General features: G+C 40.0%; 1 protein-coding gene across 2 annotated transcripts; it reads left to right on the top strand.

Annotated features, from left to right (window-relative positions):
• The first annotated feature begins 11,552 nt into the window (after nt 1–11,552).
• MOXD1 (monooxygenase DBH like 1) lies at nt 11,553–63,056 on the top strand. 2 transcript variants are annotated; one of them, XM_037391763.1, is made up of 12 exons: nt 11,553–11,934; nt 23,923–24,069; nt 25,549–25,716; nt 25,843–25,926; nt 43,823–44,002; nt 46,316–46,418; nt 49,502–49,668; nt 51,097–51,288; nt 54,080–54,139; nt 56,093–56,235; nt 59,742–59,910; nt 62,564–63,056. In XM_037391763.1, the coding sequence occupies exons 1-12, from the start codon at nt 11,668–11,670 to the stop codon at nt 62,726–62,728; spliced, it is 1,845 nt and encodes a 614-aa protein (XP_037247660.1). In that variant the 5' UTR covers nt 11,553–11,667; the 3' UTR covers nt 62,729–63,056. The 2 variants fall into 2 exon arrangements, with proteins under 2 accessions (XP_037247660.1, XP_037247661.1); XM_037391764.1 differs by lacking the exon at nt 11,553–11,934 and adding an exon at nt 22,895–23,186 and having other exon boundaries at nt 62,564–62,839.
• The last annotated feature ends 9,033 nt before the right edge of the window (nt 63,057–72,089 follow it).

Raw genomic sequence — 72,089 nt, 5'->3', positions numbered from 1 at the left:
TCTTCATACTAAAAGAACTGCATCTCCTGGAAGTAGTTCAAAGCAAGCTCGGTTAGAGGGAGAGGTAGTTTCTTTTTCCTTCAGACCAGTGATGTTTTGTCAAAATGAGATTATCCATGTACTTTGTGAATACCTTGACTTGTGACTAATACAAAAGGAATTAACGCCTCAGTTAAAGCAAAAACCAGCAAACAGGCAGTTGCTTCTGCGTGATCGTTGTTCTCCCCTCACACCCACGCAGCTTAGCTCGCCAGGAGTCATCTGATGGCTTGTAAAGCAAACAAGGACCCAAATTTGTATCTCCAGCAGAAAGAGTTAAATACAACTCTGCCCAGAAGCCCTCACAAATAGTCCCTGGCTATTGAGCTCAGCTGGTACAGTTAAATGTAGAAAGGTTTCTTATAGAAGTATGGGTTTCAGGCTTCAGTCTTATGGCTATATTAACAAACCTGTCATCACCAAGAATTGAAATAATACGTATTCATGCTTTGGATTGGTATTTTGTCCTCCAATGATTTGTTTAGATTTTTTCGGAAGTCTCCAGCTTTGGTGAAGTGAGCCCTAATTTGAAAATGTTTGTGCCTGTGAACATTAGAGAACTTCCAGTCCATACAGTAGTGCTCATATGGGAACATCTGACAGCTGCTTTTCTCCCGATGTTTAGAAGAAATGTCTGAGATCTGCTGTGGTCTGGACTTACAACTTTCACAGAAAACCTAGAAATCACTCCATCATGCGTATTGTTTCTTCTGCAACACTTGCATGATGTCTTTGAAAAAAATGTCAGTGATTCATAAAATAATATGTAATGATGACATTGTATCCTCAACATAGCTGTATTATAAAAAAAATAAGGATAAAAAAGTGTAAACAATTCTATTACAGTAACTCCTAAATGACAAAACTGAGCATTGGAACATGTTTTACCAGATAGGACATTCTTGTATGGTCATAAACCATTTGTGCAGCCAGCTACTGAGAAGGTGAATGAATGATGGTGTTGCAAAGCGATTACAAGATGTCCTTGTACAAATATGGGACAGGGCTGTATAACAAAACTGAAAAATAAAGTGATTTCTTGTCAAAACCATAATGAGCTAGACTAGTTTAAAAACTTTAAAAGCACGATTTTGTGTCTACTCATTTGGAAAGCACTGGTGTCATTGTTTAACCCCAGCTGGCAACTAAGTACCACACAATGCTCACTCCCACCACCCACCCCTCCTCAGCAGGATGGGAGGAGAACTGAAAAAAGGTAAAACCCATGGGTTGAGATAAGAACAGTTTAATAATTGAAATAAAGTAAAACATAGTAATAATAATAATCATAACAACAATAACAATTGTAATGAAAAAGGAGATAACAACAACAACAAAAAAAGATAGGAATAAAACCCAAGAACAACAAGCGATGCCCAATACAATTGCTTGCCACCTGCTGACCGATGCCCAGCCAGTCCCTGAACAGCGATCTGCCCCTCCTGGCCAGCTTCCCCCAGTTTACATACTGAGCATGACATTCTATGGTATGGAATATCCCTTTGGCTGGTTGGGGTCAGCTGCCCTGGCTCTGCTCCTTCCGGGCTTCTTGTGCACTTGCTCGCTGGCAGAGCATGGGGAAACTGGAAAGTCCTTGGTTTAGACTGAGCACTACTTAGCAACAACTAAAACATCAGTGTGTTATCAACATTATTCTCATACTAAATCCAAAACACAACAATGCACCAGCTACTAAGAAGAAGAAGAACTCTATCCCAGCCAAAACCAGGACGGCTGGGTTAGGGATTGGTTAGGGCAGTAAACTGAGGAGCAGAAGCAGTGTAGGGAAGGAAGGGAGCGATGAGGAGAAAATGGTGATGGTGGATATGTGGGATTTGGCTGGGAAAGCAATTTTTAACCCAGCTCAGATACTGCAAGAACAGAACATGTGCAGCAGCTTGAATGTGCTTCAGAGTGTATTACTTTGATTAAAATCTTACAATGATAACTTGTTATTAAGCATTGGATTTAACTTTCCCATGAAGAATTTTATTTAAAGTCTGTGTCCTGCTATCTCTTGTTGATGTAAAGGCCAGAACAGCTACTGTGACTCTGATGCCTGATTAATATGAAATGTTGCCCAGAAATTTCTGCACTCAGTTCACAGCTCCGGATTGAGCTGGCACATACCTGCATAAGGACCATGGGTCCTGCCCTGAAGCCTGCAGGGCCTGAGTACCCACCACATCGTTTGGGAAGCTGGTCAGGCATTTATGGTTACCATTTATCCTTCCATACTGTTGTCCTTTTTTTGAATTTGAACGGCTTTTGCTTTCAGTGATGCAGTCGGGTAACATCTGTATTTACAGGTTATATTTTTTACTGTAATTTTATCCATAGGTATTTACAGGCCATAATTAACTCATCTTTTACCTTTGGCTCAGAGCTAAGAAATGGAAGGAGATTTTTGAGGCCTTCAAGTGAGTCTTTCAGTCATTCTCTGTATATTTTCAGTTTCTTAACCGTCTTTTCAAAGTGTGGACCCTGGCATAGGGGACAGAGCGCAGCAACTCTTGCCTCCTTCCCTGGCAACACAGCCAGTTCTCCTCTTTCTCATCGTTTCACGCTGGGGGTTCCTGCTCAGTCCATTTTTTAGCCAGGTGCCTCAGTCTCTTTAAGCATCACTGCTGCCAGGGTACTTTTTCTATCATATGCCTGTAACTATTTTTTTCTACACTTGCTGTTATGGTCTTGCATTTTTGTATTCCTCCTCCAAATCTGCTTTGTGTCCCCTGAAGTTAGTGATCCATTGCTGACATCACTAATGACAAGAGGTGATGTCATTTGTCAATTTTAAGGATTTTCATTTCATTGCTTTTTGTCATATTCCTTTCACTTTCACAGTAATAGCGCTTGTCATTCCAGGTTTTAAACTTGACAAAAGCATCTATGACCATGACAAGCAACTCAACAAATCCAGGAGAAAAATCCAGACATTTTAATGATGACCATGTTAAATACCATCTTTTGGAAATCTTACAGTAAACTTACCTTCAAATTAGCAGGCAAGAATCTCGTTCTTCAAACAGTACACACTATACACATACACTTTATTTACAAACTCCATATTTCAACAAAACTTTCTTCTCTGCTTAAATACAAGCCATCTTGTGTGTGCAAAAGTGTTTGGGGTGTGTGTTATATATACAGGAACAAAATGTGTTGCATCTGTTTTAAGTAAAAAAACTCAGCTCAGCAGAGTGCTTCAAAGTTTTAGAGATGGGTAATTTTTTTCCACCAAGGAATGTTTTCCTTCTCAAAAGCAAGGTTACTTCTCCTGTTTGCACTGTGAATTTACCACTGACTTCAGTGGAAACAGGGCTGGGTTCAAGTTTGCTGTGTTGAAAAAATCTGGAAACTTTTATGTGATGGAGTAACTGCAAGTTAATCTTCATAATTTGTTGGCAAGACAGATGCTACCATTGTTGTCCAAAGGATGCTGTACATTTGGCACCCTCTTTCTGCTACATTTTTGTTTCTTGTGTGTATTTGTAGCTTTGGCTGGCTATGCAGGCTCTTTGCACAGAGGGCAGTGCATGGGGGTGCTCTCCACTTCTGCAGAACAACACATTCCCCCAAAGGCACCAGCTCCCACCTTCTGGTCTCCTTCTGTTTTGTGTTTGTTCTGACAATTTTGACATTATAAATAAGAGACAAAAATTAAAACCAGAGGTAAGTTATGCTCTCTGAATCCATCTGTCTGATTAGAAAAGAAGTAAAGATTGTTCATTTAGATTTAGAAAACTGGATGCCTGTTGAGCTTCGTGAGGGCTGCACAGGAGGGATGGTCGTCAGCCATTTACCGAAGTCATGGGTTGAAAACCTGTATCCACTAGCTGGTTTCTGAACTGTACCAAGACGGAGAACAAAACACCAAGGGGTAGGGACCAGGAAGCACCTGCCTCTCCTCCGAGAGCAGCTGTGTTGCATCCACAGAGTCAAATAAATACATAAGGTGCAGAACAGCAGTTATAGACTTAAACTGCTGCTTCCAAAATTAGCCATCTAACAGAGCTTCCCTATGAGAAGAATGGTGGTGGATTGAAGTGGATTCTATCCAAAGGGAGAAGAAGAAAGGAGAAGAAAAAAAAATATCTATGCTGACAGACATTGTGAAGGGGAGCTAGGCAGACACCTCTCAGGGCTGACACAGGTGACCCTGCCCTGGAGTCTGGCTTTGGCTCAGGTGGTCTCAGGAAGTTAATTTTCACCTGGGAAATGCATTACTCTGATAAAGACTTTAATTTTGATTTTAGCCAGTCTGTTTTAAGGAAAAAAAAATAAAAATCAACAGGTCTATTCTCAGTTTGATGATTATTTGACAACCTGCGTTATTTACTTTCTTTTTTAAAATGAAAGATATGTTAATATTAAATCACTATTAATCCATTAGCATATACTCTTCTCTCTGAAATAGTATTATGTGGTGATAGCAACAGACAATATTTAATTAACCAATAAAATCTATGATAATCTCTCTACAATCATGTTATAATCAGTAAAAAAATGAGTTGAATAATCTTGGTTTTCCAGATTTCTACTCATGTTTGAACTTACAAAGGCACAGCAGAGAGAAGCAGTTTGACTCAACTTTTTTCACTGGTGTCATCATCATGGAAGTCCACCCGGTACCAGTTGTTCTTCTTCCTGGGGCTGACTGGCTTCCTGCACTATGCCTCTACTCTATATAAGTGGATTTATCTGGCCCTATGAGAGGAAGAGTATAAGAGATACTTTTTAGATGAAGAAATATTAGAAAAGAGAAATTATTTTAGAGTGTTTAATCCAGCCAGATGTTTTGTGTGATCACCAAAATCTTTGAGATGGAATTTTTAATGGCACTAGGAGGAACTAATTTAGAGGTGTACCATAAAGCACCCAAACCCAGAAGCCTCAGACTCCTCGTTTGTTTTGAAAAATTAATGTACTTAATTCTAAATTTGGGGATGTTAATTTTTTTTCAGCTATGGTTTGTGTGCATTTAAAGTTACAGAGCTTTCTCTCCAATATATATGCTGTTTTCATACTCATTATATATAATGATTTTCTCATTAATTCAGGCCTACACATTACAATCGTTAACATCTGTATGTAAACTAAACATGACAGCTTTTAGTGCTCTGTGGAATACCCAGGTTTAGCAGAGTTCTGGGAAATAAGAGATACACGTTGCCTCCTGGTGCTACCCTGTTGAGGATGCTCCTAGGTGTTGATAGGAGCTGGGGAGCCAAGGGCAAAGAGATGATAGTTCTCTATTGTTCCTTAATGAGTCAATTAATTATGCAGATTTAACCCGATCATGGGTAGTGACCTAACACCTAGTCTCCCTGTGCTGGTGTGTTGCAGCATTGAGACATTCTTGCTAGAGAGCGGCCCAGCAAGAGTTGCCTGTTCTGTCCATTTGCAGGCAGCAGGATATCCCAGGGACATAAAAAGGTTTGGTTTCACCCTGTTTCTCATGTATCCTGTGCTCTGTAATGAACACTGACCACAACACAGGTTATAAATTACCAGTTAATGCAAAGTCTTTTATAAAAAGTTTTATAAACTAGCTAGCCAACAGCACTGCCACCTTGCTAACAGAAGGCAACAAGTCTGTTCTCATCTGTGAAAATGAAGCACCTTTTATTTAAACTTTTAAGTTAATGATTTCTATCCCCCATTGGAATGTCCTACAAAAATCCAGATTTTGACATCTACGTGATACAGATGGCAAGAGAAGTAGCTTGCACATCCAGCTGGAAGCCTGTTACAGTGGGAGAATACATATGCAGGATAAACCCAGCTTTGCTGACAATCCTGTTTGTGTTCAATGTAGATGGGGGAGTGAGAGCAGGAGGGTTTGTGGGTTGAACTTGACGTTGTCTCTGAAATGCTGAGCCAGCAGGATGGGCTCCTAGGAAACATTACTACCAGCACAAGTAAGAGGAGCCAGAAAACTCTTCTGTCTTGATCCAAAGCCAAGGTTGCTTCAACAAAAGGAAGGTGGAAATGTTCCACCTGTGCTTTTGCCAGTGCCAAACATTTCCTTGGGCGCACATGATGATCTAGCTACTCTTAAACATTTGCTTAAAGTATTTAACTTAGAGAAAAAAGCCTTCAAGTTGGGAACAACTACTTTGCCTTAACCTACTCAAGTAAGGTGGGAGAACAGAGCATCGTGCTTATTTATTGGCGTTTATTGAGGCTGCACTTAGGAGAACAGCAACACAGCCATGCAAACGTACCAGAAGCTGTGTATTTACCATTCTTACGCACTCCTGTGTTTTTCTGAAAAGATATCAAAGGCGTTGACCAGCTCTGAGTGGGGAAGCATATGGCTCCATCACATCTTCTGAAAATGGAAACCCTCTGAAAGCAAGATATCAGTCAAAGTGGGGATACAAGCTCTCCAGCATTTCAGTATGTATTTTTTCTGGAATTTGCATATCATTCAATCTTTTGGTTTTTAAAGTTTTATTTTTCCCCTTGTCTTTTTTCCACCCCATTTCCCAAATACTCGAACATTATTTTTACATTGTAAACTGGAAAATGCAAACAATGTAATTGATCACGGTAAACAGAGTAACTGCCCAAAGGATTTTATAAGTATTCTTAATTCTCTTTCTATGCATTTTATGTGCTTGTTTTGCATTTTTCTTTTCTTTTGCTGGGGTTAGTAGAGAGGAAGACACAGTTGATTTTGCTTTCAAGCTGGCATACCAAGGAGATACAAATTCTTCTTATGAAGTAATATACGTTAATCACGAGCTGGAAGCAATGTTTGGGAGCAGTGAGTACAGAGGTGGGCCATTTCCACTCTTCCATTCTTGAAGCAGCCTGACTTTGGCTCAAGTTAAGATAGTTTTGGATGTGTCCTGTGCTACCTACAAACTACGTTTTAAACACTCAGTTAATCTCAAACTAGTATAAATAGAGTAGTATGCTTTCAGCTGTTCTTATGATGAGTTGATGTTGGTTGATGTTTTAAATGACTTGCCTGAGGACAGAAAAATAAAATCAGTGTAAGAAAAAAATTATTTCCCCAATCCTGTGCTTGGGGCACTAGCAGAATGATTTAGCTTTCTTTTCCACACTGGCAGGCTGGTTTCTGCAGATGTTGCCAAATTTCCAAATACCTTGACTGAAGTTCACAAAAACTTCTTACTTCTCTTGGGAGAGAAAATTGGAGGGCAAGAGTTTTATTAGACCAGTTGGAAAAGCCGACAGGCTTTACAGCAGAGAGGCTCTCATTTCTCTTGGTTGCGGTTGTTGTCTTTCCCCTTCTTCTATGAGTACCTCTGCGAAAGGAGGCACTTAGTTGTCAGTGTAATGCTGAGAGCTGACTCACAGCAAGTGCCACTGGGGGATATCTCAGCAAGGACATTTCTAGACAGTTGTTTCTTCTCAGGTGAGGGGAAGATTCCATTTCCTTTCATTTGAATTTAAACTGATTACAATTATTTTTTTTAGCTTTCACTGAGTGTATCTGTTCTGGCACTGACGTTTCTTGAAGAGGAATACCTTTCAACAGATGTACTTTTAAGTGTAAGCACCATTTTAAAATAGTTACTTCATCTTTATCTTTACTAAGTTAATACACATGGAATTACAATTCTACCTGTCTGCCCATCTGTCTGTCACATAGGGCATACACAGTTCAAATCCTTTTTGCATGGATTTCATAGCAGGGTTGGTTTGTTTTTTTTTTTTAATGGTAATTGCTATGTACTGTTCTTGACAGCATTACTCACTGGTGCTTGGTGCCACACGTATATAATGCATTTGCAAGCATTTCTTGCAGGACCTGAGAAACTCCTTATGCAGATAGCTGCAAATGTTTCTGTACTAATTAGACAAGGGGTGTTTGGTGCAGCAGTGTTTTTTAGGTAAGCAGTGTTTCTGACAGAGACAGTCATGTTGTTGCTCTGTATGAAGCCCAGTGTCACTGTTGGCTCCACGTGATTTTTAAGATTTGTTTCTTACACAGCTTAATTAGCTCACCAGCTGAGGGCCAGATTTCTTCCAGATAGTTACAGGTTGTTGTTTCAGCTGTGTCATGTTCTTTCTTTCCTGACATTTTAGGAAGTTGGTGGGTGGAGTGCCTCCTACAGCAAAGCACGCTGGTTTGTATCAAAATATGTCTATGTTTTTAGTAAGTTTTTAATGCTTTATACATCTTGTGCTTTTGTCCTCAAATATTTGTGGTATAAATAAGAAGGTGCCATTTTTTAATCAGTATTTTAGTATACAAACCATATTGTGCAATGGTGTGAGAGAGCAATTGGGAAGATCATCTTCAGTATTGGTAGTAAGAGATTAAAAAAACCCCAACAACCACTTGCTGAATCTTTCTGTGCTTGGTTAGGGACTGCCTGCCTTGAGAAGAGAAGCAGCAGGATTGGGTTCACCCAGGAGAAGGCAGTAATCTGATGTCGGCCTGTGTTCCTGCCAGCAGCACTACTTCTAAACCAAGACTCGGATTTAGATTGTGGTTTCTTCATATGTTTGGTCTCTTAATGATGCAAAAAAATTTCAGTGAAGTCACCAAAGTCTCTTAATGTGAGTTTTGGGAATTGTACTACTCTGCCCACAAAGTGTCTCTTCTTACTCTACTAAGAAAGTTTTCTTAGTTGTGTATTGTTCTTGGAATTATAAATAGCAGCAAGTTGAAAAAGGTTGGTTTTGTCACAGTATTTGTAGATCAAGTGTGCAGCTCTGCAAAACCATTTGGATGATTTGTTTTAATGGAAAAATATCTGCTGGAGATTGGAAAGCAACAGGGCTGCTGTTCCTGCACTTTTACTAGTCTAAACGTGGCCAGCCTGCTGGGGTGAGCAGTGCTGCTGAATGTGGTTCCACTGCTGGAAGACACATTACCAGTACCCTCAGGTTTTGGTAAAGGGTCACGGGGCTTTGGGAATAAGGGCTTCAGAGCTGCTGAGAAGCAGCAGACTGACCCTCGAGCTGTGCAGAGGGAAGATCATTGAATCCCATGGGAGATTTCAAGAACTTGAGTATTGTTTCCATTCCAGCTCTCAGCCTCCAAAATGTCATTTTTCTATGAAAAAAAAAAAAAAAGAAAGAAAAAAAGAAAAAAAAAAAAAGCCTGGAAGCAATCTGGGGTTAGCTCCAGAGCCACAGAATAGGGATGCCCCAGCCACAGGCTCTGACAGCACAGGACAGTCGCATGCCAGGCTGTGCGGGGGCTGGCCCCTGCAGCTTGCCAGAAACACCAGGCCATTCCCTGTGAGTGTTACTACTTTTACCAGACTCACTGTAAGGAGCCTCCGGCTTGTCTTGTCTGGGATACTGCAGTTTGTCCAAGTCGCTAGATGATCCTGCTGCTTTGGCTTTTGGCTGAATGACTGGAATGATCTCAGCTGACCCCAAGTTCAAGTTCATTGGAGCCTGTTTTTCAGATTTCTGTCTGTGCCTGTTTGCTGTAAGAGGAGTGGGGAGTTGGGTGGAGGTGGGGGTGTGGGAGTGGAGCAGAGGCCAAGATTTTGGCTTTTCTACCGGGAAGAGCACAGCACTTACTGACAACAGCCTCTGTGGTGCACACCTACCTCCAGCTCTGCTTCCCTCACAGCACCGGCACCCAGCCGGGCTGGGGAACCCTATTTCTGTTTGCTGTGCTGTACAGCATAGTGTGCTGTATGGGACATTCCATCACCCTTTCCTAATATAGCAATATCCATTGTTGCGTACAGGCTTCTAAAACATCACTGGTACCATCCTTACCAAATGGAGACATGATGGAGTGCTTTAAAGTGAGCATTTTCCATTATTTTGTACAAACTCTTACACAATGCCTGCTATAGGAAGGACTAGTTAGACTTCAGCGACCACTTCTGTGGTTGAAAGACAGCAATTCTCCCACCAGATACATAATTCAGTCATTGTTTCTGAGAGTGAATTTGTGTGAGCTTGTCACGTCCACATGATTGAGACTTCATCTTCGCCTTTCTGTTATGTAAGAACGTAGTACATAGTCTTACAAGAAAATTAAGAAAAAACCCTAATTTTATGAAATGTCCTTCATTCCTTCCTTGCCCCTGACCGCAGAAAACATAAACATACTTTTTTGTAACTGTCCTAACAACGGGTGCATCCCCCCAGCTGAGTGCCGAGGTCACACCTTTGGCCTTGAGATGTATTGCGCACTTGCAATTTCCCCTTAAATTAATCCACATCCACTTGTAGGTGTCAGCGATTTTTAGAAGAGAACCTAGACACTGACCATCTCCTATTTTGCCAGTTGTCTGAGTTTGTACCTTTGAAGTTATTGCCATAACTGGAAGAAAGGTCACACCAACCTATTCCCTTTAAAAATTGCTTTCAGTTCACCAGTACCTAATTCTTGTTTTTCTTTCATGTCTTACAATGTTTTAGGTGAACGTAATATTTGGTGTTTATCACTTTCAAGCATTTTTCTCTTCTAGAAGTTGTTCTGTAGTTTGATGTATTCCTCACATCACAGTAGGTGGTGATATTTGTGAAATATTTTCATGCAAAAGGCTAAAAAGGAAGTGTTACTGATTTCCCTTATGTACTAGTTTGATCGCTTTTCATAGAATTAATGTTTCATTTCGGTTGAGTGCCAGGCTCTTTCTCTTTTGTTTAAACATGAACAAAAGACAATTCAAACAGCGTAACTTCGTTTTGAAACTGATTTCGTACTGCTTGGAGCTTTCAAGAGTCGATACCACTCCTGGGTGGACTATGGCTTTCCCGGTTTGGGGGCTTTGCTGTTTTTTCTTTCCAGGCGGATCTGCAGGGGGCTGGAGAACAAGGCTCCAGACCCTCTTTCTGATCTTTACTTTTCCACCGAGATGGCGGGGAGGAGCGGGCGGTGCGCGGAGGGGCAGGGGGTGCAGCTTCTCTCGCGGGTGTGTCGGGGACCGCATGGCCGGGCCGGCCCGAGCGACGGCGGCAGCGGGGACGGGCGCGGGAGCGTCAGGGGAGGCGGGTGGCCTTTTGAGCTGGGCTTTTGCGGGCGCCTCAGTGCCAATCACTCCGGGAGTCCTCCTCCGTTTTCCACTTACGGAGCAAAAATAAGTCTCCCGACGGGGGCACCTCCTGCTCAGCCCTCCGTTCCCGGCACCGTGCTCCCACGCTAAGTGCAGAAGCGGCGGGGAGCTGGAAAGCGCCCGCTCGCCGCCGGGCTCCCGCCCGCGCGCTTCTTCCACCGGAGTCAAAGCTCCCGCGGGGCCGGGGGGTCCCAGCGAGCAGCGGGGCAGCCCCGTCCGCCGCCTCCTCTCCGCCGCCCCCGTCGGGAGGAGGATTTTCGCTCGTTAACGTGAGCCGATCGCCTCCCGTGAAGCCCCCGCGGGAGCCCGCAGCAGCGGCGAGGGCACGGCAGGTGCTGCCGGCGCGGCGGGGGCCGGGCCCCGGCGGGCGGCGCGGGGGAACCGGGGGCGGCAGCCAGCGCCGGGCCGGGGCGGGGAGCGAACAAAGCGGCTGCCGAGGGCGCGCTGCCCCGACGGGGCCGGCCGGCACGGTGCCGCCCGCAGCGGGGGCGGGGTGACCGGGGCACCCGGCCCCCCTTCCCCGCGCACACACAACGCACACGCACACGCGCGCCCGGACACACGCGCGCCGGGGCACACGCTGAGGCAGAGGCGGCCGCCGGTGCGCGGCGGGAGGATGCGGCGGCTGCGCCCCTGGGCGCTGGTGCTGGGCGGGCTGCTGTGTGCCGCCGCCGGGCCGCCGCCGCGGAGCTACCCGCACAGCGCGGTGCTGGACGGCGCGGGCGCCTACCGCCTGCGCTGGGGCCGCCGCGGCAGCGCCCTCGCCTTCCGCCTGGAGGTGCGCACCCGCGGCTACGTGGGCTTCGGGCTCTCGGCCAGCGGCGGCATGGCCTCGGCCGACATCGTGGTGGGGGGCGTGGAGAGGGGCCAGCCCTACCTGCAGGTAAGGCCCGGCTCCTTCCCCTCGCCCGCAAGCCGCCGGCCCCTGCCGGGGGAGAGCGCTCCCGGCATCCCGCTCCCGCGCCCCGGGTCGCCTTTGTCCGCCCACCTTCCCCCCGCAGTTTCTTTCTCGGGACGCCCCTCTTCCCCTGCCCCTCTTTCTTTTGCAGCCTCCTCGCCCCTCATCTCCGTACCTCTCTGCTTCTTCCTTCCAGCTTTCTGGTTATCCCTATTGTTCCGCGTAACTCTGCCCCCGGAGGAGCTACTCCTTTTCGATCCGCTCCCTGCCAACCTTCCCTCTAAACTTCTACATGGGTTTCGTCAAAGGTGTCAGGTTTCCTCCTCTTTATCCAGAAAATGCAACAGCCCTTTTCTCTCTCCTTGGGCACCCTCTCCCCGCCGGCCGGCCGAGCCCGGAGCCGAGGAGAGAGGAGGGATGGCAGTGTCCCCCCGCGAGGTGCGGCACCTTCCCCCTCGCCCTGCCCGCGGGTGATGGAGCTTGGCCGCCCTGGTGCCGCCTGAGCTTGCTCTTTGTAATCCCACAGCCACAAGGGCACGATCCCACCAGCTTCCCAGCCTGCTGGTGTTCTCATCTGCAGGGGCACAGCCGGTGCTGCTCCTGTCCTTGGTGTTTCTCCTCTCCTCACTTGGAGGTGTTTTGACTCAGATATTGAAAAGCACTTACGGAGTCCTTTAGATCAACCAGGGACTCCTGGTACTTCTTGGTCCGGTAAAGCAACCTCACAGGAGCTCAGCTGCACTGGCATAATCTTCTAGGTATGTTTCTGTAGTTGTCTAGACATTGCCAGGGCTACAGCTGGGAACAGGAGTGTGGGACGTTAGCTCCGCTGGTGCTCCCAGCAAAGCATCTCCTCCAAGAGGCATTGGTGGCTGGTGGGGTGGGAGCCGTGAGAGGGGAAGGGACCCGCACCTTCAGTTCCCTCTCACTGACCTGAGATCCAGCCTAGAGGAGTTGCTCTGGGGCCAGGGGAGCAGGGACAGCTCGTCCCACGCGTCGGTGAAAGGGGAATCAAGCCCAGCGTGACATCTTACTGCCCCCAATTCCTCAATAATAACTTCTAGAAGGCAATTTGAGAGCAGAGTTAACACCCAGTTGTTAAGAGTATGGTCTAAGAGAAATCTTTTCATCCTTATGTTAGAGCTAGCTGAGCTTTGAAGCTGCTGCTTAAATTTTGTGAGCTTTTTCTTTAGAATGTAGACTTTTATTAACATCTTGCCATAAGAAATCTAAATGCTTAATATACTCTCGCTGCTGTTTCCCCACCCCCCCATTAATTTGGTATACGAAGTTTAGGCATATATTTGTCTTATCTAAGTTCAGACTGATGATTTTTAGGTTTTTTTCTCTCCTTATTTCAAAATTAAGATATTTTTTCTTAAAAACTTAGTCTAAATAAAACACTAATAATAAACCCACCCAATTCTGGTCATTGAGCAATGAACGTTTAGCTCACAGAAGGCTGGGCTTTCTGGAGACTTATACTTCAAAAGATACATCTATTAACCATTAAAATAAACACAAACTTTGTGCTTTGTTAGTTCATAGATCCTGTTAGGGGAAAGCACGCCTTTTAGAAAGACATCCAAACATAGTGTAAAGACATCCAGTGAGGGAGGATCCATCACTTCCCTTGATAGCTTGTGGCAGTGGTAAGTCTGTGCTACTCCTGATTTACAATATTAGTTTGTCTGGGTTCAGGTTCCAGTTATGTATTTTCCCTACTATATTAAAAACTCTACTCCCCCTGCATCCTGCCTCCATTAAGTTATTTATATGCTGCAGTCAAGTCACTCCTCAGTTTTCTTTTGCATAAAATAAATAGATCGAGCTCTTTAAGCATCCCACTGCAGGACATTTTCCCCAGCACTTGAAGAACTTTTGTGGCTCTTTTCAACACCCCTTGCAGGTTTTCAGGATCCTTTAAAAATAGCCCCATGCAAATTTCTTTTTCCTTCCAAAGATTTTGTTCACTGGTATCCCATGACAAATAGAACTGAGATGGAAGAGGCAAGTGCCCCCTGTTACAGAACACCTGGAATTTTCCTGAAATGCTCATTTAGGGCACAAACATCTGCTGTGCTAAGCGCTATGAGTTATTTTGTTGCACTTTTGCGTAGGTAAGGAACAGAAGAAACACTTCTGTTAAGCTTGCTTGCAAGGTAAGGTTTTCTCCATCCCAGTTCCTTCTTCAGTTCTAGGCAGCAAGGTTGCATTTTAAACTGGACTGTGGTCTTTTAAAACATCGCTCCGTTAAAATATTTCCATACTTGCACCATCAAGGAAAGGCCAGAAACAAGGACGGTGAAGAAACAAAATTTGTCAAAAGGCCTTTTTCTGGCCAGTCAGCAGGGATTGCTATAGAATGAGTAACTTGTTCTAGAATGCTATTTCAATAATACCTAATTCTTCCCTCTACTGGACACACAAACACAGTTAATATTTAAAAAATGCATTCTGTGTTAAGTGTATATCACCATCATTTATGCTATTTACTACTGAAAAATAATTTTTCATAGATAGTACCCTTGAAAGTATGTGGTTTTATGCCTAGCTGCACTCTATAAAATATGTACACCCTATAATGAAAGAACCTACTTTTCTTTTTGGTTTTAGAAATATGTTTTTATTCCATGATCATCAGTCGGAAAATGTGCATCGTGGTCTAAACTCTTAGAAGGGTCATTTTTTGGTTTCTTTGAAAGTTTTGAGGTGCTTGTTAGTGGCATGATTTTCAGAAGATGTTCTGAAACACCTTTATAGTCTTTCAAGTGGGCACTGAAACGGCTAGTCTCCTGGGAGAATTCAGCCTCCCACCCCACCCCCAAATTTTCTCTCCTTTAAAAATAGAAAGTGTTCTTGTAGGGAAGAGTCCTCTTCTGGGAGAAAACAAGTAAATGTAGTTAGACTATAGCCATCAGTAAAGGTAAAAGCAGATACTCCGTAGTTTGTGGGAGACCTGTGTATCAATATAGAGGAAAACTTCAGCCAATTTTCAGAAAAGAGAGAAAACATTTCCTCTGGCATTTATTCTTCATCGTCTCAGAGCAAGGAGATGTTACTCTCACCATCAGCAGGCAGCGCTTGACTTGAAAAAATCTGGTGACTCAAAGTTCTGGATATCCAAGATCGGATTTTACTTCCTCAGTTTTAGGTGTATCCTGAACTTGGGTGTAATGAGTTTTTTGTTTTGGTTTGCTTTTCCATGTTTGAGCTGTATTTAAGCTAAAAGAGTGGCTGGCATAAGTAAAGGCTAAAATGATTTGAAAGCCTGACGTTTAGTTGTCCCTAAATGTATCAAGGTGAAAAGCATTACGATGTCATGAAAGAAGAACAAACCTTCGTGGTATACCACAGTAGTTTTTTGGAGAGCATTTAAATCATTGGAGAATTATACATTTGCTATCCTGACATTTCAGAAGTTTGGTATTTGGAATGGGAACCTAAACATAATTTGGGAGGATGCAGAGGACATAGTATGAATGGCATACATATTTGCATAGCTTTACTGTGCTGTTGTGAGGAAGGCACCTCTACCAAGCAGAAGGAGAAAAAGAGGGTGACCATTGAACAAATTATTTGTCAATGTTACTGAGAGCCCTGTGGTGACAGGGTGGCAAATTACGGGGGGTGGGGGTGGGGTGGGGTTGAGTGAGCATGTTCAAGAACAAGTAGAAGATACCTATGGGGGCTGGTGCTGAAAAGCTGGAAGCTGCCTTTGTCTCTATAGGGAGGGGGTGGACTTGGAAGGAGAGTTCATACTTAGCAAAATGTTACCTTGAAATATAGTCATGGTCACTTGCAGCACGTGTTACTCTTCCTAAAGGCTCTTGGGGTAGCCTTAGCTTTTACATTTAGTTTTAATTTTTTTCTTCTTTTTTTCTTTTTTTTTTTTTTTTTAATGCATCTCTTTTGTTCTTATGAATTGACACAGCATGCATTTTCATGCTAGACCCATGCCTTTTCCTTGGTCTCCACCCCTGTCTGGAATTGTGCATCCCCACCCACAGCACGTAGCTGCTGAGAGCCCCATTTTGGGGAGAGTAATCCTCCTTGATGAATGCCTATTTTGTGCAAGTTATACAAGAGGGTTGCATTGTTAGAATCTTCTGTTGAACTTGCACAAAAATAGTCCCTGCTCAGGGTGAATAGGGACTGTGTGTCACTAAAAAGTACTTTATTATTCATTACAGCCTTGCTTGTTAACTGTCACCCAAACTAAAGAATATCTGTTATCAAATGTATCCCATAGAGTTAGCTTAATTGCTCATAGGGAAGTACTTGGAAGAGATTTTAAAGGACAGAAAACAGTGAGCATTCTCTGTACTTAACTATATGCTGCTTTTAAGTGCACTCATGCCAACAGCAACAAAAGAAGTGTTTAGAAAACAACTTGAAAGGCACCAAGAGAGAGATGCAAAGCGAGTGCCACACTGACATATCTCAGTTGGTGCTTTGTTGGAGGTATTTCATGCCTTTGGGCATTGGGGCAAAATCTCCAGATGAGTAATGAGTCCCTCTTGGCTTCGATGTGGGGCATAAAGAGACACTCCAGTGTACATCTCCACTGGCTGGGTGCTTTGTAGTTCCCTTTCAGAGGTACAATAGTTAGGACAGGGAAGCAACAGTTGGTGAACAAAAGATGAGAAGAATTCTGTAGCTCTTGTGTTTTGCAGACTTTGGGGTGCTGTTTCACAAGAATTTTTTGTTCTTTATGGTATTTTTTCTTCTCCTTTGGATTTTGGAAACACCAAGAAAACAAAATTTTCTTACAGCTCCCCAAAAATAAGTACCTGGGGCAGGATGGAAATGTAGCCACCATAAGTGATGCAGAGGCTTACAATAATGGGGGAATGATTTAATTCTTAATATAAACAATTATCTTAGAATTAGGAGAAGGAAGAAGGCAGATTTTCCAAGGCAAAACCAGAATTTTTGGGAACAAGTATCACTAATAGTTGAAAATCCCTTGAGTGTATTTAAAACTTTCTCATAATTGAAGTAATTAAAGTAATTAGAACAAGGTTAAATGTGGCTCCTGTGTAAGGAATGCTCCTTGAGATAAAGTGCAGTTCGAAGGCTGGATCATGCAGTATCTCCTACTTCAGATTTTTCTTTCCCTTAAAACACTTTGCTACATGTTTTGTCTAGTCTATTTGTGTTAAGACAGCCTTTAATCTAGCTTTATAGCTTCTGATATAGCTGGAATATAACCTCTTAAATCAACATTTGTTCCTGATGTAAAGACTCGGATAGGTGCTTGGGACTCTGCTGCAAAGTCAAATTATCCACGCCGATAAGCGATGTATTTCAACTTCTAACTGCTTGTGCTTCTTACACCTTTGTGTGGTAAGTTAGAGAGCTCTCCACATTTCGATGTTTTTCATTTGTGTGTGGGGAAAGTGATATTTTTATATGGCCCAGGAATGCCACAGAAACCAAGGGGTGTCGCTGCTGGCTGTAGGCTACTGGGAAGCTGCCTTGGGCAGCATTTAACTAAATATAAGGAATACACTGAAGTGTATTCAAATGACACAGTTTGAATGAGGGAAGACATGTCTCTAAGTAAATAACTGTGTTTCATGTGTAAAAAATGCATACCCTCTTTTTGCAAAGAAAATCTATGTACATGCACACTCACATACATCTGCTTCTGTAAATACACAAGTGGAAAATGTGTGTCTTTGTGTATATATGTATGCTGGCATTTAAAATGCAGACACACTCACAATTATTTGTTACAGGTAAAAATTTTCTGTCCTTGTCAAAGTTAGTAGTACACTTGAAGGAAATAATCCTCATTTACTCCAGTATCATTCAGCCAGTTTAATTGAAATTGTACCAGGAATTGTGCGCAGCTTCTCGCAACTGCCCATGTGAGTGAGACCCAGGCTTCCTAGCAAGGACTGAATTGCTTCATGATAATCTGCTGTGCAGGTAAAAAAGAACCAACATAAATCAGTAAATTAATTGCAAACAGACTGCTCATAGTGCAGAAGCTGAATTTACCAATCCCGGTTACATCAGGAAATTCTTGCAACTGCTTGATTGCTGTTGCTGTACCCTTTTTTATGGATATTTCTTCACTTGGGGCCAATCTCAAGGTTGGATCAGTCAACTAGAATGCTCTCAAGGTGTTTCTGTGTGGAGCAGTGGTGCTTTCAGACTCCTGCTTCATGTTAGTTTTCTGTGGGCGGGCTCAGCTTTTCCCTAAGAGCAGAGTAAGATCTTTGCTTGACACTGAAGCTGAAATTTATTTGAGGTTTCACAAAGTTTGGTTTGCTTATTTGTAAACTCATGCCCTGTTTGCTTCTTCCCAAATACAATGTAAAACCAGCTCCTTTTTGGTGGTAATATCCAGTGTGTGCTGGAACCATGAGCAGCAGGATTCCATCTAAACTGAATGCAACAATAAAAAAGAGAAATGTTAACCACAGTTGGGGTTTTTTTTGGAAACTGGGAAAGGCATTGCTTGTTGCCTATTTCAAACAAGCGTTTTGGTCAGTTGTTTTGTTGTACTATAGCAATTTCTCTATCCTATTTATACTAAGATAGAGCCTCTCCTGTGCCACCTTTCATCTTAATTACAGCTTCCCAGTTCCTTTTGCCAGACTCGTCTTCAGCCCTCATCTTCTACATCAGTTTGGTAGTTTGGGGATGTTTGAAACTCCATGGGTTGGCTACTGACCATTGGTGAGGACTAGTTGCAGCACAGCTTGTTTTTCCATCATTTCCCATGCCTGGCTTGTCCCTTTACTCACTTGTCAGTGTAAAATTGCTGCTGAAATAGCAGTGGTCTCCCAGTTAGAGAAGGGCGGTGACTATAAATCCCAGCAGCAGAGCTGCTTACAAGCCAAGCCTGCAAGGCGATTGCTGGATGGGATGGATTTGAGAGTTATTTTATGCTCCTTGAGGTTGAAAGGTGCTGTATATAATTCAGGATGGGAAATGGATATCATAAACAAAACAATCTTGTACATTGTAAAGATCTGGGGAGGGAGTCCCATAAACACCTGTTCCTGCCTGTGATGACAGCTGGTGGTGCTTTCGGGGTCAGGCTTCCCTCTGCAGCTGTGCTTACATTCTCGAAGGAGAAACGAGCCTCTTTTCACATCCTTAAGAAATTATTCTCCCTGACTGCTTGTAGAACAGCAATCATCAGCAATCAGAAACCATATATGCTGCAAAACATTTTTTTTAAGAAAGGGAGTGGTTAATGGGATCTGAAAAACAGTATAACATGTTTGGCTTCACATCTGGAAAAGAACATAACTTTTACTGTCAGGAAGATTTTTCATTTTCCATATATTGCTTCAACTTGTAGGTAATGTAAGGTAGGAGATTCCTAATTACTTGACTGATCGCGTGACTTAGTCCAGAGTTTAAAATGCCATTTTGTGCAATATTATTAAAGGGAGTACAGAAACTTTAAACATTTCACATGTAAACAGTTTACATAAGCAAACTCTGAAATAAAAGTAACATCTTTGTTATTATGTAGCATGACTGATAAAATTTCTGAAACTTTGTTTTAAACACTTGCTATTTAAATAACTAACATATATATTAATGCTAGCAAAATGGTTTTTTTACCCTTTTCTTTCTGTAATGCTTACGCTTCTGATGTGAAGTTGATGTGAAACTTTAAAACTTTACCTTCATTTAATGTATTATATATACTTCTGTGTGTATAAGAAATTGAAGAATCTGGGTGCAAGTGCATAAATCCATGTTGAGAAGTTTGTGCTGTGAGTGCTTCAGAAATTCAGTTTTAAGGACTTGATAGTTATTGCGGATTTCTGCTGAGACTCCATGAAATTTGAGGGTACTTGTATCAGTATAATCCATCCTACAAAAGACAGGTTTTATAGATAACTGTATGGGGTAGCAAAACCAAATCTGTGTGAAAGAGGTCACCGCATTAGAGAGTTTTCCTACCTGATAGGAAGAATAAACTGTTCCAATACAAGGCATGTCTCAGACCATCTGTGACAGATATCGAAGCACTGTAATTCTGCTGATGAAAATGTCACACTCCTTTCTCTGCAGAATTAAATGAGTGAAACCTGTGAATTTAGGTGGGTTCTGTATTACATCAGTCTGGCCCTGAGAGGCTTTCAAACCGTATTTAGATATCCTCAGTCCAGCTGAAGCCTGGATGCCTCGTGTCCCCTCTCTGGCCTCTGGTGGATCCACCCTCCGTGCTGTCACTTTTCAAAGGCCTCAGAGGTATGCAGCTTTCTCCTTTGACTACACACAAGGACTTAAATGGAGTGTCGGCTGTCCAGATGTGATTTTTATTGCATTTGTACCATAGAGGCAGGACTTTCATTTACTATTTTTCTGCTACGAAAGAAAGCATAGGAGATGTATAAAGATACAGACGTATATCTATATAGATATATCTACAGCCAACTTTTGCTTACTTTTCCGAGATACTGCTGAGAAGGATGTGACATCACAGTTTGTCAGTGTGTTTTCATTTTTTATAATGTCCCTTTGTTTGTTACCTTTTGTACACAAACATGTGTCTTAATGGCTTTTAGCTCTGATGAGTAAATAGAGCAAAGTCTGTGTAGCTGGACTTAAAATCTTCTCTGTGAAAAGAAAGAGATCAGTATGTTTCCTTGGCAGTGTGGCCGTATTTTGTTTTACAACTGGTGAACAAACCCTTTTCCTGTGAGAGGCTGAGCAATCAAATCTTAAGCTGTTCAGAATTTTTTTTGTTACGTTATTTGATTTTATTTTTGTGATGAACATCTGGATAACTTTCAACAAAGGAAATAAAAGTAGTAATAGAGGCTGTTCACTAACTCCTAAATAGCTCCTGGCAAGTGTACTCACACTTGATTCCTCTAGGGCAGTCCCAATGCACTTAGTGGAGTGGTAGTTGGGAATAAATGGACATCTCTGCCTTCCTGGGCACTACATAAATTTGCTTCCCAGGTATTCTCGGCACCCTGATATTCAGGGTCTGTTTCAAGGTGGCCTGTATCAGGCAGAGAAAGTAAGTAGAGACAAGGAATTCATTAATTCACAGAAATTTTCACATGGGAAAGATTAACATTAGTTGGTCAGATTAACATCTACCCACAAAATAATTTAAGGTTAGTCACTGAGCGAGCTGCTGCTCAACTTCGACAGCCGGGGCAGGCAGGAGCGCACAGGCAGGCAGGGCAGCTCTCCCAACACATCCCTCCTCCCGTGGGGAGCAGCATGGTCCCCTCCTGGGGCCTTGGCTTTGGGACCACCTTCCGTGAAGCATTCCCCAGCAGCCTCAAAACGAGCCCTCACAGAGCCACAGTTGTGACCTGTCTTTGACTGTCATCCAGGCAAGTGAAATAATTACACTGACAATCACATTATTAAGGCACATCTGAGCTAATACCTTAATTACACAACTTCTTAAAGTTATTTTTGCATTCTCCCCGCAGGCTCGTGGAAGTCAGGGCTATATCACAAGAGGTGTGTTTTTTTTTTTTTGTTACAGCTGTGTTCTCTAGACTTGTTAAGAAACGGCGAAGTTCACTAACAAAATATATTTCACTGTCACACCTAACTTTGCTTCACAATTTTGAGCTTTCCTTCACACTGGTTTCAGGCAAAGACTTTCAACTGTTCACATGAGGAAAAGCTGTTCTTGAATTTGTATTCCTCAATAACTCAATGTGTGGGTAATCGAATAAAAGGGTGCCTTCCTCCAATTTAATGTAACATTTCAGCAAAAATATCATGCTTCAGTAAAAGCTGACGTTCACAAGGTTCCATTTCTCGTCCAGACAAGCCCTTACTATTTTTGAGATGGAAGCAGAGATTCCATAGAGGAGTGTTTTCAGAGCAGGGATGGTGTTGTGTATAGAAGTACACTGCTTCTTTCCGAGCTCTGATACAGGGTTTTATTACAAAGTGGAGGATTTTGAGCCCATAAAGTACCCATGTTCAACTACCACCCCAGAACAGGCCTGTTATTTCCCTCTGGAAAAGCAAATCCCAAATTCTTTCTCTAAACAAACATAACTCATCAGTTCCCTTTCTTTCAGCATAGAGCTTCAGGTCCCAGACTCCTCTTTTGCTGTTTTTGGTGATTATTTTTCCATGTCTGCATTCTTTCACATATGTACCAATTCATTTGTAGTCATGAGAGGTGCTGAAAAAAAAATATGGAAACTCATTTTGGTACCTTTCAATGTTTTTTAATTTTAGTTTTGTTCCAGAAAAGAAAAAATCCAAACTGTTTCAGTAGTTTTGGCAAGACAAATTTAAATCTGAATATTTTCATACTGATGAAAAATGGTCGTTTTTTTACCCTTTTCTTCCTTGAAACTTCATCATGACTGAGGAAATTTTACATATTTTTTTTTCGAAATTAGTATACCTTAATGAAAGGTTTGGGCATACTGTTGTTTGTACATGTGTAAAAGGCAGACTCCCTTGTGAACTCTGACTAGTGTGCATGTGGCCTCTTGCACACACAGAGATTTCTAGGGCTGGAGTTAAGTTTCAGATCACAGCTCCTAAATGATCCTTTGGTGAATTAGTAATGTATCAGCTACTTTCACCAGTATCAAAAACTTGGACATAATGTCTGGCAATTTTTCAGCTTGGTTACCTCCACTTTAATAAAAAGGGAAAGCTACAAATCTCTCTAAAAGTGGATGGCGGTCCAAACAGGTCCAGAAGTAAACACCTTTCAGGAGCAGTCAGCACGGTGTTATTTTGCGAAGGACACTGCACAGTTAATGGTGTCCGCCTGTAGCCTGTTGGGCATGGGAGATGGATCTGTCTGTTTGCCCCCCTCCCCACGCCGAACGGGGCAGAAACAGCCTAAAACTCGAAGGAGGGTGACCAGAGGAGGTGCATCTGAGGCATCGGCCAGCCCTTTCCAGGTGGCCAGGGTGGGAGGAGAGGGAGGGCCGGGTCCCAGCTGTGCGGGGATGCAGGAATTCGGGGTGAGGAGGTTAATGACCCGGCATGGCTGCAGCCACTTCCCCATTGTGCCGTGCCCCTGCTGAACCCCAGGCAGGGAGCATCCTTCTCCCAAACAGCCCTCCCTGCCAGAACCCCAACCTAACCCCAGCCCAGCACCTTCTGTATGAACCCAGCGCTTTCTCTGCTAGTTAAGCCGTAGGGTTTCTGATTCCAGTTGGTGTTCATTCAAGAGGTTTGCTTTTTGTGGGGAAGAAAAAACAAAGAAAAACTTGGGAAAAGAGGGAATGATAATATCATTGATGCAAACAGTAAGTGAAATTTGTTCTTTCTGTAATTTCTCCCAAAGTTCATGACATCCCAGTTATGATATATTAGGCTTCTTGCTTATTGGATGCAGTCTTTATTTCTGCAGTTATGTACAGGCAGCATGGTATTAAAATTGCTATGAATTTGACCGGAGCTGCACTTCCCTGTTTCTCTTTCTGCTACCTTTTGCTGTTTGTTATTTTGTGTTGACTTTGACTGTCCCTGGCATATTTTTCCAGTCTAAAGTAAAACAAGAGTCTCGCTTAATATTGTGTATGTTTAAGATAACAGACTGTTCTTCATTTAGAAAGATGAAATTCTTTACCACAAGTCCTTTTAAAAAGAGTAAAATTATCTTGTCAGAAGTATATTCGATATTTTTAAGCTTAAGCACCCATCAGTAGAAATTAATCTGACCAGTTTCTCCATAACACTTTAAATGTCATACACTGATCTTTTGGGGTCTACAATAAGAGTAGCTGTTGTGGTTTTCTAACAGTGGCTACCGTATTATTATAATACTCTCTTTATGCTGCTTATCAAGGGGACTAGCTTTTTTGGAGATTTTTAATAGAAAAAAAAGTTCGGTGGTGCCTCAGATTTATCATTTGATACCAAACTCTGATACTTCAGCATTTTAGATAAAGACTTGTTTTAAGGGGCTTCAGTATTGGAATCAAGTTTCATTTTTAATGTAATATTAGATTTTAATAATGGGCCACCTTTTCAATTCAACAGGATTATTTTGCAGATGAAAACAGAGTACTAAAAAAGGACCCTCAACAGGATTACCATCTGGAATATGCCATGGAAAACAGCACACATACAATATTGGCTTTTAGCAGAGAACTGCATACTTGTGACACAAATGACAAGAGCATAACGGTAAGAGGCTCCTCCTATATGCAGAGAGATGAAGTAATTCATGCAGGCCAAATATATATGTGGTTACGAAGCTGGTTATTATAATGTCATCTTAGTAAAAGAACAGTTTTAGAGAAATTCACTTCCTAAAACATCTGTTTGGTCAACTTAAAACAACCAGGTAAAATACTTGTGCTATTTTTATTAAGCTCTTATATTTTGATTTCAGCCTCCTTTGTCCTTCTGCTTTAATACATTAAGTTCTCTAATTTCTAACACACCAAGTGAACACAGGATTAAAACTGGTATCTCGGGGCCACCAAGTCCCATATCTGACAGTTACAATCGTTCAAGAGATGCCAACTTGAGAAACACTTTTTAGGTCTCACACTAACTTGTACTGATCTTAAAGATAGACTTTTTAAGAAGTTTGGAGCAGTTATATTTGAAGTATATATTTATTTCTTTATTCAAAATTAAGAAGGTGAAGAGTTTTATGATCAAATGCTTTCCATGGTAAAATACTTTTAGTGTTAAATTCTTCTGTTGCCCTAGGAACTGCTGTACTGTTCCCTAAGCATAACCTTAACAAAGTTGATGACTTCTGTATTGGAAATGACGGACAGGTTAGAGACATTTGCTAAGCTTTCTATGCTTTGGCATGTTTACCAACCATTTTGGAAGCATTGCTATAGTAGTTCAACACTATTTTCATTTTCTGTGTTTTTCTGTGTTTTTACAATATATGCAATAATAGCAACATGAGGTGCTGAAAGATGCAGGAAGCAAACCACAGCTGTATAAACCGCCAGATTTCCGGGCAGTCAATGGATCTATGGTTTTCGCACCTGCTCCAAATTCTCAGTATAATTTAACATTCTGGAACACTTGAAGATTTATTAGAGTACTTTATCTCAAGGGATTGTTGTAATCTGAGAATGTTTTACAGAGAATTGATCTGTGCTGTGTCTGTAGATCGATTTTTTAGATGTAAATCTGTTTTGTAATTGAATGTCTGTCTTCCCTAGCATGTAAGGATGGCAGTTCACAGAAGGTATTCACATTTTTTTTTTTACAGATCTGAGCCTGGAAAATGTTTTGGTGGGAAACCTAATTGCTGGCCAAATAAGTGACATCTCTAGAAAAAAATAATTCATGCATTTAGTTGGTTACTTCTTTATGAGTCTGTTCTGCTATTTGCAGATATGATTTAAATTTATGACGTTAATGAAGGAATCTATCAGAGAGAGATTCAACTTCTGCATATGTGTGATGTCCAATGAACCATATGAGTGTAAAACACTATTAACTTTAAGGCAAAAATGTGTCAGTAGATGACTGCTCCTCTTTGAACTTTGTCGTTGTTCAAATACAGGAACACCTACATCACAGCTATCATAGCAATTATGCAAACTGTGTAAGGAAGATATTGAAGATATTGTTCCTGTTCCTGATGGGTACTTTTTTTTTTTCCTTGTGTGTGGGTTTTTTTTTTTTCAGGAGAGCACAGTGCGGGTAATATGGGCCTACCACCACAAAGACATGGGAGAGGCAGGTCAAAATTACCACGGGTCTAATCGTGGTACGAAGAGTCTACGTCTACTGAATCCTGAGAAAGAAGAAGTCTTATCTGCCTCTTTGCCATACTTTGACTTGACAAACAAAGACGTAAGTTACTCCGGGGTTTGGGTTTATGTGGAGCTGGGGATAAGGTGGTAGCCAAAGCTTTGGGCTTATGCAACAGGGTAATGTGACTTGTATAATATTGTGTTCTTGCCCTTTTTATTAAGACAGGTGCCTGTACCAGACAAAGATACAACATATTGGTGCCAAATGTTTAAGATTCCTGTACAACATGAGAAACATCATGTGACAAAGGTGAGTGATTCAAACTGAGCAAATTTAGAGGAGCTCAGATGCTTCAAATCAGTTCTTGCACTCTCAAAATTTGTTTCACTACTTACTGGAGTGAAAAGAAGACCTTTTCTCTGTCTTCACAAACATGTCAGGTGTATGTGTATGTGCACCCAGGACCTGATCCTGGTGTGCCCTGACAGTCACCACGCACAGTGACAGAGGACCCTCCTTTTGCCTCTACAAGCTCTCCCAAGAAAATAAGATCGAAAATTCTTTCTGTCTGTAATCGTTTCTGGCAAAGACTAAGTAAAATTGTCTAAAAGCATGTTCCATCAAGTTTCTGCTTTTATATAGGAATTTAATGAAATTCTTTTAACAGAGAGTAATTTTAAATTAAAAAATAATTAAATGGTGAAATTTGTTCAAATGAAAGGCCAAGTTTTTAAATGATTCCAGTCACCTCTCATTCTGTGACCACAGTGGAGTTATGCCACGTAACATCACACGGGCACAGACACCGCTGTCTTTGGCTGTGTAAAAGCTGAGTATTATGAAATAAGAGATGGATATTGTAGTATATTTAAAAATTAATGAAAACATGTAAACATCCCCACAAGGTTCAGCAGGATCCAAAGTGATTTCAAAACCCGCATGCATAAACATGTTTTCTTATAACACATATTCTAACTTTTCTTTCAGTTTGGAACTGAATGCTTAAGAGTGCTGCGGGAAAAATGGTTCTCACATTCCTTCCCAGGAGCAATATACTGAAGACCTCCTAACAGAACGACTTAATATTATTGTTAAACCACTTAAGATAGCACAGTGAGATAGCTCTGGCCTTCATTTTTATCTTTCTTTAAACCCATGAATGCTTTTAGGTACACAATTCTTTTCCAGTTTTTGGATTATTGTCAGTCAGATTTCTCTAATGCGTTCTAATGCGTTTAAATTAACTCAGGGAACTTAACGTGATCTCCGGTGTATGTCTGAGAAATACCTATAGTTACTCTGAAATATTATAGGTTTCCACACTTTATCAGAATGAAGAATTGCAAGGTCCAAATTTCTCCCTTCATGCACTTGATATTTAATCACATTAGAAATTTGTGGCAGCTACTTTCACAGATCTGTATGAAAAGCAGAATTTGCTTGTAATGTAGTATATATGTCAGGCCTCCCAGATTTCTGCTTTCAAGTGAGAGAGCTTCAAAATGGTAATATCAGAATCATGCTTTCCATGTTAAGTTTGGTGCAAGCTATAGATACATGCTGTTTTGCAAAAAAGTTCCCTGGAACTATTTACTATTTGTATTTTCTGAATTTATTTTTTAAATATTTTTCCTGACTGCACATATGTTACTAATTTTTTAAAATAATTTGGTTGGTGGAAGCTAAAACATGATTTTAGCTCAGAAATACACTGACTAATTTTCCAGAATAGTTTTGTATTCTTTATTTTTATGATGATGTATGATGAACATTACAATTTCAGGAATCATATTTTGAAATCAGCTATTTATTTGGTTTTTATAAAGTTAAAAATTAAAGTAAAATCTTCAGTGTGATTTTCCACCTTCAGAAAAGCAAACACATTTAATCCTGCTGCTTCAAAAACACTTAGAGAAAAAGGATTACGGAAAGAGGAACACTTCTTTAACATTTCTTTTTAGGAGCACAACTTATATTTTCATATATGTGACTTTTGTAGATGACACATAGAGGGCTGTTGTGGAATTGTATCTATGCACTCTTGCAAACTGATTAAACATTGCCTGAAGCCTACTGATACACAAAGGATGGGGCTTATGGCTACTCAGGAGGAAATTAGCTATGCAAACAAAGATTGAATTTCACAAAGGGGAGGATAGATGAATTACTTGGCCTGATCAAAGTCTGTGTTTGTTAGTTAAATACTTATGTAATTATTGATTCTGGATGCCTTCTGTAGCACCATTTTCATACAAACCTACGCTTCTCACTTTTACAGACAGAAAAAAAAAAGCATTTAGAAAATGGTACAAATTCATCTCTGCTATAATTCATTCTATTTAACTAGTGTACGTGTGAGCTGTGTTTGCCCATTTCTGTCCTGTATGATTTTGTGGAGCACTGAAGTGCAGTTAAGCTCTTGTTGGATGATGTGTGCCATCAACACCATGGAAGTGTGTGCTTAGCTGTGCATATGTGTAAATCTGCTGGTGACCTGGAGTCTCAAGTAGGTGCAACAGCCACAATAAGAATTTTTTTCATGCTGTTCAGCTGTTCTCTGTTATTCCTGTCTTCTTGAAAATTGCTCTGAGCATTTTATAATAACGTATTTTTTAAAATATCCATTTCATCAGGAAAGCATAGTATTTTAATGAAGGAAACTGTGAAAAAATTAGACCTATCATTAAAGGTAGAGACCAAGAGTTTTAATCACCTCTGGTTAATGAATGCCAGATTGTGAATCCAGACTCTGAATTAAAAAGGACTTTTTAACTTCCCTTGACCATGAGTTATTTTGAAAAAAGTGTAACTATACGTTGTCAGGCAGAACATGTTCAAAGCATTTACAAATAAGTTTCATATATACAATCTAGTGGTGCAACAGCTGGGTAAGTGATAGCGCTTGGTCTTAGGGTGCATCTACAGTAGTGTTTTAGTTTGGATGAGAAGCATGCTTCTGAAGTGAATCTTGAAGTTATTCTTGCTTGCTTTCGTGTGGTTACTACCATGGAGCAGACGTGGGACTCGTGAGGTGAATCCCTTTAGGTGAAATCACCAGGAGGGTGTGCATAGGGAGCACAACAGAAATCCCCAGGTGGAAACAGGCCAATGGCCCATGGGAGCAGACCGGTGCTTGTACGAATAAAAACTTTCTGATGCTGAATAGAGAGGATGTCCAGAACACATTCTTTTCCATGCTTTTTCTTCTGATGGGAAAAAAAGCCCACCATAATTGAATTACTCTCTCGGCAATGAGAAACATTTTTTGCAGATGTCCCAATATGCTGTCTTTGCCTTCCTGGTCACTTTCGTACAGTCGTCCACCTGATTGCTTGCATGAGCAAGCTTTTGATTTGAAGTGAATCAAAGGGTTTTTTTAATGGTAGTGATTGCAAGGTCTGGGTTCTTCTGTTAGCACAAGATAAAGAAATAACTAGCGTAGGAGATCTCAAAATATGTCAAAGGTAAATTATGTAAAACCTTATGTCTTTTCTTTCTCTTCACATAATATTCATGCTACTTTCCAAGAACCTCAGGTAATGAGAAACAGCATATTTTCATTGACTGTTCTTGATCAAGCTGCACTACATGACATGTAAATTGTGCAAGAGATAAGATTGTAATCTTGTGTTCATCTCATAGTTAGAATGGGGCCATGGATAAGTAATTTCTCCTTAAGCTGCACTTACCAATGGAGAACAGGGCTTCACTGCGATAACGGGGCACCCAGCCAGGGTTAGGACTTCTCTGTTTAATCTTCCTTTGTTTCTTATGTCTTGCAACTTCTTCCCTAGGGAAGAGATTGTGTCTTCCTACATGTCCCTACAATGCCTTCTGTTATGAGATTTTCTCTGATGCCTCTGGGAACTCCTGGAGAAATAACTCATTATGCCTGCTAAGAAATAAAACAAAATAAGATGATTTCTCAATAGCTGGGCATAATAGTGATAAGAGTTACACAGATTCCAAACAATACCAGGCACTGAACTGGTTTTGTGACTGATGGAACACATCACTCCTCAGCTTCAAGCTGTCTTACCTGGCTGAATGGTGGTTGCTTGAAAATTTTTTAATCTTCTATAGGTTTTCCCTCACATTTTTTTTTTTTTTCTATTTTTTCTTGTTAGCAGAACCAGTTATCAGGGTAATAGATCAATTTTGAAAATAACAATGTGCAGAACAGGTGAAAGGGATTGCTTGGAGGTAATAGCAGGCAACTGTTTTAATTTGAGTCAGCTGTTTGCAGGATGGCTCCGCAGTGGTTCTGGGGTGATGGACCCTGGCTGTTCTCATTGGCGGAGTGCACATTGCTGCCTGTCTGCAAACTGCTCCTGCAGCAATGTGTGCATTGGCCTGTTTTGCTGCTTTGAGCTTCAGGTGGTGGTATGTGCCTCAGGCTTGTTACTCAAGGGATTTTTACTTTTCTCACATGCGTAAATTAGCTGTGAGCTTTCTCAGAAGTAGCTTTCTTAGAAAAAAAGCTTTCCACTTATTAGCCCAGACTTTCCGAAGATGGGTTTAAGGTCATTTCTTGCTAGGATTTCTCAGTTCTCTGTAAATATTGTTATTCTGACTGGTCCTGAATATGCCTTTTAATCACATCCCTAAAGAAATTTCTCGGTTTTCACTGACTGCACCTGGGGCAGGACCTCCGCTCCAGCAGGACATCTCAGAGGGAGGGAGGGAGGGACCCACTGGTAGAGTAGATACACAGGCATCTCCATGCACTGACCTCTGCATTGAAAAGGTTTCTGTCTCCCTGCTGAGGCCAGGCTGAGGGCAGCTCCTTGGGTGTGGAGAGCCCTTGGAGGCAGAGTCACCTCCACGCCAGGGCTGGGAGCGGGGACTAGCAGGGCCAAAGGTGCCTACCCAGAGGAGCACATGCTGACACAGGGAGTCTTTGCAGCACTCTCCCTTTTGTAAATCATGTAAACTTTTAAAAGTCTCTTTCATATTGCGTATTCCATTAAAAAAAAAAAAAAAAAGTAGTTATTCAGTGGCAGTACACTGGAGCTTCTGAAATCTTTTCATTCTTGTACCGTCGAGATGTTGGGTTTTCATGATTTTCAATGTGTGCAGATATATGTGTGCTGACATGTCTCTGCTTTGACAGTTTGTAAGACTGTTGATGATTGTGTTTTTCTGCCTATTTGCTGAATTTAATGGTTGCTTTCTGTGAGCTGGCATCATGCAAATGTTTACCAGCAGCATGAAAGTGAAAATTTGTTTCACAGTCATGAGAAACGCTTCTCAGTATTTTAGTAAATACAGCTTTTACTTTATGTTCAAAGTTCGTTGTTACTGCTTTTTCTACTTGTGGTTCTACAGATACAGGTTTTTTTAATTACTGTCTTTAGCTTAGGTTTCAATACTCCATGTCTTCTGTTAGTTTAATTTGATTGTATTTCTTATTAATTAACTGTATCTGGTAAAGATTCATTGCTTTGGCCTCACATTAACCACAGCTCTTCCATGTGCCCCACTGCTGTTTTTTCTGTTGCAATTAAAAGCCTTAAGATACAGTATTTCCTTTACTGTCTCTAGATTTTCTGTGCATTCTCTATACCTGTGGTCTCCCACTACACCTGAGAAATTGTTTAATGCTGTGTGTAAACTTCTGAAAATTTACAGTATATACTGGTGAAGGAATGGTATGTATATTCTGCATGCCAGAAGTGCCATAATCGATTTGTGTGAAGCTTTTCAGCTTTAATGTATAGCATGTCTGTGCTAGTTTCAACATCTGTAAATTTTCCCCTCTATATTTTCTTAATTTCTTTGAAATATACTGTGTTTTCCTCAGGGAAATTAGTTCCATGGGCTTCAGTAGTAATAATCCCATAGACAAAAACATGTCGGACATAAAATTTTACAGTTAAGAGTCAGAAAACCAGTTTATGTAAAATAAGGAATGCAATTGGGTAGTAGGGTCATTTAGCTGTACCTACATGTCTTTTTGACAATAATTACTCATTTTCCTATAGTTCCAAACTTTTTGGGATATTTTGAAACTAGTATAGTCAGAGAAACACTGGCAGAAAGGTTGCGATGCAGCTGTGCTCAGGAGCATAAAATCCCTCAGATTCTGCAAGAGAAATTTTTTAACAGGATGCCCAGTTTTAGACGGTATTTGGCATTGGAAAGGAGGATAGTAGGTTGCATTTTGTAAGCTCTTAAATGTTCAGTTTCCTGTATAAAGTACTCCTTTCATACTGAACCCACTTATGAGAATGGAGCAAGCAGGTTTAGTGCTGCTGAAACAGGGAAGAAGCCCCATGCGAGGGATTAGGCTGCGTGGTCAAAATTCAGTATCTCTTAAGTACACCTCGTGAATACTAAACTAAACTCAGGCAACATATTATAGACAGTAAATTTCCAACAATGAAGATGGGCTTCCTCTCATCTAGTTTGACGTATCTACAGGTCTGAGGCAGCTGCTTAAATGACCTTACAGAGGCAAAACCAGCTGTTTGTGTCATCCCAGGGAAGGTGTCTGAAATACGTGAGCTCAAGCATCCCCGGTATGGTTCAATCGTTCTCTCCATTGGCAGACAGAAGAACCCAGATAACTAGCCTGTATTAGATATGTAGCTCTCAGATGAATGAATGAGGGGACATGTCCCACAAAAATGGTCAGGGGAGAGAAGAGATTGTGATGGGGGAAAAAAATCACAAAACTGTACTTTTTTGTTTGTTTGTTTTAATTTGCCCTTAGGAAAAATGGATTTTTCTCAACCACATTCTGGTGTAATTTTTTGTCACTGAACTTATTATGTGACTAGTGAAAACAGGCCAAGCATATCACCAGAAAAAACTTAATTATTTAGCATTAGCTGAGAAGCATTACATTGGGCATATCTTTATAGAAGCACCAAAGTTTTCCATTGTTGCTCTCCTTAGAAAAGGGAGCCTCTTTTCAATTAAAGAAAAGCCTGTATTAAAGCACACCAGCAGCTGCTAGTTAATCTTCATGTTCAGTTTCAGGGGCAATCTCTGATAAGGAAGTAAAAACTCCAAAAAAACCTTGTTGCCAAGGGTAACTCTGCTTTATGACAGTGGAATGCCTTGGTAATACCAAAGACCCCAGTGTGAAAATACAAAGAGACTCCAGTTTAAGAGACTGATTGATTGAAAGCCAGAAGGGCAGCTTGTAGCCTTCAGTATCTAAATGAGGGCACTGATTTTTAACTTGAGTGAGACCAGACAGTAACTGCTTGTTGTTCTCTGGCTTGAACGTTTACGTTTTGCTAAATGTGACGACTCTAGCAAATTGCATCGTGCAACCCGACATAAACAAATGTTCTGTATTTTCCTGTATGTTCCCCCACAAAGCAATTTCAGCCTTGGTAAATTAGATTGGCAACCAAACGATCATCTTATGCTGCAGAGCTTGTAAGCTATCTGCCCTTTGATCTGGAGGGCTGTCTCTTCAGTGCAAGCCTGAATTGGCCCATTAGGCTTTGCAGTGTTAAAGAATCGTCTAACTGAACTGGCTGGAAATTAGAAGTTTCCCAAGCAACTGTATCAGGAAAATAAGAAATACTGTCTTCTCTATATTCTGCTGAACTATTTCATATGCAAAACAATTTCATATATTACTTCATTTTGTGATCAAAGATGAAACTACGTATGACCACAGATTTTACTGTCACAGCAAACTTTACATTTCTTAGTGGAACATATTCTCATTTTGCGGTAGTCTTCTTTCATTTCACTTATACATCTTTACAAGAGGAATGCTTAAATTATGCAGCTATTGCTGCATTATTTATTCCATACTTAGTATGCAAAAATAATCCACTTCTGTCATCAGCAAACATGAACATCTAGTTAATTTAATCCAGCTCCTTTGATTTTTCTTTTTTAAATTAAAACAACATCCATCCATTGTAGCATTGTATTGACTATGCTGGCACATGATTGGAAAATAAATATTTCATGTGAAAATGAAAGTCAGAAGTTATGCAATTTCTGGTTACATACAAGTGTTAGACGACAGGAGCCTTAACTTAAAATACAACCAACGGTGAGCATGGAGAAGGGGAGGGTACAATTTTTGTGAAACACTCTGAGTTTCACCTCCCAGTTCTGAGATTATTTGTGGGTTGATCTTCAGGAGACGATTGCTATTGATTAACCCCATTTTGCCTTGTACCATGTCTCTGTTTCTTCTTACCCTTAGCTTTGTATATGGTTTTAAAGTAAGTCTGTGGTTATGTAGTGCACTGAAAAGATAGGAAGAGCGTGTCCAAGAATTTTTTGCAGCCAGCCGCTAGCACTTCTTATCATAGCAGGCAATAAAATATTCCTGAGCAGAGCTGGGCCTTAGACAGGCAATTATAAAGCATCTTCTGTGCAAACACCAGAACACCAGGTTCATAGGTAGTAAAATCTGGCTTGATGGGGCTTGCATCGTGTGAAGTGAGTGTCTGGATGGATCACAGAACAGATCTACCTTGGTCCTACTAGCATCTTGACATTGCTTCTTAAGATCAACATTCTCAATCAGACAAGTAGCAGCATCTTAAGCAATTCTATACAGCCACACTTAATTGCTCCAATGTCATTTAAACGGAGAAGAAATTCAATTTCTGATTTGTTTAAAGTGTTTCTCGCCTTAGTACTGACCTCTCACTCTGCAACTCCACCATTAACTACTGAAGTTATTTTTCAGGGAATGATGTTATGGCACCTTCTCTATCTCTGCTTCCACTTGCTTGTCACAGTAGTTGCAGCTGTGTCCAAAGAATAGATTCATTGACTCCCAGGGTAAACTAGAAACAACAAACATTAATAACAGTGGGAAAATAGGCAATGGTCAGATAATATCACTCCACCATGTCCATGCATAGCATACATAACATCAAAATCCACACAGATGATAAATGAACCACAGGTAGATGATGAATAGTTTCTCTTTGCATCGAGACTGAAATGAAGTTTTACCTAATATGAAAATTATTTAGAACTTGGATCTAACTAAAATACATACAAAAAAACCACCCTAACTTGAGAAAACATGTACTGAAGCAAATTATTATAAAAGGCTAACTAGTGCTCTTCAGTCTCTCCATCCTCTCATTTCAGTGACCTTTCCATTACTGTCTCTTGAGTTGCTTGGACTAGAACAATGTCTCTGTTTTATGAAGTGCCAATTACAGTTTTGGTTTCTAGAGAATTAATACAGTAAAATTTTAATGCAGTATTCTCAAATGACTTCAAAAGAACCAAGTAATCTGAAAATGACCCTTCTTATGTGACCTCATGGTGCTGTTGAGGGGTGCTGGAGCCCTACACGAGGCTACCAGGACCTGGCTCAGTGTGAGAAAATATGGCAATCTTAGTATTTATGTAGGTGTTACCTAACCGCATTTATTTTGTAACTCATCTCATATTTGTATGTTAACCCTGTAAATATAAATTTTTAGAGGGTTATGAGCAGTCATTCCTGAGATTTGTTCTGCTGACTCAGGAGGCTGTGTCATGACAAAATCATGACCCTGGTGCTCATTTTATCCTATACTTTCCCTTCAGCAAACTTTAGGTGCCAGAGCATCCAGGGTGGTGACTCCTGTAGAAGCTCAGTATCAGATGTCTAAGGTTTTTCTCATGTGTTTTCTGTTTCAGTAGTCTTTCGCATAAGTCAGCGTTTTCTTGTCAGAAAGCATGTTTCCTAACAGTATACCCCAGTATGTGTAAAACAAGAAATGGACACACTGTAAATTCTCATGTTCTGTCTTTGAGCAAAGCTGTGTGTTCACTCCCAAGCAGGAGGAGAACAAGTATAATGTTATTAAGCTACACAATCAAAGGGAACACTTTACAGTTCTACAATAGAATTAAAACCTCTTTCATTGCCATCCGACAGAAACAGACAGACATCCCTATGCATGAATGGTGATTTCATGAGCAAAAGGGAGTACCTTCACTGACTTTATTATTTATACTATTCAAATTACATGTTCCTCTTGAATAAATATAAACTCTTTATAGACTACCCATTTTGGCTTTAGATCTGAAACATATTTGGTTACATATTACTTTATTATGATATTATTTTCACAAGAAAGTAATGATGTTGCTGATTAATTGCCAATTAATTCTGCCTGGAGTGTGTCAACTGCGCTGAGAGACTATGGCCGTACTAAATACCGCAACCACTTTGCTGATGTTTCTGCTGCTTAGGAGTGCAATGAGTGTATTGCCAGGAAGCGTAGCTGAATGAAACATGTTTTTTCTTGACCTGAGCTTTTTATCAGATTGCTCCTCAGGGTTATACTTTTTAACTGTTACTAAATGCATTATCTTAAATCTTCGGACGTACGTCAGGCAGAAACAATGTTTTATGAACATTTCTTTGAGGTACACTTCTTTTAGATTTAGCCTAAATTACTGCATGCCTTTGCAGTCTGAAACTCTTTTTGAATGGCAGAGTTCCAGACAATTCATTAGGAATAAGAGTTTAGGAACGGACTTGATGGCAGAGAGAACAAGACCTAAATCCATCTCTAATTCTCATTTTTAAATTGTTTTTATTGGTTATTGTGTTGAGTCTTCTTTCCTGATTAAAATATTTAAGTTCTTCTGCACATTGACCTATAGAAATTCTGGATGTACAGTGTAATCATTAGCACTGGTATATTGGGGTAGAATGGTTTGTATGAATTTAGATATATAGCCTCCTCTCCAAGCTAACAGGACAGCAATGGTTACTTTTACCTGAGAGTACATATTTTTTTCCAATAAAATTCTGCAGCTTAAAATGGAGGTATGGTAATTACTTCTTAAGGCGGTATACTAATAAAACTTAAATAAGAGCCTTCGCTGAACAGCTCAGTCACTGAGTAAACAAATACTTCATTCTTTACGCCAAGAGCAGGAAATATCTGTGCTTTGAATAAGGTTTTCCATTCATGTGGTAAGGACTTTTTCTCCACAGTGATATTAGAATTTTTGTTATATGTTTTAAAGTATACCCAAACCCAGTTAAATGCAAATACCAGCAATACAGCTTAAATAAATAAGCCAGCACTTTCAGTTTGGGATTATATCCTGTATTGAATCTTGCCTTGTTAAAAAAAAAAACCACAAACACAACAACAAAACCAAAACAACAAATAAAAAAACAAAAAAACCTCCCAGCCTCCACACATATTAAAGGTGAATCATGCAAAATTCAATGCTTAAGTTGTATGGAACCTCTAGTTTTTGGTCTGGAAAACTTCAGTCCTCCAAGGAAATCTTAACTAACCACATTATGAGATTGGGGGTGGAGATGAGATGGTTGCTGTCGCCTGGGCCTTTTTCTCATCTCCATCTCTTGTTTTATTAACATAGGAGAAACAAAGTATGTCACTGACTACACGGGTTGTATTTTCCTCCAGCTGGAAGATGTGAAAACATGTGTATGATAATAATTTGGGTGAGCATTTTTATATTTGAAGGACAATTCAAGTTAAGCAGTAATGATCCTTGCTGTACATGGATTACCATCAGTGAACCAGAAACAGCATCTTTGCTCTGCCTCCTGCAATTCACTCACCAAAATATACGCCTTTCTAAGTAAGTGGCACAGTGTAAATTCAGAAGCACTCAAGACAGAGTGTGATTCAAAGGGCTTTGTTAGTAATGATGGCTGAATTTAGGATTCGGATTGTGCAGTGAGGAAAACTGAAATGGGCACATAGCTGTATACATGCAAGCGGTACTGCTGATCTCAGGATAGATTACGGCCTCTAGTCCATGCTAGATTGCAGCTGGTTGAGCGTTGGAGGTACCTCGTTCAGCTCTACCTATTCCACGGCATGAATTTAGTGCTTTCTGACAGGCAGGGTGGGATGGTGGTGCTGTGAGGGTGGTCCCTGCCTGACCCCAGAATGCATGAACTCCGGGTTGAAAGTCTGCAGCAGATTAGTGTTCCAGATGTGATGCTGGCCTAGGCAGGCTTTTCTACTGACACAAGATAGCTGTTAGGTTGTTAGGGTTCAAATCCTAGTCTGACCCGGAGTCATGGACTTAAACATCTACCCCAGCTCAGAGACATATTTCCAGCTCTTGAGTTTTTACTCGGCACACCTCTGGGTTGTGTGCAAGAAGCAAAGTTAGATAGTGAACAAGGTGTTTTTCTTTCAGAACATTTATGACAGACCATATTATTACTGAGTTTTTTTCTAAAATACATGGAGTTTTTTGCTGGAAAAGTTCCAACTTTATTAAGCCAAGTATTCTAAATATTTGCTTTTCTGGAGAAAAATCTAAACCAGTAAACAAGATGTGTTAGATAAATATTTGTTCATGCCACAACTGCACTTCTGAAAAGCAAAAAAAGTCAGAAGTTTTGATAATGCTAATAAGAAGACATCACATCTACCTTTCAACAACTTTTCTGTCAGACAAATATTTCAATGTATGTACGTGGCACATACTTGTGAAGGAAGTACAAAGACAGCTCTTCCTGAGGATATGTATAGAAAGCAGAAACCCTATAACTCAGTCTTCTGCTACAAAATTTCTCTCAAGTAAAGTCAGCCAGTACTCAGTTTCACCACCATCACTTTTTGGTCTGAGTTAATCAGAGTCACAGCAAGCTCATATAAATGAAATTACCAACCAGAAGCTAGAAACTCTGTTAGATGCAGCAGAGCCAAGACAAAAATTTTGTGTCAGATTTGTACTCTCAGTTTTGAGACACTAGAATAATGTTTTTTCCCTGTGTCACCATGGGCTCCATACATGAAGTGTTGTGTAGGGCTGTGGCTTTATTCAGTTATATGGCAATATACCATTCCACAGTGTCTTTAAAATGTAAGATAAAGTTGAAGGTATCTTTTGAGCCAGAAAAAATAAAATCACATTTTTCTATGACATTTCAGTGTGGAAGCATCACTGCAACAAGGCCAAAAACTTCTTGCCATTTTCATATATAAAATAAACTCAGCTTTTGGTTTTCTGTCATTCAGTGGGCTGTATTTTTTAACAGGGACACTATGGGGAGACTATGGATATAGTTTATGAACTTTCATTGTTTGCATAAGCAGGCATGAACAAACCACAGCTGTTAACATCAAAGAAAGCAAAGTAAATAAAAAGGGAGAAAACCAAAAATAAGCAAGAAAGACTTCTAGGCTTATGGAGGGTTTTTTTTCCATTGTAGGGAATGTGACTTCTTGGACCCTTTGAGCCATTTGCATTTTCACCCTATTTAATACATCATACTTAGTATCTTGACCCTGCTTATTGACAGCTTGAGATGCAGGGCTCTATTATGTTACAATTTTGTCTTGTTTTTTTAAGGAACAATGACATGTGGTATGTTCAGTTTGTGCAATAGGTAAAGGGATAATAGGAAATAGAGAAAAGGGGAAGAAAAACGGAAACTTAGTAACCTGGCACTGGCAGATGTAAGCATTTTCTTTGTTCATGTGATGTCAGCTTCTTGACTAGAATAGGGCTTTTGTTAGATTCACAGGTGGAAAGCTCATGTCTTATCTGTGTTAACTTGATGATAAAGTGAAAATTTGTTATTTTTTATTCTTTGAAAGTCAGTATTTTTAGAAGAGCTAAGAGATTCAGTATGATGAAAGGAGCTCTGTAAAACCTCTCAACCTGCACGATGAGTACAGATCATGCTAGCCAGACACCATGACCTTAACCCATACCTTTGGTTGCAGGCGGTAGTGTCTTCATTTTGCATTTGATTGCGGTGTATTTAAAATACCTCCTTTGGAAACCCTGATCTGCTGTGGTGGAGGATTATAGTGCACCTGTTATTTTTTACTTCTGTTAGTAGGAGTTAGATAGGTTCATATATGTCAGTGTGCTCAGTTAGAAAGATCTTTCATCCAAGCTTTCAAGAAAGGTAGAGAGGATGCAGTAAGTAAATCATCATGAATAAAAAACCAGGGGCTTCTTTCTGCAGGTTTCATGAAAAGCAGGAAGGATTGTGTCTTGTTGCACGCACTTATTTTCTGCAGTCCCAAACGCTTTTGGCACTTTCATGTAGGGTGGATATAGGACTTTTGTTCTCTGAGCCTCTGGCAGTTAGGAAATGTCAAGCAGAAAATGCACTTTGCCTGCAGGGGAAGAAGTCACTGAGGTGCCCCGGTGGTGCAGTATCTCTGCAGGCTTATTCATAACACTGCAAAGAGATGAACCCTGACAGCTGGGTCTTCCCTGCATGTCAGCAACAGTGAAAACACCACAGATGAGCCTCAAAGAATGAGGTAAAATGGGGAAAATAGGTAGTTACGTGCATATTCCCCTTCAGCCTTCTTTCACCTTTTTTTTTGACTCCCTTGTCTAACAAGAGGTGGGTAGGAATTAGCAAGGAAAGGAGAATGAACTGTGTTTCGAAGTTCATTATGTGTTTCCTCATAATTATTGCAAGTGAAAGACAGATTCCTATTTTCACTGCAACCCATCTAAATTACTCAGTTATTGGTGGCTGAAGGTATCATTTGAGAGTTCCCTTACACTACGAGAACAGAGTAAGCAAGTCTATGTATAAATAAAATCCACATTAAAAGGAATTGTTCACATAAATCTGCAGAGTTTATTGACTGTTATGTACTATGCCTACTTTTATCACTTTTTTTTCCTGTATGTCTCTCCTTTGTCTTAACTTACCACAGTCTTTTATCTTCTTATAAGTATACTAAAAGTTGCACTACTTCCTGAGACAAATTAACAAGACAGTCAAGGTGACTTTTCAGGGTTGGTCCATTATTATTGTGACTAGAGACTTGCAAAAGTAAACCTTAGCTTAGTTTAGCTTTCAGTTGTGTGATTTGGGGACAAAGACTATGAAAGAACCAAAACTCTATTCATAAAAATTCAAAAGAATTGAAACTTTGAATGTGTGCGTTAAAAAGTCCACATTTTACAAATGAATGCCTATAGTCATGGATCAAGGCATAACGATCTGTTAAAATAGGAAGAACCTTGTAGGAGATGAACCCTGCAAACTGCATTAGCATTCACTGAGGTTACAAGTATTCTGGAAACCAAGCCACCCTGATGTAGATACTTAATTGTAGATACCTGCTCTAGCAACTAATTTTATACCTGAGACTACTCATGTGGCCTTTTAAATGCATTAGTGATTTGCTGAATTTGGCCCCATGTTTGAGAAACTCAGTCATTGTTCATCATTGTTTGTAAGTCTGGCCAGAAAACAAGAATTTTGTTTACTTGAAAAAAAATGAGGTTTTGGAATCTCTTTTCGGCTTGGAGCAAACTAAGCTTTACAGATGCTCTTTGTGGAAAGCGAGAGAGGAAGAGGGAAGCAGCCTAAATAAGTGACTTTTTCTATAAGCTAAAATAACAAATGGCTGAGTAAATAGGGCAGCACTCACCTGGGATGTAGAATGGCATGTTTAAATCCCTGCTGTACCTAATTGCTACAGTAGAGAATAAGATTTAATTTTCTTTTCTGCTGAAGGTATTCTAGTACGTAAATACAGTTAGCTATTCATTGGATCAGGAAAAGGGAGCCCTGTGTGTCTAGGGGGTCTGTTCCTCTTCCTTCTCTTGTTTCAATCAGAAATGATGCTGTGAGCCTTAGGGAGCTGCCCATTGAAATATTTCCATACATTTCTGGGAAACGAACAATTTGTGATTAATGAGATTTGCCTAAGATTTTTGTTAACAGATTTTTGACCAATCCTAATAGATTCTTTTTTTCTCTATTTGTTCAGAAGGGGAGAGAGAGAGGTGGCACCTCTTTAACCAAGCTGTAATAAAAATGTGTAAAAAGTGTAACTTTGCTGCTGCTTTTCATTATTTATTTGTGCATCTGAAGAATATAAGTTGTCCTACGAGATGCATCAGAAAGATGCTGATGGGTTTATCCTAGTATTTTTTTTTCTTTTCTTCATTAAAGAAAACTGAACAAAGCTACTTTTTGAAGTGCCGTTATTGTTTAGGTAACTGACATTAAAAACTGATGACAGGATGTGAGTTTCTAATTTTGGTGATGTCCCATCGTTTTGAGGGGAAGTTGGTTTTGAAGTAGTGATTGTAAGCACAGCAGGTGCTGGGGTCTTGTAGCAGCAGGCAGAACTATCACATGTTGGGACAAAAATACTCTTTTCTTTCTTGGTAGATACAGGGATAATATTCCCATAACTGTTTCTCTGACTAACCTCTACATTATGTGCAGCTTCAGAATTCTTGAGATGTATACTGCTATTTAATGTACAAGCTGCCACGATATGAGTGTGTTTTGGTTCTGCAGTGTTTGGATAAATATGCAGGTATATGACAGAGCAGAGGGAAGACACAAGATCAAGCTGAAATGGATTTCTGAATCTTTGCCAGTCAGTCTGATATATTTGGGAATAAATTATTATCTGATGGGAAAACTGACTCTTATCTCCTTCATAAATACCTTTTACTTCACAGTACGGTAATTCATGATGATGGTAACACTAACTGAAATAGGGATCACTGAGAACAGCACAGAAGACCTCTTGTGAAATATTTCAGTCTTGCCATGAGAACAGAACTTCGATGCATCCGTGTAAATTGGCATCCTTCCATTGACTTCTAAGCACAGTGAAGTGGGTGGTTTTGGGTTGTGCACTTCTTGGACAGACATGCAGGTACTCAGCAGCAGCTGGACTCCCTGAGAGTCCAACTTCAATGGTATTTTGCAGATTCATATCAACGAGGGTGGCCTTGATATGCACAGGCTCTGGTTGCTTCTTCCTGCCCTTCCTCTTTTGTAATTGGTTTAGTGGTTTGAACAAAGTGCAGAGAAATAAATTTCTGGTAACAATATTGTGCTGACAATATTTTAATAATGTAATAAACTGTTCTTGCTTACCCTGTTCTGGTCCACTGGTAGCTGGGGTTCATGTGCTTGCAAAACAAATGGATGCAAATTTGGAATGTACATACGTTTTTGCCTGTTTAAAAGACCGTATCTTTCCTAATATTAAAAGGCAATATTGCATGGCACCCTACATCTTAAAACTTGCACTGCCAAAGCTTTACTTTTCTTGTGGAAACATTAATGTTTATCTTATTCAACTTGATATGATATGGTAGATATGACAGAACTGGATGTAATCTTTGGAAGCAAAAGCAAGGGAGAAGCTCCTTTCATTTTAATACTGTTTTCTATACGCTGATGTTTTGTGGAATATGATCTTTCTGAAAAACAAAATAATTTTTTTCAGAAGTATTCATGTTTGCCCCAGGGATGTCATCTCTGACAGAGATGATTTAACATCATCCATCCAAATAGAGAGTGAACACTGTTACATGGGAATTAAACAATTTCAGCCACCCCTGAAGTTCAGTGGTTAAATTATACTGCGGGCACCCGGGCTCCCCTGAGAGCCCTCCAGCTCATCACTGCCATAAACAGGCTGGAGCACCCAACCTCTTAGGAATGACTTCATATTAATAAAGTCTTTACCACTGAACAGATTGTAAAATAATTCTAATTTCTTGTAGATGTCAAAAAAATGTGAAAGTCCACCTTGAGCTGCTGAGTAATGTGGGGTATACCTCCAGGCTCACCCTAAATATATAGAAACTATGGGCAGCTCTAGTTTGAAATAGTACAAAAGAGGCAGAAGCAGGGATGAAAAGTTGTGAATAGTTCAGATACCAAGCTGGTTTAGCTGAACAGACTTTCAGCTGGTTCATACCCCTTCATGCCAGAATGTCACTAAACAAGATTGGGCAGGGAGAAAAATAAGTGCCAGTGGGAAAGAGGAGACTGGGGTGGGAGAAGAGAGAACAAGACAGATGGCAACAGAGGTTTCATCAAGACACAAAACTTTCTTCCTGTCCCCCACTGGTGCACTTGGGCAATGAAGTTTTCAGTACTTGGGGTTGCGGAATGCTGAAGTAACATCTCAACCTAACTACAATCTAACATCGAGCCTCCTCTTTTAAAATAAATGTGCCATATAGTTTTTAGTTTGGTCTGCATATGTACATTGAAATAATCATATTTGAGATGTGGGGTTTTTTCCTTTTTTTTTCTCCTCTCTCTTTTTTCTTTCGTTTTCTTTTCTCTTTTTTTTCTTTTTTCCTTTCTCTTTTCTTTCTCTTTTTCTTCTTTCTCATTTCCCCTCTCGTTCCCCCTCTCTTTCCCCCTTTCTTTCCCCCTTCTTTCCCCCTCTTTCCCCTTCTCTTTCCCCCTCTCTTTCCCCTTTCTTTTCCTTTCTCTTTTTCCTTTTTACATTGACAGGTTGAGCCATTGATCCAGAAAGGCCATGAGAATCTGGTGCACCATATCCTGCTCTACCAGTGCAGCAGCAATTTGAACGACAGTGTGCTGGACTACGGACATGAGTGTTACCACCCCAACATGCCAGACTCTTTTCTCACATGTGAGACTGTCATTTTTGCTTGGGCCATTGGAGGAGAGGTAGGCTGAATGGCTTTCTGACAGGTTCATCAATGGGGATTTAGGAGGGTGTGTATCATCCTGAAGCTTCTTCCTAGTGTATTAGCGATTACTTAGTCTGTCTGTTTTCAAGGGTACACAATCATAATACCTAAATGCCTCAGCAGTAAGTCCTCAACTTCTTGTTAACTTTTTAAGGATGAAATGCAATGGTCATCCTGAGTGACAAGCTACAAGTAATGAAAATAGTATAGAGAGAGTTGATGCCTTAGGGAAAGGAAGATGGCTTGGGAGCATGGGAGTCTGTCCCTGTACCATCTTGTCTCATCTGATATGGAGATACACTGCCTCCAGCAATGACCAGTATCTGCTACCTGTGGAGAATGCCAAAAAGAAAAGCAGTCTCTGTAGGTGACTGCATGAAAGACATGGAGGAGAAATGTTCCAGACAAAGTCAAGCATAGATTTAATTAGCTTTGTGCATCACCAGGGCCTGGTTACAGTGTTTCCCCATTCAGGCATACCATTGGGAAGTTTCCTACCCAGCCCAAAGAGACATCATTTCAGTGTAGGAGTGATCCTGTGTTGGTGCAGAGCCAGCACAAGGACCACTTTGCTCATGGCAATGGGTCATATCTAAAGAAAACACAGTCTCTGATGCCAAGTTGACCCCAAGCTCTGTTTTCAGCTTATTTCATATGTTAAAATTTTGGCTGCAGTTAACGCTTTAATCTGACATAAGGCAGCATTACTGCTGAATGAATACCACCCCTTCTTTAGCCCCCTGATTCACTTAGTGCCCACACAAACGATGGTGTGGGCACAGAGAGGGACTGGAGTGATGGTAGTTTCTGGAGCCTTCATTTGCCAGCCTGCAGTCCAAAACCATCTTCAAGTGCTGCAGTGTGAGGAAGATAGAGCTGCTACATGGACCCATGAAAAAAAGTTTAATCCACTACGAGCATTATCCCTGCTGTATGCTTTGTGCAGTTTTGCCATCAGCTATGCTCTGACCTAGTATTTGTACTTTCAACTGTCTTAATCTAAGTGAAATAAAAACCTCACATAAATAAGTTATCATTTGACAAGCACTATGGAGGTTTTTGCAAGGATGATCCCACTGTTAAAGATCTGTAGGGAGGAATCTGACAGATCTGGGTTACATGCAGGTTTCCCAGAGTACTCACTTCACTTACTTCAATTTACCTTTATGTAAAATGGAGGTGATAATATTTATTATTGTATACTATGGTTAATTCATTAAATGTCCATCAAGCATCAGAAAAGAATAGGATCTCAAATTGCACATTTCAGAAAGTTAGAATCTCAAATTGCATATTAAAATATTAGCTATATAATATAAAATGATGCAGATTAATTCCTATAAAAGTGAATTTGGTAAAGAGTTCCCTTAGAAGATATTGGTGTTTCAGTTTGAATCCGGAGCAAGGTTTTAAGTAAATCTCCTGGTTATCTCCACTTACCAAACTCTGTTTATCATCATGAGTGGTTTGAGAACTTGCACAGCCCCCTTTGGGATGAAGTTAAACTGACAGTGCCGTGGTGAACCCAGCATCTCCCAACAATAAATGGGGTTCTGTGCATGGGGTCTGAACAGAGCTTGTCCAGGGGAGCATCATCTGGGAACAGTGTGTCCAGCACAAGCTGTTGCACTGTACAGAGCTATTTCTTTTGCACTACATGGCTTGCTAATGTAAATGTAGCCGTGAAGATCACCTTTATTGTTCAAATCATTTTACTTAGAATACAGTGATTTGTGCAGGAAAAACAATCTAATTATGTACAACCTCAGTATTCCCTGGAAATTACTGCTTTTAGAAACTGGGAACATTTAAAATGTAGATTCACCTCTTCATAAGGGTTTTATTGTCAGACAAACTGCTTGATGATGCAATATTTATACATTTTAAATGGAATTTTTCCTTTTCTGCTCAAGCAATAAATACAGGATAAATAATCATAAGATCACAGGATAACGCAGGTTGAAAAGAACCTCAGGAAGTTTCTGGTCCAGCCTCTTACTTCAAACAGGGTCAGTGGTGACGTCAGACCAGTTTTCTCAGGGCTTTATCCTCTAGTAAGTGTAGGATCTACTATTTTATATTGACTTAGTTATTTAGTGCATCGAGTATATAATAAATATGTTACACCACAATGCCATGTTCAGAATTTAAAAAGAAATCACCTCTTAATTTATCATTAATATGACTGTATCATTGAAAAAAAAAAAAGTCATTGTATTTGTAAAAAACAAATTAACTTTTAACTGTGACAAAAAATACCTTAACTCTGTATGCATGTGTTGATTTCCAGGGCTTCACCTATCCTCCTCATGTTGGCTTATCCATTGGCACAGCAGCTGACCCCCAGTTCGTCCTCATGGAGGTGCATTATGACAATCCATCTTACACAGAAGGTTTGTACGTCACACTCTTTATAACACACAAAGCTGAAAGATGTAATAGACCCAAGTGCCTCATTGCATTGCATGGCAAACAGAGCAAATGCAAAGCTGAGGCTTATTTTCCCCTGCTCAATTGTTCCTGGTTCCCAGTGTTTTTCTCACTGCCCTCAAAAGCTTAACCTGAAGTCAGCGAGAGATTCCAAAGAATTGTGGACCAGGTGAATACATCACTTTTATCACTACATTCTTGTTATGTCCCTTTCCTTTTGCTGGGAAATCCAATCAGACAGAGCACATAGCATAGCACCCAGACTGTGGGACAGCAACACAGGGAATGAGCCTTTTATTCGTTTTTTATAGCACTTTTTAAAAGACATCTACCTGAACTGTGGTCAGTTTTTGAAAGTGAAGTATGGACTCAGGTTACTAGACTGTTCACTGGGTAAAAGCAGGTGATCTTAAAAGTTAAGCTTTTCTTTTGTAATGGTGGTTTTGTTTTTTTTTTAATCTTCTTTCTAAAATTCATTTATATTTAGAAGCAGCTAAAGGAAGAAGTCAGGGAGCCCCAGAAAATCTAGGGATCTTTGAAGCTGACTTTTAGAAAGATAGTTTTTTGTTCTGAAACAAAAGTTTATTGAGCTAATTACTGTACCTGAGAATATTCTGGTGATTGCTATATATGAACCCAGTAAAATCCAGTGCAGCACAGTGAACTGGCCTTTCTTCACACCCTCACATGTTAAAAGAAAATCCTCTCTGTGGGTCACGATGTTCTGTCTTACTGTTATTCCCCCTCTTTTTGTTGTACTAGATGAACTATCTCAAAATTGGTTTATTTAATGACAGGCTCTCTCCTTCAGCATGCACATTTGCATGGGATAGAGTAAACTCCATTGCATCCTTGATGTTGCATGCTTTTCCATCAAATGTTACCTGAAAGCCCAAGAAGATGCATGGAGAAGAACTGTTTGAGTTGGTTGTGTCCCTAAATCCACTGTTTTGTTTTAATCAACTGTGCTGTATGATACCGTTGTTTTAGTTCAAGTGGCACACAGAAAGACAGAGAATGAATAATGGTTCATTTCCTTTTTAAGCAATGGGGACACCTTTGCCTTGCTGGCACAGTCCCAGGTGAACACAGGGTCTTGCCAAAGACCTGGGAAAATTCAGACAGCAAAGGCAGAGCAGGGTGTCTGTAATCCAGGTTGTTTCTCTCCTCCTTGCCAAAACACACGGTATAAGATTGTGCCAGGAGTGTGAGGGAGTAGACCTGGGTGCTCCATCCGCTTCAGGTGGGGGCATGTGAGTCCCCCTGACACAGCACCAAACCTGCCACTGGGTCACCTTCGTTTTGGCATTTTGGCACCTGCATTTTCCCACTTTGGGTCCTGCAGTTAAAGGCTGCATTGTTAGCCTCATGTTGTGATCTGGGGTAATATTTTCACAAGTGACCCAGATTGGTAGGCAGCATTGGCTCCCAGTTAGACTAAAAAATGTTTGAACTTCTCCTAACATGGCTGGTTTTGAAAGTTTCTGTTTCTGAAATCCTTAACATTCACTTTTCAATTGAAAGGTGGCCTCTTTTGAGGTTGTTTATCAAAACCTCTTACATATCACAAAGATTTCTAGCATTTAGCAACAAGCTTGAAGGGGAAATACCACATAGGAAATACTCAAGTTGATGAGATAATACGAATAACTTCAGAAAGGTAATGAGTATGGATCCCCAAACACTTTAAAACTGGGGTGTTTTGGGACAGTATGTAGCACCTGAAATGTCATGATTTGTATATTGCAAAATGCCTCATAGTTGAATACCACTCTAAATTGGCAGCGCATAGTTCATATCCTTTGTTCCTTAATAATTATATACTACTCTGTCTCAAGTATTTTAGTGACTGGGTAACTTAGTCCCTGCTCTGTTCCTCTGCCATTTGCTTATCTTGAAATAGCTTGCTGATTTCACATTGATGTAAAATTTGGTTTCAGGCACTGCTATATCTGTTCTGTTTTTTAGAAGACTAGTACAGGTCATTAGAAAGTCTCTCACCTTCTCTGAGAGATTTGGTATTTTTTTTGCATTTTTAATTTTCAAAATTGAAATTTGCAAAGGGACAACAAAGAAGAAAGTAACAGATGAACTAGCAGAATGCAGGGCTTGTGCAACACAAATTAATCTTTATGTCTTGCCTAATAAAAATGGCTAATAGAAGATAAATAATTATAAGCATGTAGATGATGGAGGCAACAAAACTTATTCATAGATATACAAACAATCACGTATGGCTGAACATGCAGGTGAACAAAATATATTCATACCACTTTGAGTCTTAAAGACTCAATCTTTTCACAGCATGCTTTGGTTCTCTGAGCTACTTTCTGAAATCAGAAGTCCTTGAGTGAGTGCAGCATTAAAGTCCTCTGTAGTTCTCTTGTCTACTTTATGCAAGGTGCTGATGTTGTCTTCAGGTTTGGGATTCAGGAAGCCAATTTTCATGTTTAGTTGATGATCTTTTAACTGGGGAGATTGTAAAAGGGATTTGGTCATCTGAGGTGTGCTGTAATGTGACAGGCAGTCCAAACCAAAGGGAAGTATAATTAATGCTAGGGCCTAGGGTGAAGGAATAGACAAATTCACAGGTAGAAAATAACGCACGACTTGAAAATTTTAAAGAAAAAAACCACAATAACATTAAACTGTTGTTTAAATATTTCATTTGAAATCATACATGGAACCTTTTGAGGTCTTATTATTTCCTTGTATTGTTTGCTCTGCCTGTGATCTAACCTCTTTTCTCTGAGGTCCATATTCCACAACTTAGCAGAAGAGACATGAGGGCTATGGACAGCACATATTTTTCATTCACATCTGAACTCCACAGACATTATGATACCATGTTTAACAACCCTTTTGTGGGGTGCCCCTATTTATTGTTTCCTGCATATGGTTTGACCCCGGTTGTAGAGGTTGATTCATCGATTTTCATCTAAAACTTAGGACATGCCTTGAAAAATATGAAACAATTGGATTTTTTTTCCTCTTTTCTTTAAAATATTGATTTACAGCCATGGATGACTGTGTTCTTTTGTTGCAGGCTTGATAGATAACTCTGGTCTGAGGTTAATTTATACTCCAGTTTTAAGGAAATACGATGCTGGGGTTATTGAAGCCGGTCTTTGGGTCAGCCTCTTCCACAATATCCCACCAGGCATGCCTGAATTTGTGTCAGAGGGTCACTGCACACTGGAATGTCTGGAAGAGGTATGTCTCCTGCCTAAATCCATTGCTTTTCATTCTTAGAAATAGTTTTGGACAGCCAGCCACTTTAACTTCTTGGGAAGATTGATAGTTACTGGTTAAAGACATGTGAGCCAAGGCATCTGCTACGTGTTGCCCTCCAGAATGCTGAGTCTTTTTGATCAGGATATTTGAGGTGCTCAGTATTCAAGCTGCTTTACTGATATGAGTAATAGTGGATGACACAGTGCTTGTGATTTTTAATTGTCTGTTCAATATATAAGCATATGTTGCTTTCCATGGCAAAGCTATTAATAGCCTGGAATGTTAGCCCAAAAAGATGTTGAGAGAGACTAATTCAGATTTCATGTGCAAATGGCTCCTAATGGCATAGTGAAATCCTGAAAGGTATTATTAGACCAACCACAGAAACTAAAGACCTGAACAGGTTTTGTTGCATGGCCCAAAGTACAATATTACGCATTCATTAAACACTTGGTTTTCATTAAGATAATTTAAATAACTTCACAGATAATGGAAGTATTGTCTAAAATCTGTGATTAATGTATCACAGGATTCTCATATGCTTTGTCACGTATAGAGAAAGGTTGAATCAGTACTGGTTCTGATGTGATTTAGAGTGAAGGTTAAATTAGATATGGAATTTAGATGTGTTCTTGGTGGTGTTAAATTTTGCTTATTGTCATAGCATTTTTCAGCCTAAAAACACTTGAGTAATCTATTATTGTGACGTTTCTGACCTTAAGGCTGTACTTGAAAGGTATTGCAATAACAGATTATTTCTAGTTTGGGCTCTAAACAAGTCTAGCATATATTCAGATCCATAGTTCTCAGCTAGAATGGGAGTGATGTCAGGTTTGTGTCAATTTCAAAAAGCTAATTTTAAAATGTTTTTGACCTGGAAAAAAGTTTCAGATGTAAACTTACAGTATTTCACCATCAGTTGACTTGAAGATGGGAAGTTGAGCATATTATAATTACAGTCTCTGTTTATAGTGCTTCTCTTGGTACAATGTTGATGATAACATCATTCAAAACTGCATAGGTATTCTTTTTCACAGTAAAGATCCACATTCACTAGTGTCAACCACTAGCACTGAAATTATGTGCAGGTTTTAGTGTAATTCCCTTGAAGGGCTTAATCTGTTGAGAATTATTGGCAGGCCAGTTGATTTGCGTAAAAACTGTGTGCATTGGGAGTAAGTTAAGTTTTTCCTAAAAAGAAAAAAATCATGGAAAAAAACTAGCCTTTTTTTGTATATAAAACCTTAATTTCACATACAGATTTGTTTTTTCTTCGGACTGCATTTTGCTGTAACCTGAGGGAATGTAAAACTCATTTATTAATATATTTTTACTCTGTTTGTACATTGTAATACATTACATGACATTGCATCTGGGCACACTGATGGTGTTGGTTTCCCTGGCCAGGCTCTAGGCGCTGAGAGACCTGCTGGGATTAATGTGTTTGCAGTACTTCTTCATGCTCATCTTGCTGGCAGAGCTATCAGGATGCGCCACTTTCGCAACGGCGAGGAGCAGAAGCTGCTTGCTTATGATGATGAGTTTGACTTTAACTTCCAGGAGTTTCAGTATCTGAAAGAAGAAAGAACCATCTTGCCAGTAAGATACAATTCTTTCCCTGAGAGTGTTTAAGAGTTCATGTGCCTAACATTTACTCACATTTAGGATTAATTTTTCTACAGTTTCTTATCAGGGAATCATAGAATTCTTTAATGTTTTATTAATTTTTCCACTTACTGCAGAGTAACTTATGCAGAGTAACTAATGCATTAAATTTGCAGTGTCTCAGGAGTGTCCACCCAATTCACTACAGACCCATCAATTCAAGCTGTTCTTTGGGTGTGTTTGTTGTCCACAATTACTCAATTTAAATTTTCCTATCACAAATGTTTGAACAAAGCAGATTATAAAATCACACGTGCCTGGTGGTGCCATTGTTGTGCATCCAGCTAGCTGAAGAATGGAAATGCCATCACATGGCTTTATGGAGCCGCTGAGACCAAGTAGCACATCTCAAGTATGTACACACAGCAAGTATTCATCCAGCCTTGCAAACATGTCTACAAATCAGCCAAGTCTTCTGTTTATTTCAGATTTGTAGTTGGTGTTGGGAGTAAAACTCCATGTTTATGTTCTGTGTGAGGTTTCACTAGTAAGCAGAACCTTTTGGAAGAAGAAATTATGCAATTCTGCTATTCTTGTCAGAATAATGTAATATAACTTTCAGAAAAATCCCAACTACAATTATATTATAAAGCAGTAGGTATCCATAGGTATTGCATGAAAAGAGTCCGTATGTTTTTAGATGAGTCACTCGTTTAAAAATTAGTTAGTTCCAGCCAGCATCTGTTTTTGAAGCTTTGGCCTGAGAACAGAAAGTTTAATGCAGCAGAGGTTGGGTGCTCCAGGTCTGGCCAGCAGAACAACTGAAGAAGTTCTTGTTCTGCTGCACGTGAACAGGCCTGTTACCAATGAAATTGGTCAGATGCAAAATGTCATACAACTGTATTTTGTTTACAATTGGAGCCAGTAAAGAAAAGGGAGCTGAAAAGACCATTGAAATGACTGAACTTCAAGTATACTCAGGAGCCCCATGTTTTAAACTTCCAGGCTTCTCTCCGAGTCGCTTTCTCTCTTAGGTCTCTTCTCCTATGCTGGGAGACATTGATATTTGTCCTTTAAAGGCAAGAAGCTAAAATATTAACTTTATAATTTAATTTCTACAGCAAAACCTGGATGTTCAGGTGCAGCATTTATTCTTTGAAGTCAAACTGCTTGTACTCCACAAGGACTTCAAAGACAAAATGGTGTTACCTCCTCCAGGAAAGAAGTGTTGAAGGGTTTAGGAAAGGGGCTGGCAGAAGATGACAGGTTTGCAGAGAAAGCCTGTAATATTTTTAGGAAAATCCATGCAGATTATAGAGAAAGGCCTCTTAAAATTCAAGAACAAAAGGGAGTAGAAAGCAGAAAGACTAAAAGAGGTATCAACTTCATAAAAAAGACAGCTCAAGTAAAAGCTGGAATTCTTTCTCTGAAATGAGCCTTTTTTATGCCTTTTTTTTGTTTTCATCTTATGCAAAACTACCAGTACAGCTTTACATATATCATTTGGTGTAATTCAGACCACAGTCTAATCAATTAACTAATAATATTAAAAATTTTTGTGTAAGTTCTGTTATCCTCTCCTCTGCAAGTTTTTTCAAGGGTGTATCCATCTTTCAGCTTGTGGAGTCCAGGTTGTTTTCTTCATATACTAACACTCTCTTCTGAATTTGGAAGCAAAAGATCTAATGTCACAGAAAGAACACTTTTAGTGAACGCTATCTACTCCTTAAGCCTCAAAAGCTAGAGACCTGGTTGGTGGGAAGCAGCATATTCCTGCTGGGAGCAGCAAAGCTGTGCCACTTCATGCTGCTTCAGAAACCTCTGTCTCCATTTGGCTGGCAGGAGGCTGACACACCTTCTCCCAGAAGCCTGGAGTACAGTTAGTACTAGCACTGGTCTGGCCATGAAACAGCCCGCAGGAAAGGAGAAATTATTAACCTTTGAAGGGTGATCTAATTTTTTCAGGGAAGAGTAATACAATGGGTGACAAGGAAACATGATGATACCCCCAAAAATGTACCAAAGCAAATAAACATCTTACATCCTTGTGATATGAATTTGCTCAAAAATATTAGATTTTTGATGTCTGGCTATGTTCTTCAAAATTTTAATTTCCATTTGATTATCATGGTGATCTTGAGATTTGTATTTGATTAGGTACAGGGAATAAAGGTACTACCAAACTGTAGATCGGTTTGTCAAGGCAGCAAGAAGTTAATTGTATGTACTTGAGAAGGTAAGTATTCAGCCTTTCCCATACATATCTGTCAATGTAGTTAAGTTTTTGCCTGCCACTCCTCTACTCCCAGGCTTGGCAGATAAATAGTTGTTATTGTGATGTGGAAAGCCTTCTTTTCCTCATTTGGCAAGTATTTCTATTAAAGTTGGCATCATAAATTGGCCTGGGGAAAGCTATCCAAAGTAGCAATGGATGAGTTTGGGAGCCAGAATCATGTATATGTCTACACATAGATACTGTCTACATACATAATTTTCCCGATAATAGGATTATAACTGGGCATCTCCATTGCTGTTTTCCAAAAACATACAAGACTCTGGATAGGACTCTGTTTAGATCCATGGGGGATCCCTGAGGATCTGGGGTAACATGAATGTTAAGTGCCCAGGCCTTAGCACACACCAATTACCTAATCCTTTGCTCTTTCAAAAAATAGTATCCACTGCTCTGATCTCTATTTCTTAAGTGTTTGATGTCATCTGTGGTTACCTGAAGCTGATGCTGATAAACTTCAGAACTGTGAACTTCCGAAATCTTGTGTTTCAGGGGGATAATTTAATCACGGAATGCCACTACAATACTGTGGACCGAATTCGCATGACATGGGTAAGAAATGTTTTAATGGATCAAAATAAGTACACAGATAATATTGGGGACCAACATCTTTTTCATAAAATGCTATTAAAAAGTGTGGACTTAACTTGCTAATGCCTGTGTGCATGTAATTATGTATTATCTTTCCTTTCATAGATTCTTAGGTTTTAAAGTCATCAGGACTATTACGATCACAGTCTGATCTCTTGCAAAAGGCATTCATATGACTAGTTTATAAAAATAAGCAAGCCAGCTCATGAAAGCTCTTTAAAAATCAGACTCTGCTGGCTTTCTTTGGAATTGCTTTCTTCATAACATGTATTAACGTGCAAATTCTGCATATTCTAATGAATTATTTTTATAAACTTGTTACACATTTTTCCTCAAAGTTGTAATTGCCAGTTCTTACATACTGATTTTTATTGATGCCATGATCAAGACAGGACCACTTGCTTTTGTGCCTAATGTAGAATCCAGGCAGAATACAGGAGCTTTGGGTTGGGAGGAGGAGGCTGAGCCTCTGCACGCTACCTTTCTCATGAGGTGGGTTTTCCAGCCGCAGTGACCCCCCTGGGCAGTTGCTGCCCCTGGGGTGCCACCCGAGAAGCCTGTGCCGTACCTGTGCACACTTGCAGCCAAGGCACAAGGAGCAGCTGTGCTGCAGCCCCCTGGTGCAGCAGCAGACGAGGCAGGGCCATGGCCAGGGGGTGAGCAGCCTCTTCAGGGTCGAGGGGTTCTGGCTCAGGTTTGGCACAGTGCAGTGCACAGTGTCGCAGACACAACTTTTTAGGTTAGCAGACACTGGCTGTTGCAATGCGACCACTTGGTTTTGAAGGTGAAGCGAATTTGGTTGTTGGGACATGAGCTGGACTGTGCCAGCTGGCTATTAAATTGGAGAGTGATGCCAGACCCACTATGCTTATGGGAGGGGTGTAGCTGCCAGCACCCAGCCTTTGCTAGGGGCTGATCCCGCTTCCTTGGAAGGGGCTGGATCCAGACCTCTGGGAGGTGAGACCTCAGGGAGTTCTGTTCAGCAAGGAAGACCTGTTCCTGGCATCCAGAGAACACAGGGATACCTCTCCCTGAATCACGGCTTGCATGTACGTGCATGCAGTAGGTATATAAAGCAAAGCGAAAGAGTGAGAATGAAAACCTTTGAGTTTTTGTCCTATTTTCTTGTGTGGTGACGACACTAGCTTTTGAGCCTTGGTTCATGTTTTGTCTTCTCCATTTGTATTCCTGTGGTTCTGTGAGGTTTGTGGAACTGTTCCCACACAGGATTTAAGAACATGCAGCTCATAATTTTGTCCATATTTACCAGGATTAATTTTAAATTAGTTGTTTGCCCCCTGGCTTTCATTGGAAGACTGTTTAAGAATGTTTCTTCTAGCTAAAAATCTTAATCTAATTAATTATTTTATAGTTAGTGTTCATTTGTGCTTGAGTCAACATTATCTGTTAACTTAAATAACTCTTCTTTCTTACTCTTTTGCTGTGTATGTACTTACAAGGAGAGTCCATATAGATACGTATTCCATCCTGGCCTCCATTTTACTAGGCAAAGCTCACTTAATTTTTTATTAAGCAGACTAATTATCCTACCAGATTTTTTCTACATCTGTTCTACTTTGAAGCCCTTTTTCTGAAACGTGGTAGATGTAAGTATCTTGGAGATAGCTGAAAATAAACCTGAACTTCTCAGATCGTTCTCTTCAACATAATAGGAGTCTTCCTGTATTGATGTTCTTTCTGACATTTTTTTAAGCTCAGGAGGTACTGCTTGAGCTTGCAGTGTATTTTGTAAATTATGTAATAACTTCTTGCTACTTGATTACTCAATGTGCAAGATAAACCTGTTGAATTGGGCCTCCTGATACACATTTCATTAGCATATAAATGCTAATCGGTGTTTTTATCTGTGAGATTCCAGTGCTATCTTAATTAAAAGAAAAATCCCATTTTCAGGGTGGTCTGAGCACCAGGAATGAAATGTGCCTGTCATATCTGCTCTATTACCCAAGAATCAACCTCACCCGATGTGCAAGCATTCCAGATATAATGGAACAGCTCCAGTTCATTGGTGTTAAGGAAATCTACAGACCAGTCAGGCAAGTAAACTGTTTATGAATATGTGTAGCACCTCTATTTCTGTCTGTGGGATTACAAGGTCATTTTTTTATGAACTTTATTGCTTTCTAGTAGTGCAACATGTTGCTGGGTCACTCATGCCACTTCCTTTCGGTCATTATGCTGTGCTGCTATATTTCTCCTGCCAAATTATTCCCCCCCCTCCCCTTTTTTGTAAATACAAAAGCAGCTTTTTCTGTTAAAGAAATAATATTCCTCACAGCATTTTTTTTTCACCGCAACCATCTGTAAAAACACTATTCAATGTCATCATTGTTTCAGAAAATCTATCAATTTATTAAAACTTAGAAGTGTTTAACATATATAGAGATAATTTTGAAAACAGAGTTTGAGAGCATGGATATTGAATTACCCTGGATAGATTTGTTGTTTATAATGCTGCTGAAGTCAATCAGTGCAACCAGATCTTGGAGCTGTTGCTCACATACAGAACTTAACGCTGTCTCAGTGACACTGACAAATTCAGAAAAGGGGAAGAAGCTGTAAATTAGAAAGGAAACTGAGGGATTAAGAAAATATTAAATTGTTCATAGAGAAAGATAAGTTCTAGATAAGCATCGCAATGGAGAGAAATGAGAGATAGAAGGCTTTGGAAGAATAAGAAGTCAGAGGATGATACGCAAGGTAAGTAGAGAGAAAAACATGGTACCAGTGGTAGGAACCTAGCCAAGAGGAAGAAAGAGCTTTTTAAGTGAACTGTTGACTGCAGGAGCTTGCAATTCTGTGCAAAGACACCGTCTACTGAGTCTACTACTCTTGGACTCCTACCGTTTAGGGAAGAAGGACACTGCACATTTTTGAGATGTAAATCCATGTCAGAAAGAAAACCACCTAGCTCATTCATCAATTCTTCTTCCTAATAAAAATAAGCCACAAGAATCTGAATATTGGCCTGCTGCTCAGCTCAAAAGAGGTAATGTAATTTTGTTGTAAGATCTTCCTACCTCAATGCTTAACAAATATTAAATACCCACTCTGTGAATGGTAGGGGTTGGGGGCTGTTACCATTTAGGCAACTCAGGATCTATAATAACCACCATTGCATTCAGGTCTGTGCAGTTCAGAGGGCATCTCAGTGCTGGGGTAAACCACAGGCTGGTAAATTTTAAACAATGTGTTACAGTTTCTTTAGTAAGTCAGCAGAAGTGTTGCTGTCCTTCATCATGAGGGTCCTCAGCAAGAATAAAATGCTTCCCAGTGTGTTGAATCTGTCCTTTGATGTCAGTAGGATGACCAGCACAATGGTATCACTCATTAAGAGCAAGAGTTATTTCCAGAATCCAACATAAAATTTAAATTTTGGTAGGAGATGGGAGGAAGCCCACTACAGACAGGATAAATCTGTGTGAATATATAAAAATCAATTAATAGTGTATTTCAGTTTTTAACTGTTTCTTGCAGTGTTTAAAATGAAAAGTATCTCAATAGCAGATAAGCAGTGGAAGTGATTGTGAACAGTGAGAATAGTCTAAAGAGGAAAGTTCCCAAATGAACCAAGTACAGAAAAATAATCAAACAATAGAAAGTAGAATGCACTGTCAGTGGTGAAAGGTGAATTACATTTGTATTGTTGGTTGCACTAAACTAAGGTAACAGTAAGATTTTAAAATAAAATTGATAGACTAATAGTATGTCATCACATTTACATTTTAAAAGTTGTCTTTCCTTATACAGTTTAACAAAACCATATACAACTATTATTGCAAAGTAATTCGATATACAGGCTTACTGGTCTTAGTTCTGAAATTTATATCCAAGACAGAAGAGTTTGAAGAAAGTCACAATGCAATCAATGTCTACTTCATTTTCTACACTATTTCTATTTACAATCTCTTTTAATACAGGGAGAGCACAGTTTCTAAATTAATCCTAGCTAAAAGAGTCTTCCTGAGCTTAGAAAGAAAATATTCTAACAAATGTATGCTCTCTTGAGTGTTCATTCATGATAACTGTACTTAAAGGAAAAAATGTGTGTTTGGCCTGGGGAAATAAAGATGTTTTGAATAGAGTTAAGTATGCAGACTGTCTGCCGCACATGGAATAGTAATTAGAAGAAGAGATTATTAATGCCTCTAGTATTTATGACCTAATCCACAATTCGTTTCATTAAGCTCTGTCAGCCTAAGGATATGTGACCTGATCTTTATCTTTCTTGTGTCAGTCTTATGCTGGAATTGCTTCACTGACTCCTCTAAAGTCTCTCTTGACTTACACATGAAGGCGAACTGGAAGCAGGATCAAGGCATTGTGTCTCACTTTAAAACCCTTTTTTTCCTCAGTCTAGTGGCACAGACAGTGGTATAAATCATGAGGAGCTGAGATGAAAGTGAATGGACCACAACAGCGTAAAATAGGTTCTTGATTAAAATTATGTCCTCTGTGCCTAGTTGTTGACTAGAGAACTTTGGCATAGGCAGCACTTTACCCAAAGCAAGTGGGAGACAGCCTACTGCAAAGCAACACGGATCTTTTCAAAGCACTTCAGACAGATAAGTCATGCTCTGACCAAAGTATTAATCAGGTTGCTTAGATAAAGTTTTAGCTACTTTAGTTCTTCTACTAGTTGTATTGGGCTTTCTGTTTTAAGAACTTGACCTGTCCACCAAGTTGTTTCTATTCATCCCAGCAGAGTCAAACAAGGAGAAAGCAAGAACAATGGAAAAGCTTTTCAGCTATTTTTAATTTTTCCTTTGTTATTATTTTTGAGTTTTCTTTACTAAATAAAAGACAAGAAGTATCATTCCTTCCCTTTCCACATCTTTGGCTGCTGGCAAATGGGATTGGCCTCACTTGTTCGTGGGGAGGATTCCCACCCGTGGGCATATAGTTGGATCTCTCACAGCAGCACAGCAGGTCTCTACCCTACCCCTGGCCAAAAGTCCCCTTGCAGCCAGCATGTAGGGACATGCCCAAAGGCAATGTCCACAGCACCAATTATTCTCATTTAATCTTGCACTGCAGCAAACCAATGCATGTTAGAGCAACTCCTGTGCTAGGCTGAGTTTTGACCTATGATTTGCGTTGTGACCTGAGCTTGGCAGAGCTGTCTGGAAGGAGCTTTCAAACTGCAAATGGTTCTTTGTAACGCTGTTTGCCAAGCCAAGTAGAGGGTGTGGCTTTTGTTTTGTTTTGTTTTGTTTTGTTTTGAGAAGTTACAACAGAAGATCTGTTTTGTATTGCCTGTGTATTCAATTTGTAGATCAGAGAACAGCAAGGTAATTCTCTTCCTTAAGTTAAAGTCCTTCATTTCTAAAAGCATCTGGCAGCAAGTCCTAAACTGCTGACAACCTTCTGTAAGTCTGTTAAAATAAATGAAACCGCATCAGTTTCCACTAGCGGAGAACTTAGCTGAGAATGTTGACATTAATAATAGTATATTTGTTTTTCTGAGTAGATTCTCCAAATGCAGGTCCAGCTTGATGGTATTTATGTATTTTTAAAAACATATTTATTTATTTTTCTTTAGGACTTGGCCTTTCATTATCAAGAGTCCTAAGCAATATAAAAACCTGTCTTTTATGGATGCAATGAACAAATTCAAATGGTCCAGATCGGAGGGTCTCTCCTATAATGAACTTGTGCTTAAACTACCAGTGAACGTGAGATGTTCAAAAACAGATAATGCAGAATGGTCGGTAAGTCTGAGTAGACAACAGTGACATGAAACAGATGTGATTTACAGTCCTTCATTGCATATGAATAAGTACCTGGTTATACATCTTCAGACTGTTTACACAGCTATATTACAATTACATACAATAACAAATGATGAGAATGTGTTTTTGGCACTTTCATCTAACTCAAGTCCTAGAAGTATTTGGAAAGAATAGAAAAATTGGAGCTTTGATCAGCAGATGGGATCAGTAATAGGAGTATGGAGTCTTTCAGTGTGTCTGGGTCTGATCGGAGACTCACCGTATCTGTGCAGATTAGGTGACCAAGTTAGAAAGCTGTTTTCCCTTGGCTGCCTCACTGTTCAGGGACTTATGTTAGGGTCTTATGATGGATGAATCAAAATCCCTACATCAGGTTGGTTTGTTCTCTGAGGCACTCTGTAGGGGGAAGCTTACTGACTGCATAAGGAAGCCTCGGGAATCTAACATCTTAACTCAGGTATCTAGACTATCTGAAATTATATAAGTACTCTTCCAATATCTCTTGGGTTTTTGTTGGTCTTGTGTCTAAAATGTCTATAGTATTGGGCCAGAAAACATACATTTGGATTGTCTGTTTCCTTTGTGCACCTTTGGAAGATTTTATCTTCTATAGCTTTTCTTTTCCACTTCTCCTTATGAAAAAAACCCTATAAGATAACAAAATAATTCCTGGGTAAGTTATTATTTATTGTAAATGTCTACTGGTACTTTAACAGGGCTGCTGGGAAAAGCTGTCATTTTTAGTGTCGATATGTGTTTATAAAGAACTACTAGTGCATGTAGTATCATCCCTGAAGCAGATGCTGAAAAATACATATTTCTCCGTGAACTCCTCTACAGAGTCCAAATTAAGATTCCATTTTAATTTTTTGAGCTTTTTTGCTCAGAAGGGGAGATTCTCTTGTACTGGCTTATGTCCTACCGTGATTTTAGTCCAGCCTAGTAGCTGATACAAGATACTCCTGATTAAATACTTCCTAGGAAAGGACCTTTGCCTCATTCTCCTCACCCCACAAAAGAGCCCACGCCACCTCATAGCAGGTCACACAGTGCTTTCAGTTTGCCCTTCCTACAGTGGCATTCTCAGGGCTTTTCAACATCAATCAGACTATTCTGCCTATGGGATGTCAATGAAATACCGTGTGCTATAAGTAATCAAAGAAGTTGTTTCTTTCTAATATTTGTCCCACTACAGACCTTCAAAGAAAAGCAATTATTGACAGTACATGTAACCATTCACCAGTTTTGGTTAAACTTCTTGACCTCTGTAACTGCTGGCCAGTAGCAGCAGTGCAGGCACTCTTTCACTAATTATTTGTCAGAAAGCACACATTTTATCAAAAGGGGGTAGGCTGCCTTTTTTTTTTTTTTTTAATGGTATGCTTTCTGGAAAATGCTGTTCCCCTTTATCTTACAGGATGAAGGAATAATACGACTTAAAGAATGCAGTCAAAAAGTGAGCTCAGTGGAACTGGGAGTGCTTAGTTCTTCCTTTTAATCATAGTTTCCTATGTCAAATGACTAGGACGTATTCATCAAAGCTAAGATTAGGACTCTTTCCTTTCCCTTCCTTTATTAGTGATACTACATTAAATTGGCCATCCTCATCAAAATCAAGAACAGATTCAACCTGAATAGCCAAACAATCAGTGAGTTGTTACAAGGAGGAAAAAACTTGAAGCAGAGGAACTGAGTTGAAAATACCTTCATCCTTCTGTAGGGATGATCTCTTGATCAGTTTCAGCTTCGTGTTGTGTTTGCTAAGATTAAGTCAATATTTAGATTATTTTTTTCTGCAGTGCAGGATAATTGCAACATGAAAAAAACCAAAGGAAGCACATGCTATGCAGGTGGGCATTCAAACTTTCAAAAACTTTTGTGCCCAGGAGCTTGCTTTTTGCAGAGCTTCTGTAACATGTAGAGAGTACATTTAGGAAAAGCATAGCCAAGCAGTGTACCCAAATCTCTCTAATTTCACATCAAAACCATGGCAGGCAGGTAGTTTTGTCCAACTCCACAAAAATTGCATAAAAATTCTAAGGGAAAAGTAAAAAATACTTAATATATAGAAATATAACGCTGCTGTAGGTGACTTTGCTTGAGCAAGGACATTGGACCTCTGGAGATCCCTTCCAACTCCAACCAATCTGTGATTCCGTGAAATAATGTGTACACAATTAACTGCCTTGTACATGCAAGTGTAATCCTTGTACATACAGATGAATGCATTCAAATATCATCCAATATCCCTAGAGCACTGTAACACTGTAAACTTCCACTTTTATCTACCAGAAAGATAAAAACAAAAACCCCAAACTAACTAAAAAATTACAGAAAGGAAAATAAGGTCACACAAATCAACCAACAGAAGCCTAACCTTGCTTTACTGGAGAGGATGCTGGGTGTGTACAGCTGTTACGAAGCTGAGAGTGATGGATGCGCACGCTGGCTGATCATTTGGCACGCAATATATTTTTTTACTGAGCTTGATGTCTCAACAGTAAGAGTCATAACCCCAGTACAAAACTAACAATAGATTCTCACGCAAGCTGCCAACTAGGTAGAGAGCAAAATACAGATTTCTAATTTTATGTGATAAAACTCTGATCATTTTTTATTATTTTAATTGCAGATCCAAGGCATGACAGCTTTACCACCTGAAATAGAGAGACCGTACAAGACAGAACCAATAACATGCAGCTCATCTTCCTGTTTATGTAGCAGTTTATTCCTCACCCTGTTATTTGTTGTATATGTCACAGCCAGTACCCTAGGAAACATTGGGTCCTCTGTATAATAAATTTTATTCATTTGTGTTCTGTGTGCCATGTGTTCGGATGTGTTTGCACTGTTGCTATTGTAGATTTATTTTTTTACCTATTAATAAACTAAATTTGCCATTTGAAAATAAAGTGTGTGCTTCCTCTGAAAACTGTGGGGTTTTTGGTTTTCTATGTAAAGTATGTATAAAACACAGAAGGTACACTGGCACGTTGCATATTGAAATCTTTTCCTGTACCATTTTCTTACACTTTGTCCTGGCTCTTTCACGTGGTGTTTTCAAAATCAACTATGTATATGGGTAAAATTAATAAACTAAAAGCAACTGAGTTAATCACATTAAACCTGATGTGTGCTGTATTATTTTGTCTTGGTTCTTGACATCTGCAGGTTATGAAATTACTGCTGCATGGACAGGTCTTGCAAACTTGTATTTGGGCTTGTTTGACTGGCACGGCGATAAAGCTACAGGAAGGATTCATTCAGGGAGGACATCTCTGGGAGCAACACACTGCAGACTGTCTCAGCTCCTGAGAGAAGCAGGCACTATGGTTGTGAAAGGGATGAAAACACAGGCAGAACCTCAGATCTCCCCATAATCATTCCTGTATGAGTCCTTTGACTCAGCAGGGATTTCTTTTCCCCAGTCTCTCTCAATTCAGTGAGTTTCTTTTGTCTTAAGGCATTTGTACAGTGAGTAAAGCTTTGATGACAGGTAGGCACACCTTTGTTAGATTTGATCTGGACAGCAGTAGCAATAAAGATCTATCGCATGGCCAGGCTCTGGCATATACCAGGGAACCAGAGTACAAGTTTGCCATGAGCTATTGCACATGCTGAGCATCGCAACAGGCCAAACTGTTAAGAGGTTATTTTTGTGTCTCGTGTACAATTTTTTAATTATTTGGAAATCTGCAACTTTTTTACTCAGATGGTGTTGGGTAGGGAAGATTCCCAAAAGATACCTGATTTATTGCTCCCCAATGAAATTATGCAACAGAGTAGAAAAGGACATTGAACATCCAACCCCCCCCTTATTTTTATAGCCACTCTGCAGTTACAGTAAACTATAATTTTTCCACAGTCCTGCATAAACTTTACTGGAGTGTGGCTATAAAACCACCTTGTTTTGGATGTTTAGAGGGCTTCTGTGACCACTGCAGCACCTGCATTACAACTAACCTCTGTAGACTTAGTTACATACAGATTTTGTTATGTACGTTTTATGTCATCGATCAAGAACCTGACTGAGCTGAGATAAACTGCTTTTCTGAATATTTTTGTTTGTTAACTTAATGACTTATACCTGTCTGTGTCATGCACCTCTTAATGAGGGCAGGCTTTTCTGACGCAAAGAAATTTCACATAAGAAGGAAAATAAGGAGGGGAGAGGAGATTTGGGAACTGTCTTCTCTGCATTTGAGAAGTGAGAAGGAAAGCATCACAAAGCTTGTAAGGGCTCCTTTGTGGGTAGCCAAAATGACAATGTGTGTGACAACACAGAAGAGAGCCACTGAAGCAGCTAATGCCTCAAGTAGAGATGAGAGAATTGATTCATTTTCTAGGAGCTGTAACAATCTCATTACAAAATTTATGCACAAAGGGACTTTAAAATGAGCCATGAAGGTAGAGGTTCACAGGACCAGCTAAATGCTCCTGATGCTGCAGTCTGCACATGGGGCAGAAGCAACTCTGACCAAATCCTGGGAAATTTCTTCACTGTTGAGCATCTGCTTGCTCTAAATATACCTGGACAGCAGTATATTCTGCCACCTTTCCCACTGGTGCTGGATAAGGTAAAGGGAAAGGTGTATGCCAGATAGGATATGGATTTTTTGGGGTCAGACCTCTGAAGTTTCAATAAAGAAGCATAACTATTTAGATGTCTCCTTCCTGCCAGTGGAAGAACTAGGCTTTTTTTTTTTTTCATGTTCCTGAATAGAACTGGGTGAAAAATGAAAACCAAATTATGGTCATGGTGAATTATAGGCAGAAAGATCTTCTGAATGATTATTTGTACAGATCTGTTCCGATCCTGAAAAGCTGGGACATCCTCTAGCTAAGAAATCACAGAGCCCAGGGTGCATCTTACTGTAAAAGCAGTCAGTGGGAGCCTTGGCCTTTCTTACACTTGAACCCGTTCCTAAAGTGGGCATGTTTGAACAGCTTTTTGTCAAGGATCAAAGGGAAAAATAATAGAGAATGAAATGAGAAAAAAGCATTTGTGTTGGACAGGGGACCCCTTTCACATGCAGTGCTGTCTCTCATTTGCTAATAGATGTAGTCTACTGGCATCAGCCCTATGTTGACTTGGTTTGTAACAAAGATAAAGCAGGTCTAGGGTTATTTTCCATTCACTCAGCTGTTCTCTGATTTGATGCAATTTCTTATCTACAGGGATTTCCTTTCCATGGGCGTCCATCCTAGAACATATGAACAGATGGGTGTTGCTGTCATCCAGTATGCCATGAGATGATGTAAAGCAAAGCTGGCTCAGAAAGGATGTCTGTGAGAGATAACTGCCAGTATACCAGGAAGACCTGGCTTATACACTGAAAGTTTATTTTTGTTTAACCTGCAAACGTTTTATGACTTCTGGAGGAACTGAAAGGAAAATTTTGCTTCACAGGTAAATAAAAAGCGAGACTGGTGATACAGTTCTGGGATACTTCCAGCTAAAAGCATCCAAACTAAATGTAAGCACATTACATTATTAAAGAAACTTAAAATAAGAAAACAAGTAAAAGATGAAAGTCTGAAATTGTCAAAAATTCAAAGCATGGATAAAGATGAAAAACGCCATGAGCTAACTCTGTGCCGCTTAAGAAAAAACAGATGGGGCAAACAGATATCTAGTCACACTGCACATGAAAAAGTTCTCAGGCACAGAGATATCAATGCTTTTCTTTTGATATTATGCTATGCTAAAGCATATACTCTTGCATTGTATTGCTACCCAAAGCTTTCATAATAGTTATAGTTAAAAGTATCTGCAGTCAATAGTTTTCATGCTAACCATAGTAGAGATGTTGATTATACACTGGAAAATCAATGAGCTAGGGGTGATGAGCACAAAATGACTCAACACAATACCTTTAGCAGTTTTGTCATTCAAAGGTTTTCTGTGTGAAGAAATGTTACAAATTTAGAGTGAGAAGCTAAATATATAACTATTTTAGTGGTTTAAGGAGTTGCATTCTGGAGTAGTTGTTGAAAATCCCATTCTGCTTAAATCAGACTCCCCACACGATGGTCCAGCTGCCTGTGACCTGTAGACTATCCATAGATGTACTATTAATACTACTTAATCCCTTTCAGTTTTGTTATTTATTCATTATGAAACTTCCATTTAATGAACATATGGATCTCCTGCAATATTCATGTTATCTGAATCAACAACCATTCGAGATTTTGCCTGTGTCTTGTAAAACCAGGATGCAGGAAAACTGAGAAGGGAGTGTTGGAGTTTACATAGCTGGTTGATTTGCCCCTATAGAGGAGTGTGTCATTCTCTGTTTAGCCCACCCATAAGGCTGACCGTGCCACCCCATGTCAGCCCATCCGTGCCTGTGTGACAGTGACGTGTAGGCTGGGTGCAAGTGTGGACCGGCACAAGGGCGAGAAGCAGAGCCGCAGTCGTGGAGGGGGGTGGGGTGCAACTGTGTTGGGCTTAAGCCCTTTCGGGAGGGGGTATCTGGCTTGGTAACTGGACTGGCTGGTTAAAAAGAGAGACTGTATCACCATATTATCCCAGATGTTGAAGAGGCACAAATTTAATAAATAAAACTTAGCAGAAACACTGGCCTTATTCTCCTCTTTCCTCCCTTCATGCAGAATGTGACTATTTTTAGACCAATTATTACTTCTGGAATGTTTAAGAATTTCCACTCCTTCCGCTCTCTGCCTCTTATTTCTAATTTTCGGTACATCCCTGTCTTGCATGAAAAACAGAGATAGCAAGCTTATCCCAAACCTTTTAGCAGAGGGGAAAGCTGGGAGAAGAAAATGACAGTTGTGACACAGAGAGATCTTCTGGGCTGCTTCCTCCATCCCCATGGAAGTTTCCTTAGGCAATGGGTAGCCCTGGGGGCATTTGCCCTCCAGAGGGCACACCAAGGCTGGCACAGGCTGAACAAGGGGTGGGGGCGGCCACGAAGTTTCCCCTTCTTCAGCCCCTGCAAAGAGGTTGGCAGTTCAGGCGCCCACCCGCAGCTACCAAAACCTGAAGCCTGGTACTTAGTGCACTCACCTAGGCTAAAGGTATGAACATAATTTATTTTTGTACTTCAGAACTAGCAAAGTAGAATACATTTCTCATCTGAATTTTCAGTTTGGTGGTAACTTCAGTTTGCAGGAAAAACTGTAAGATATACAGCAAACATAAGATGATTTAAGGTGTCTAGAAACAGGACTTATAGTCTGCTTCCAAGAGTTGGCCATCCTGCTCAAAAGAAGACATGCTAAAATTCAGTACAAGCTCTTCCAAACGACTGAACAAGAATCACATCTATCATCACTTGAACAATCCTATATAATCAGATGTGGCTGTTCCTACCACCCACTTGGCTTGCATTGCATCCACAGACTTCAGTGTTGAAAAGCATTTTCAACAGGTACAGTTACATGGCAGATTTTTTACAGGTGCAAATGTGTTTCTTTGCTAAATTTGTGATTGTTTCTCCTACTTATCCTGCTCTTCTTCTAGGTGAGATAATGTGAGTGTTACCTATATGAGGTAATGTTCATGGAGGACCGTTTTCTTCTGCATAGTGTATAAGTGCCAACATTAAATGGTGCAAAATGATTTTTAAATGCTGTCATTAATATAATTGTCCTAAAATCTATTCCTGCCTTCCTGCAGAAAGAAGAGAATAGTAACTCCTGATTCCAGTAACTATGCTAAATCTGACTACCTTCAAGACAACCTGTAAAAAATTTCAAGCCTACATGTACCACAGCTGTAACAATACGCAGAGAACAGGCAGGTTTCCCCAGACAGCTGTGATGAGTGAGCCACTGACTCCAGCAGTATTTGTTTGCTCCATGTCCTGCCTCTCCAGTCTTTGTAGCGCTGATGGTGACCTATCGTTTGTGGCTTCAGTGGTGACTTCTGTGCCAGCTGTGTAGGGGGAATTTCAGAGTCCCTGCTGCTCTTTGCCCCTTGCCTGTGATGAGGAGGGCTGGAACTGCCTGGGGCCACCAGCTTTTTCAAGGCTGCCCTGCAAATAGCCTTGGGTCTCAATGAAACTGATGAGTAGGTGAAATATGTTTCCTTGTTTTTAAAATACACTCACAAAATTGGGTAAAACTGTATTCTAATGTGTGATGGGAATTCTGAACTGAAGAAATCACATCGCTGAATTATCTACATTACATGGTGTTTAAATATTCATGGACGCTGAATGTAGAGGTATAAAGGAAGTGTGACATTTTAATAGTATGAAGGAGGATAGTTACTCGAAATATACAGGGAAAATGTTCGGTATCCTGTGAATACCTGTCTCAGAAGGAAAATCATTATAACATATAATCGTTATGCATGGTTAGGAAGGTTGATGAACAGTGTAGAGGTGGCTGATTAAATACTTGTTGGAGTGTCCTTTTAAAATTACTGGTTTAAACTGTATTGTTAAGATTTCTGAGTAATTTGAATTAAATAACCTTTTTAGTCAAATGCAAACAAACCCTTAAATTGTAAATGTCTTCAGAAAGGAAGGGTGGTATTTTGTGAGTGTGTAAGTGATAATGTTACAGGGTCAGATGGTAACAACTGCCTTATCACCACTTGCTCAGAATAAAATCATTGTGAGATTCTTTGCTTGCTCCCTTGACTGGAAGAGTCCAGGACGGACAGAGCATGTCTTGTGTTAGCTAGGACAGACAAAAACTTTCATCTCCCAGACTTATTAGGATTAAACTATATCTATTTAATCTTATTTGACTTAAACTTTCTATTATGTTTTCAATTATTAAGATCCTGTCCACATCATACTGCAGGGGTCAACTTCTATTATATCATAGGCAGCATATAGATAACTAACTAGATAGATATATATTGCAGCAGTTCTTAGTTTGCAGAGAATGCCTTTGGGAGAGCATTGACCACCTATCATGAAATATCACAACCTTTTAACCATTGAAAAGATACAGAATATGCAGTGGGGCATATTTTTCATTCAGCTTATACCTTTTCCTTGCATTTTAAGCCTCAGAAGCTAAAAGCATATGTGGCTTGTGTTTGGAGTGGGGTTTTTTTTGTGTTTACTGTACAAAAGGCAGCCATTTTTCCCTAGCTGCCATGCATCCCTACATTCTGTTGATTTTACTGGGGATATGCCAAAGCTCCTTAAATGACACCAAATGTTATTCCCTCTACCTACCTCCAAGCCAGCTGAGGTCTCTGTTTGTTCTGTGTAGCAGAGGAAAGTGTAGAACACAGGTCTCCGGGAGGGATAGCTCTCCCTTGACAGCATTTTGTGTGAAGGAACACTTTGCTCGAGATTATGCTAACAAAATTTCACTTTAATTGGATGTCTTTTTGCACTTGCTACGCTGTATGCCACAGACTCATGTAACAGCAAGTCTGGGGCATCAGGTCTGATCTAGGATAACGTATTGCAATTACACTGCCAGTGACCGCTAACACTGTGGTGTTAGGGTGAGCTCTGAGAGTCAGAAAACTCGTATTGTAAAATGCAAACAGATTGTATAAATACTCCTGGAGACTCAGAGAGTTACTGGGAAAGCAAATTGCCTTTTGTGAGGCTGTTGTCTCCTGTCCTATATATGCTTCCCATGGGTTACGTATACATAACCTTGTAAATGCTTCCAGCTTCTTCCATCCCAGTAAGCAAGAAACCAGCTGGGAGCTGAATGTGGTTCTCTCACTGATTAACCAGCAGGCAGACTCATTACAGGTGGTTTACGATTCCCTTACGAAATAGTGGCAAAGCAAAAAAAAAAAAAACATAAAAAAAATTACTCTTTTGTAGTTTTACAGGCCTGAGTAACTGTTTCCGCAGCACATTGTCATTACTTAATCATAATTTAACTTTCCTGTTTGCAGTGTTTTAAAAAACATAATTGTATTTTTCCACTACAAATTTCTAATCTCTTGAAAAGAAACCTGGCAAAATCCAAGCTACTGACTTGTTCCCCTGCTCTAACTCAGGGACTGTAGAATAAAAGGGTTTTATATCTTGACACAATACTGTGAAGAGTCTTGTTTTATGAAGAAACAAAAAAAAAATGTGACAAACTCAAATGCCTTTCAGGTTTGTTTAAGCATAGATGACCAGTAGAAGAGAAAATAAATTAAAAATACCTATTTCATTAAGACAAATACCATTTCTGTGGGTGTCCTGTTGGTTTTATCGAGAATTTCTGCTCTCAGGTCTAAAATAGCATGTTGTATGGTTATCTTAAGATTGTATGACTAGCTTGTTATCAGAGGATGTCTTAAGACATTTAAGGGGATAGGCTATGAAAACTTCTTAATTCTGTGCAAAACCACACTAGGCATTTCTGGGCAATATAGTAAACTTCTATAAATATGTCTTTTAGACATCAAGTTCCAAGTCTGCAATACGCTGTGAAGGCTATAAACCCTGCTCAAGTGTTGGCCATTATTTGTGGCATCATGTAATAAATCTGAGAGAAGCTTTTCCCAGATTGTGCCATCACTGAGGAGACTGAAATTGAAATACTGAACCTGGACACATTTTTAGATTTAACAAGTTGGATTTACTGCTGATGTAAAGTGACACAAATCCATTATAGAACTGTATGAGTGTACCTCATTCTTTAGCAGCAGAGGAGTTGGTCCTTCCAGGCTGGCAAGATGTAGAAAAGCAGGTCAGAAAGTTGAGAAAGACATCACAGGAACCAGACAGCAGGAAAAAAAAAATAAAGATAAATGCGTCCAGCAGAACATACCTCCAAAGGATAGTGCTTTTTAGCTATCTTGGGAAGAGTTGGTCTGTAGAGCGAAGAGCGATGATCCTTGTATGTGAAATCTGTGGGCATTTTTGAAAGGCATGATAGAAAGAACAACTGGCTTCATACTTAATGCACTGAACAAAGCTTTAAGAGTCCCAAGTTCAGTAGCCTACCCATGGCATCACAGTAAGTATGCCTGCAGTTAAACCGTTACAAACTCCAAACCACTCCAAACAGTGTGATGGTGAATAAATCTGTGAAAATGTGCACGTGGGAGCTGGATACCACTGAGACAGAGGACTGCCAGAAATGTACAAGGAGTGTATCGGTGCAGAAGAGGAGAAGGAATTATTAAAGTGGTTTTTTTGATAATTAGGCAAACAAGAATTATGGAAGGCTAGAAAAGAAAACTAGCCAAGACTTCCTGATTATGAAATCTGTCCGACTGCTTGTTCATCTCCTATTTGAAGTCCTGGGTCTTTATTGTCTGGGAAAGATAATCTTACATTTGGCAAAACCCAACTACTTTACAGAACATTCCTGTATTGGCAGAAGATAGTCTGGTAACCAGATAAGAACTTGCCTTTGTAAACAGAAAGATAAAACATGCCTTTTCCAAGCACCTCTTTTTTCTGTAGGTATATTTTTGCATGTATCATGTTCATAACCAAAACTTTGTTAAAGGACTAATATCTGTTTGCCAAAATTGATATTCAGAAATGGTTCTTTTCTGGGTTGGTTTGTTTTTTTGTTTGTTTTGTTCTTCTTAAACCCAACATGGATTCACTGACTTTGTCTCTCTCTATTTTTTTTTGAAGAGTGTTTGTATGACATTGGAATAGTTCAGAAATTTTGGATATTGCAAGTTGAGGAAAAGATTTCATATCAGAAAAATATACATATTAAATTTGCTAGTCAGCCTCAACGCCAGCACAGAGAATAAAATAGATTAATCTGTACTGTGTCCTCTTCAAAGTTTATTTTTCACTCAAACCCCTCAGTTTTCAATTTCTGCACTAACAGGAAAAGTAGGGTCGCTCCCTTACAATCAGTACTTGCTCGACTAGGGGTTGTCTTCATTTATTTGGGTTTAGTTCCCAGCTGGTTTACTACTATAATTTCCTCTCTCTGGCTTCCCTCCCTCTATTCCCATTCCACAGCCCTAGCTAGAATTTTCTTATTCCTTTGCTACCTCATCATGTGTAACACAAGATCCCTGCTGATCTTGCTTTCACTACCAAGGTTTTCATTTTTCTTTTGTCTTCTAAGAAGAAAAGACACATACTTTACACTGGCTGGCATAAAGAAATAGTTATTTTGCTTATTCAGCCCTGATGACTACCAGAATGAGGGTGCACCTGCAGAGCTGGGTAACAGTGGAGAAGGAATTTTACAGGGCTGAAATCTGGATTGGTAGCAGGTACTCGCCACCTTCCCCA

This window comes from Falco rusticolus, chromosome 6, assembly GCF_015220075.1.
Source record: "Falco rusticolus isolate bFalRus1 chromosome 6, bFalRus1.pri, whole genome shotgun sequence".
In the NCBI taxonomy this organism is placed as follows: domain Eukaryota; kingdom Metazoa; phylum Chordata; class Aves; order Falconiformes; family Falconidae; genus Falco; species Falco rusticolus.
The sequence above is the reverse complement of the archived record's forward strand: the minus strand, read 5'-3'. Positions and strand labels throughout refer to the sequence as shown.

Bases quoted from the DNA above. Each gene is read 5' to 3' on its own strand.
- MOXD1 (XM_037391763.1), top strand. From the start codon at position 11,668: ATGCGGCGGCTGCGCCCCTGGGCGCTGGTGCTGGGCGGGCTGCTGTGT. The intron at 24,070-25,548 runs GTAAGAGGCTCC...TTTTTTTTTCAG, and splicing joins CAAATGACAAGAGCATAACG to GAGAGCACAGTGCGGGTAAT. The intron at 56,236-59,741 runs GCAAGTAAACTG...ATTTTTCTTTAG, and splicing joins GAAATCTACAGACCAGTCAG to GACTTGGCCTTTCATTATCA.